The 72,089-nt window shown below is 37.3% G+C and overlaps 2 protein-coding genes and 1 long non-coding RNA gene across 7 annotated transcripts; 1 reads left to right on the forward strand and 2 right to left on the reverse strand.

Annotated features, from left to right (window-relative positions):
• Positions 1–17,293: 17,293 nt before the first annotated feature.
• On the forward strand, positions 17,294–22,830 carry LOC141597114 (ABC transporter B family member 13-like). Its single transcript, XM_074417463.1, has 10 exons — positions 17,294–17,660; positions 17,968–18,022; positions 18,117–18,292; positions 18,385–18,585; positions 18,710–18,969; positions 19,175–19,488; positions 19,762–19,985; positions 20,093–20,849; positions 20,941–21,182; positions 21,370–22,830. Exons 1-10 carry the CDS (start codon positions 17,409–17,411, stop codon positions 22,609–22,611), a joined length of 3,723 nt encoding a protein of 1,240 aa, XP_074273564.1. The 5' UTR covers positions 17,294–17,408; the 3' UTR covers positions 22,612–22,830.
• Positions 22,831–23,133: 303 nt separating this feature from the next.
• LOC141597115 (vacuolar protein sorting-associated protein 35B-like) lies at positions 23,134–36,685 on the reverse strand. 5 transcript variants are annotated; one of them, XM_074417464.1, is made up of 23 exons: positions 36,360–36,685; positions 36,182–36,278; positions 35,241–35,364; positions 33,021–33,206; positions 31,593–31,680; positions 31,340–31,396; positions 31,158–31,247; positions 30,956–31,078; positions 29,951–30,025; positions 29,821–29,880; positions 29,564–29,680; positions 29,000–29,239; positions 28,849–28,914; positions 28,004–28,093; positions 27,826–27,915; positions 27,636–27,725; positions 24,838–24,906; positions 24,666–24,746; positions 24,461–24,568; positions 24,274–24,377; positions 23,853–23,966; positions 23,496–23,752; positions 23,134–23,449 (listed from the first exon to the last, which is right to left on the reverse strand). In XM_074417464.1, exons 1-22 carry the CDS (start codon positions 36,450–36,452, stop codon positions 23,542–23,544), a joined length of 2,373 nt encoding a protein of 790 aa, XP_074273565.1. In that variant the 5' UTR covers positions 36,453–36,685; the 3' UTR covers positions 23,134–23,449; positions 23,496–23,541. The 5 variants fall into 5 exon arrangements, with proteins under 5 accessions (XP_074273565.1, XP_074273568.1, XP_074273567.1 ...); XM_074417467.1 differs by having other exon boundaries at positions 33,002–33,206; positions 36,360–36,485; XM_074417466.1 differs by lacking the exon at positions 33,021–33,206 and having other exon boundaries at positions 36,360–36,552.
• Positions 36,686–64,334: 27,649 nt separating this feature from the next.
• Positions 64,335–66,247, reverse strand: LOC141595475 (uncharacterized). The gene is made up of 3 exons (XR_012522272.1): positions 66,039–66,247; positions 65,812–65,869; positions 64,335–65,153 (listed from the first exon to the last, which is right to left on the reverse strand). It is a non-coding gene; the product is annotated as an uncharacterized LOC141595475 (long non-coding RNA).
• Positions 66,248–72,089: the final 5,842 nt, after the last annotated feature.

Raw genomic sequence — 72,089 nt, forward strand, 5'->3', positions numbered from 1 at the left:
ATTTTCTTCATTGATTTGCAAGCTTTGTTCAACCATTAACATCAAATTGGTAAGATCTCTTCTCTTTTCTCTTTAAATTCATCTATTACAATCAATTAATTGGATTATGCAAACCCTAAATCAATTTGGGGGAATTCGATTTTGTGCTTTTTAGTACTAGAAATTGGTTGTAGAATGGTTATTACATGTTTGTAGTATGAATTAGTTCACTAATTTATACTATTATGCCTATTAGGATGAATTTTGGTTTGCCTTAAGATGAATTTTGTCTTAAAATTTCAGAAATATGGCACCAAGAAAAGCCCCTTCACAAGGTGCTTCTAAGAGAAGGAGAGGTGAGGCGGAGCCTTCAAATGCAGCGGCGGATGTCCCAATGGAGGAAGTTCCACAATGGCATGACCCGGAATATCCAAATGTGATCTTCAATTCACTAGCTCAATACAACAATTGGGTTATTTTGAAAAGCAAAGGTATGGAACCAACGAAATTCATTAACCAAGCATCTTTAAACAACATTGGAATAGAGAAAAATGTTAAAGCTTTGTTTAAAAATCTTGGCATGAAATCTTATTATACCATGAATTATAAGACCTTCCCCGAACTCACCCTTGAGTTCTTGAGCTCTTTCGAGTTCCATAGGTCTAAGAGACCCGGTTTCATTCTCTTTGTTACCTTTCGTTTATTTAATGAAGATCATAAGATGGACTTAGCGGATTTCGCCGTTATCTTTGATTTGCATCACAAGTTGCCAACCGAGTCACCCGATGATTATAACCCCATTTTAACTTGGGATGCCATTTCTCACTTGCCTTTTCCGGGTTTTGATCATACACCACATCAATTTATTCATTACCCCGACATAAGGATTTGGCAAAGGTTTATGGGATGGACCTTTTTTGGTAGAAATGAACCTCACTCGGTGAGGAAGATTGAGTTAGAAATCTTGGGTGCTTTCTTGAATGTTAATGGTGATGAGAAGTGGGGAATCAATATCCCCTACCACTTTGCGGTCCACTTGACCAAACAAACTAATCCCAAGAATAGTTGCATTGTCTTAGGTGGTTTGGTCACTAAAATTGCTCACCATTTGTGTAGGTTTAATCAAGAAACTACCGGTTTGAGACCATTGCTTGAGTCTAGTTCTAGGGGAGTTGGTCTTGATTATGAGTACTTTCTTTCTTGTAATTGGTTTAAAGATGCCCATCCAAACATGATTTGGAAGATAGGTAGGCAAGACTCCATTCGTCTACCCGAGGAAAAGAAAGAAATAAAGGCTTTGGTTCATACTAAGCCTCGTCATGGAAGTGACCCCTTTATTAGATCGACCTACCATTTAGCCCTTAGAGGTGAGTCAACTACCACCGTTGAGAGACGTGTGGGAGGTTCATCCTCTCAAGCACGTCATTCCACCTCTAGCATTGAGTCACCATCTAGCATAGAAATGATGAACATGATGCGAGAAATGAACTTAGGTGTTAATCAAATTCGTGATGACCAACGACTTGCATTACATCCTATTTATGATCATTTTGCTAGGCAAGGAGTTATCCGACCCGAGGGGCCACACCCTTCATTCTATACTTATCCTCCGGGTGGATTTCCTCCTCCATCTCCTATTCCCCCTTCCCCTCCTCACAATGATGCAGGTACATTTGCTCAATATGAACCCGACCCGGATTTTTGTGGTTCGGATTATGGGGTTGAGGCATGCTATGGAGGATATGGAGGCTATGGTGTCTATGGTGGGATTAGTAGTTATGGTGAAGGTTTTGGTAGTGGCCAAGATATTGGTGAGTATGTCACTCCTCTTCAAGGGGATGACTCAAGTGGAAGTGGCCAACAAGGAGAATCAAGTGGTAGTGAAAAGAAGAAGAAGAAAGGGAGGAAGGGGTTCAATTTTTGGCCCTCTTCTTAGTTGATCAATGAAGAAATCCCCCGAATTCTTGGGGGGAGGGGGGGAGGGGGGGGGGGGGGAGGGGTGGGGGGGGGGGTGGCTAGCAAGTTGAGTAAGTTTTTAATTGTTTTGCATATTAGTTTAGATCTTGCAACCCATTAGACATAACCTCTAGTCCTTGCTTTGTGCTTTGAGCCATTTTTATGGTTTGATTGGGTGATTTGGATAGTTGGCACATTGAGGACAATGTGACGTTTAACTTGGGGGGGGGGGGGGGATTGCATTTGCATATAGTGTAGTTTGCATGTAGTGTAGGAAATCTGAAAATTTTTGAGAGAAATTTTTGCTTTGTGCTTGCTTGTTGCCTACTTTCCTCTTTGCTTATCCTAACAATAGCTTGTTGCTAATGATTTATTCTTTAATGATGGGATATTATGTGACACCCTTAAATCCAGCCTTAATCAATTACGTAAATTCTACAGAAAAACTGGTAGGATATGTTTGTAATTGGTTCAACTAGCCAAAAACCTGTAATTTCAAAATTTTTTCTAAACCAATCACAACATTTCCAACATTCCCAGAAGCGGGTGCCAAAATCTGCAATGCTAATGAACTACTTTACATGCCATAGCTAAATAAGAAAATAGAATGATACAAACCAAAAATAGAAAAGGGAGACATATGTCCCTTCAAATTATATACAAAACCAAAAGTTAAAAGGTTTACTATAAGAATAGCCAAACTAGGTCCAAGGTTCCTTATGCTCACTAGCTCGCCCTCGTGACCCCAACAAAGCATCAACAACTTTGTCAATCGCATTTTATACAAACACGAAAGCCACAATTCAGTGGGGAGTAACTTCGAGTCCTCCCAGCCACGAATCGTCAAAATTAATGTAACATGTAATGTAACATGTAAACAATATGATAGACAATGTAATTATCATGTAATCTAACCTATGACCCCTAAACTGACCAAACTAAACTATCATGTGAATCATATAACAAATAGTAATCCAAACTCTATCAACCATAGCCGGCTTGCATCTCACCTTCTATGATTCATAGAATCATCAAACAAGAAAAGGGCAATATATCAAAGACAGGCATAAGTTCTTAGTCCCGTCAATAGTCACTTTGTAACTCGAGTCTATACCACGAGGTAGGGAAGGTAATCGAACCGGTATCTTGGCTCAGCGGTTAATATTAATAAAACATGGCCAAGAGACAACACAACCCTAGCCTAAAATCATGAGACCTAGACATGCGGATACACACCACCGCACCCAAGACCCACAATTTTTCTAAAACAAAGTGAGTACCCTAAGGAGTCCACCAAAGGGTTGACTAGTACTTAAGTTGACCACTTACTATCAAAATAAGTAACTGAGGTCATGCCCCAACTTGGATATAAATACACTAGTCAGGAACACAAAGGCTATCAAGCAGTGAACATATACTCGTCAAAGACTATAAAGACCTATCTATGATGAAGGCCGAAATACTCACCTAGGACCTAGTCCCACTAGTCCTGACTTGAATACTTTAGCCCACACCACACAAGACTCACCACACAAGTCAAGTAAGACACCCACTTAACCATAAGAGGGCAAAAAGCCCAACTTACCAACATAAATTCTAACATTCTATCATGTGAAAGGCTATATAAATGTCTAATCAGCAAACAATCCAACAATATCCTCAATAAGTATTCAATACTAATTTCCAATTCTAACAATATTAACCATGTTAAAGGCTTAAGGGGAATCTAGGGTGTTTCTACAATATAAGAAGCTACTTAAATCAACTAATTACACATGTGAAATAAAAATATAATAAATGGCCTAAAACAAGAAAAAGGCCGATTATCCAATTCATATAAAATTTCATCCAACCGAATTTTTACCCGCAACCCTGACCTGCGGCGACAGTACGGGTTAAATTGCGGCCGACCAATCACTCAATTAATCGACATCGCATCGACCAAAGGGACTAAGGCTCGATTTTCAAGACAATCAACAAAACATTACAATTATCGCTATATAATTCATTCTGAGCCTAATCTTTACAATTTCATTTTCTAACCTATACTAACATGTGCAACTACCAAAATAAATATAATTTTTACCTTTAACATAATTTTTATTACTAATTTGATTTAATTCAAAAGTTTACCCATACATTACTTATTCTAATTATCTCATTAATGAACCTAAAATGACGAACAATGCATGGAAAACCGCGAAACAAGCAACGGGCCGACCCGGCCCAGCCATGGGCCAGCCCGTGGGCTGCCGGGCTGCTCTTAGGGCCGCCGCCACCATTACTCCTCTTTTTTCCATTTTTATTCATTATAAGACCGTCTGAAACATAATTAATCGTTCCCAATACTAACTTGTTAACTAAAACTAACAAAAATACATGGATTAAACATGCATGCATCAAATTTAATCATGTGAAAATTATTACTCAAACAAAAATCACAAAACATACAAAAACAACAAAGCATGTGACGATCTTTCGTCGAGTAACTCGAAATATGTTACCTTAAGCTAGAAAATGAGTAATTAGCACCTTAAAAACCAAACCCTAACAAGCACTAGCCGCTATCCTCGACAATATACGAGTCCCCAAACTCGTCTTCCAATTCTTCACCTAAATAAACAATAAAAACACAATAAATAAGCATGAACACCGAAATTTCCGAAAATTCGTCTTAAAACAACTTCAAGAAAACTGAAATTAAATTATACCAGGTTGTAGATCTCGACGAGGGGATTCCGGAAAGGTAAATTTCGTGAAAATCCGATAAGAAATGAAGAAATTATGGTGATTTTAGCTTGAAAGTAAGAAAAATGGTGTTTTGGTTGAGTTAGAATGTTGAAGATGAAGAAAATCAGAAAAAAATGAAGGGGAAGGGGGAGTGCCGCGTGAAAGGGAGGGGAAAGGAGGAAAGAGCGGGTTTGAGTCGGGATTTTTCGAGTCGATTTTGACTCGTTTCAATAATAATTAAAACCGTAAGTCAAACGCAAATTCCGACAAGACCAAAGTTCTTAAACACGAGATTACAAGAAAATTGAGTATTCATACGACCCATTTCCAAATTCGTTTACCCAACGTTCATAAGAATTGTCATTTTCCCCCCGATACGCCCTTATTTCGAAATAAAAAGTTTTACACGGTTTAAACTATTTTTAAACATCTCGAAACTATCAAAATAAATACTTTTCTTCAAAATATAATAAAATTATATTTCTTTGAATTATTTTTACTTTAAATACTTAAATATCAACTTTTATTTGATTAATAAATTATTTTTGAAATATATTAACGGATTAAATTACGGGCGTTACAATCACCCCTCCTTTTAAAAAGTTTCGTCCTCGAAACTTAGAAGGAGAAATTATAGTTATTAGAAAATATAGGTATCCTTTCAATGAAACGGTGATACTCTTGTTGATCAAACAAGAACATCCATATTCATATCAAGATATAAAAATATTTCTACACCAATAAATGAGAAAACCCATTATTGGGACGTCACCAACAACGAGATTAAACACTCATTAATGTTAAAACCATTAAAAATCATATAAGTATTTTCAAAATTTTAGCTTAAAGTTCTATAGTAAGAATACTATCTTTACTAATTAGGATTAAATAAGGCTTAGTAACTCGGAAAAAGAGTAAGAAAAGGAATCATTACACAAAACGAGAAATAGCTTAGATATCCAATCGAACACTAGGGTTGAAAGAGAGTAAGAAATCATTTTCAAATGTTATAGAAAAAGGTCAATTTGTAAATTTACTCCAAGTAAATGAACCAAAAGTTTACTCATACTATATAGAATCTATGCAAGATGGAAAACAACTCGGGAACGAGAAGTGCAAGTCGCGATAGGGAACTCACACCCAACAGACAAGAAGGAATTGAACTTTTAAAGGTGGAATTTTTGGATGAAGTCAATAAAGATGTCAACGAACAAGACGCTTTACTCAAGAGGTCAAATGAGTTCCATAAAGGTGAACACAACGAAACAAGCCAAAATAACAAGAATGACAATTGTCGGAGATCGGAATTAGGAAGATCGGTACATCGAGAAAGGTTCACTCAATTTTCCAACCACAGAGTCATCCTACTAGGTCCTCCGAACATCAACAGGCAACAACCAGAGGCCACACTAATCCAAAGAGCCATCTGAACCACTTATCGACAAGTCTACGCATAAGTTAATCCTTGAGACAATCCTATCCTCTACAATTAACTTAACCATTTCCCAATCAAAATGTTTCCACCAATATCCTCCACCGAACAAAATCAAAATCCAAAGTCGACACTAGTAACAATATTATACCCTTACCAAGATTCAATATTCCCAAAACTCATTCATGCTTGAAACCAACCTACAAGCAACAAGTTGCACTATCCAAACCATAATTAGCACTAACTATAAGATAAATGGGTTCATCACACAAATCATCTGATCGGTTTACTCAAGGTTCACTATCCTACTTCCCAACAATATTCCAATTCCAATAGGAAGATTCCTCAAAGGATTTAAATATAAGGTCCAAATTTACAATGACAATCCACAGACTTAACTATCAATCCCCAATTCCGTAAAGAAAGGATCAAATGACAAACGACAATCCCCGAACGACAATGCCCAAAACAATTCCAAAATAACCATAGAAATACTCCACCCAGGTAAACTAATCCCATTAGTCTCATCATCAAATTGAAACCAAAGTGGGTCTTATACCACCAAAACACGCGAACCTTAACTCACAAGGAGACTACAACATTGCCATCATAAGAATTCCATCAAAAATCTAGCTCTCATATCACATGGTCAAATACAGACACAAACTCCTACACTAATTCCCGACAAAAATCAAAATACAAAAATCCTCAAATCACATCCCGCTAACTCTGTAAACATGGTCAACAAGGTACCAACTATACTAAGTAGATAAGGAGTTATAACGGAATAGAGGAATGGTAAAAAAAAAAAATTTCGAAGGATGCATGAGTATGACAAGTTAGGAAACTAAGGAGTCGGACCGTAAAAATAACGGTTGACAGAAATAAGAGGTACTCGAGTTAAGAAGATATTTCGGGCAAGAAGAAGATACGTAAATTTCGGCATAAAAACAGGGTTCAACAAATGCTAAAGAGAAGGGGAAAGGAGAATAGAAGCGGCACAAAGAAAGGGTTACCGCTTACCAAACACTCATCCAAGCTTATGATCGATATGATAAGGTTACCTCACTAAGGTGCTCAACAAAGCCCCAAAAGTCTACCAAATTATAGGACTAACAAGGACTCCACAATGGTAGGTATTCCTCGACTCAATTGGTTCTAAAAGCCAAAATCAATTCACCACACAAATTCATTTGTTACTATTCAAGTCCTAAGGTATCTCCTTTACAATTCTCGTCATCGAACTTCACTTGCTATGTCATCCCCAAGTACCATGGCTTGTTTACACTGTCATCTCACCACTTTGTACTTCTAGTCTCCGATACCATAAATTAGAATCGCATCTTTGAACTCACGAACTACATCGAACAACTTTCCACCAAAATTCCCAAATTCAGATATGATTAATAAGGTCAATAAGGGCTACTCTATACTAGATTTGGTCAACTCAAAAGGTTTAACAAACTAACTATTTCCAAAGTATGATACCAATCCATTAAGCAACGTCCATGTCCTAATGTATTCCTTTCATGGCCTACCAAGATTGGGGCTAACTATCATTCCTTTAATTCTCCATAAGAAACATCGAGACTCTCAAATGAAGTCGCTTAGGTTCATTTCAACTTATGTGCTAAGGTAGTACCCACGCTCAATCACCTATAACAAACAAGCTCTCAAAAGACATAAATCCCAAGGTATTTCTCAACTCACTAAACTCTCACATTAAGCACAACTAACAAGATTAACCAAAGGATCCCAAGTTATATTCTCCTATACAACTCAAACCTTAAACAATCAATTTCTCAACTCCTTCACGCCCTCCAATGATACATTCTCTCAAAACCGGGTTCTCTTGAACAAGGGAACTATCCTGCGGAATAAAAGGAAGGTGTCCACATGGACTTTATTATAAGAAGAAAACGAACCTAAAATGAATCGGGAGAAAGAATTGAAAGGTAGTTACCAAGGCGAGAGAAGAGGAATTTGAAAGACGAATAAACAACGAGATTGGAAGACTAAGGTAAGATTGCATTATCTACATCTATTGGAGAGCCATCTTACAAAAGAGAAAATCAATTAGTACCTAACAATTAGCAATCACAAACAGACTACCACATAAAATCCTAAATCTACCCATCCTACCCATCTCTCAAGTTTATTATTTAAAGGTCAAATGATTTTAAGTGGGGTGCACAAACGTGCGTCGGGAGCAACAAGCTCTGATACCAACTGTGACACCCTTAAATCCAGCCTTAATCAATTACGTAAATTCTACAGAAAAACTGGTAGGATATGTTTGTAATTGGTTCAACTAGCCAAAAACCTGTAATTTCAAAATTTTTTCTAAACCAATCACAACATTTCCAACATTCCCAGAAGCGGGTGCCAAAATCTGCAATGCTAATGAACTACTTTACATGCCATAGCTAAATAAGAAAATAGAATGATACAAACCAAAAATAGAAAAGGGAGACATATGTCCCTTCAAATTATATACAAAACCAAAAGTTAAAAGGTTTACTATAAGAATAGCCAAACTAGGTCCAAGGTTCCTTATGTTCACTAGCTCAAATGCGTGACCCCAACAAAGCATCAACAAACTTTGTCAATCGCATTTTATACAAACACGAAAGCCACAATTCGGTGGGGAGTAACTTCGAGTCCTCCCAGCCACGAATCGTCAAAATTAATGTAACATGTAATGTAACATGTAAACAATATGATAGACAATGTAATTATCATGTAATCTAACCTATGACCCCTAAACTGACCAAACTAAACTATCATGTGAATCATATAACAAATAGTAATCCAAACTCTATCAACCATAGCCGGCTTGCATCTCACCTTCTATGATTCATAGAATCATCAAACAAGAAAAGGGCAATATATCAAAGACAGGCATAAGTTCTTAGTCCCGTCAATAGTCACTTTGTAACTCGAGTCTATACCACGAGGTAGGGAAGGTAATCGAACCGGTATCTTGGCTCAGCGGTTAATATTAATAAAACATGGCCAAGAGACAACACAACCCTAGCCTAAAATCTGCGCAGACCTAGACATGCGGATACACACCACCGCACCCAAGACCCACAATTTTTCTAAAACAAAGTGAGTACCCTAAGGAGTCCACCAAAGGGTTGACTAGTACTTAAGTTGACCACTTACTATCAAAATAAGTGGCGAGGTCATGCCCCAACTTGGATATAAATACACTAGTCGGGAACACAAAGGCTATCAAGCGGTGAACATATACTCGTCAAAGACTATAAAGACCTATCTATGATGAAGGCCGAAATACTCACCTAGGACCTAGTCCGCCTAGTCCCGACTTGAATACTTTAGCCCACACCACACAAGACTCACCACACAAGTCAAGTAAGACACCCACTTAACCATAAGAGGGCAAAAAGCCCAACTTACCAACATAAATTCTAACATTCTATCATGTGAAAGGCTATATAAATGTCTAATCAGCAAACAATCCAACAATATCCTCAATAAGTATTCAATACTAATTTCCAATTCTAACAATATTAACCATGTTAAAGGCTTAAGGGGAATCTAGGGCCATTTCTACAATATAAGAAGCTACTTAAATCAACTAATTACACATGTGAAATAAAAATATAATAAATGGCCTAAAACAAGAAAAAGGCCGATTATCCAATTCATATAAAATTTCATCCAACCGAATTTTTACCCGCAACTTGACCTGCGGACAGTGCGGGTTAAATTGCGGTGACCAATCACTCAATTAATCGACATCGCATCGATCAAAGGGACTAAGGCTCGGTTTTGGACAATCAACAAAACATTACAATTATCGCTATATAATTCATTCTGAGCCTAATCTTTACAATTTCATTTTCTAACCTATACTAACATGTGCAACTACCAAAATAAATATAATTTTTACCTTTAACATAATTTTTATTACTAATTTGATTTAATTCAAAAGTTTACCCATACATTACTTATTCTAATTATCTCATTAATGAACCTAAAATGACGAACAATGCATGGAAAACCGCGAAACAAGCAACGGCCGACCCGGGCCAGCCATGGGCCAGCCGTGGGCCTGCGGGCTCTTAAGGGCCATTGCCGCCACCATTACTCCTCTTTTTTCCATTTTTATTCATTATAAGACCGTCTGAAACATAATTAATCGTTCCCAATACTAACTTGTTAACTAAAACTAACAAAAATACATGGATTAAACATGCATGCATCAAATTTAATCATGTGAAAATTATTACTCAAACAAAAATCACAAAACATACAAAAACAACAAAGCATGTGACGATCTTTCGTCGAGTAACTCGAAATATGTTACCTTAAGCTAGAAAATGAGTAATTAGCACCTTAAAAACCAAACCCTAACAAGCACTAGCCGCTATCCTCGACAATATACGAGTCCCCAAACTCGTCTTCCAATTCTTCACCTAAATAAACAATAAAAACACAATAAATAAGCATGAACACCGAAATTTCCGAAAATTCGTCTTAAAACAACTTCAAGAAAACTGAAATTAAATTATACCAGGTTGTAGATCTCGACGAGGGGATTCCGGAAAGGTAAATTTCGTGAAAATCCGATAAGAAATGAAGAAATTATGGTGATTTTAGCTTGAAAGTAAGAAAAATGGTGTTTTGGTTGAGTTAGAATGTTGAAGATGAAGAAAATCAGAAAAAAATGAAGGGGAAGGGGGAGTGCCGCGTGAAAGGGAGGGGAAAGGAGGAAAGAGCGGGTTTGAGTCGGGATTTTTCGAGTCGGTTTATTTCGTTTCAATAATAATTAAAACCGTAAGTCAAACGCAAATTCCGACAAGACCAAAGTTCTTAAACACGAGATTACAAGAAAATTGAGTATTCATACGACCCATTTCCAAATTCGTTTACCCAACGTTCATAAGAATTGTCATTTTCCCCCCGATACGCCTTTATTTCGAAATAAAAAGTTTTACACGGTTTAAACTATTTTTAAACATCTCGAAACTATCAAAATAAATACTTTTCTTCAAAATATAATAAAATTATATTTCTTTGAATTATTTTTACTTTAAATACTTAAATATCAACTTTTATTTGATTAATAAATTATTTTCGAAATATATTAACGGTCCGAAATTACGGGGCGTTACATATTAGCTACATGGGGATGTCTTGACATAGTAGGTGGGAGATGGAGAATGAACCGAATAGGCTTGATCTTGACTTATGGCAAGCTACAAAATGGTAAGGTAGAACCTCCTTAAAGGCCATTTCATCTTTATTTGGTCTCACTTAGGTGAGTGTAGGTGTCTCCTTATAATGTGTGTTACATCAAAACGCACAAGTATGGTCTTCATGTCATTTCTTGGTAAGCATGCATTCATTTGTTTTAGCATTTTGGAGCCATTCACATGATATTTTAGCCTTTTTGACCCCTTCACAAAATTTATCCTTAGCTACATCATTGAAATTGTCTACCCTTGTTGAGCTAGTAGCTTAGTTGGATAGTGTTTGGGTGCTCATTGGGATATATTTGGTTATTTGAAGTCATGTGAGCTTGGTCTTAATGCTCAAAAAAAAAAAATGAGAAAAAATTGGAAAATGAAAGAAAATGAAAAAAATGAAGAAAGGAAAAAAACAAATGAATGAGAAAAAGCATGGAAAAAAGAAGTATGCATTGAAAAAGAAAAGAAAAGAAAAAAAGATAAGAAGAAAAGATATGAGAAATTCTCAAGCATTATTCATTATATTTTGGAGAAATTTCTTATGGTTTGAATTGAAAAATTGGGTTAGAATTGTGATTGAACATCCTTGCATTTTGGTAGTTGCTAGCTTGACTTAGCTCCACATTACCATAACTCTTTTGTTCCCCCTTCTTACCCATGTTTATTTACCTTCTTCCTACCCATTTGGCTTCTTTATCATGCTTACATTTGATTGTCTTTGCTTGCTAGTTTTGACATGTTTACCATATTAGATTGCGGGCACATTGTTATAAGTTGAGGATAGTTGAGTGTTCATTCACAAAAATTGTCCTTTCACATATAAAAGAGTTTGAGTGTCCCGTGAGAGTCCATAAGTCGAAAGATCATGCAAGAGCTTAAAGGTTCATTCAAAGTTTTCTATGCTACGCCGTCGTGTAAATCTCATCCATGTCTTGCTTTATCCCTTGCCCATGTTGCTTCGGGTTTTTTATCATTATGCTTAGCTTGTTTAGGATATAGCAATTGATGGAATTTGGTTTCTTGCTTGAGGACAAGCAAGGGTTTAGCTTGGGGGAGTTTGATATGTTCATTTTATATATGCTTTTACCCCTTATTTTAGCTCGGTTTCTATTGATTATCATACTTTAATTAGTATATTTTTGAGCTAATTTTGTGTTCTAGGTGTATTGTTGTGTTTGTTACGGTTTTGTAGGAATCTAAGCATTTAGAGACTTTTTCCTATGATTTTGTACACCAAGTTCACTAAGCTAAACAAGGCCAAATATTGGACTAAGTATGTGAAGATTACTTGGGTTTTGCATGAAGATTAGTGGGTTGAAGTAAGGAATTACAAATGAAGCCAAATGCAAAGTCAAGCTCAAAATAAAGGTCCATATCAAGGTGCAAGCATTGGATGCCAAAAGAGTTTAGGATGCTAGGAATTTAGAGCATTACCGAGAGATTAAGGAGCATTAAAAACGAAGCATAGAGATTCCTCATGTAATTAATCAAGAATTAAGAGGATTGACCGAGGATCACACGACCCCGATCGGGGCCGCCTAACCCCGATCGGGGTTGCATGACCATTGATGGCTTACGTTTTTCCTACCTCTCCTATAAATAGGAGAGGTATTCCTAGGTTTTAGATATCCCATTTTACGTCCAAGTTTACTACATTAAGCCTCAAGTATTATAAGTTTTCTCTCATTAGTTTTCATTTCAAGTTTAAGTTGTTTAAGCATTCCTTAGTTAATCATTCAACACTTTGTATTTCAAGAGATTCTCAAGCATTTGTTATTCAATCTTTTGGTTCTAGTTATTTGTTCTTCCATACAAGTCTTCCTTATTAAGGTATTTCTTATTACAAGTTTACACTTTACATCATTGCTTTAGTTATCACATAGTTTTTATAATTGTTACTTTAGCTTTGTTCTTTTCATATGTTATATCACCCAATTAATATAATTCATATAACCATGTTTAATATTCTTTACAATTTAGTTTGCATTTTATATCTTAGTATGAGTAGCTAAAAACTCTCGTCCATGACTAGGTCGTCCTACCATACATGCTTAGTCTAATTCAATTCCGTGCCTCTCGACTTTAGAACGAATAAACAAGTTTTAATCTACGACTACGACCGATAATCAAAGATTAAGCGTAACAAAGCAAGCATGTGATGGAAGCAATTGATCAAAATTATTATAAACTTTATTTAATCATATTATATGTTTGATTTTGCATGGCTCCCCTAGCCTTTAGACTAGAGAATTTAGCTACTCATACTAAGATATAAAATGCAAACTAAATTGTAAAGAATATTAAACATGGTTATATGAATTATATTAATTGGGTGATATAACATATGAAAAGAACAAAGCTAAAGTAACAATTATAAAAACTATGTGATAACTAAAGCAATGATGTAAAGTGTAAACTTGTAATAAGAAATACCTTAATAAGGAAGACTTGTATGGAAGAACAAATAACTAGAACCAAAAGATTGAATAACAAATGCTTGAGAATCTCTTGAAATACAAAGTGTTGAATGATTAACTAAGGAATGCTTAAACAACTTAAACTTGAAATGAAAACTAATGAGAGAAAACTTATAATGCTTGAGGCTTAATGTAGTAAACTTGGACGTAAAATGGGATATCTAAAACCTAGGAATACCTCTCCTATTTATAGGAGAGGTAGGAAAAACGTAAGCCATCAATGGTCATGCAACCCCGATCGGGGTTAGGCGGCCCCGATCGGGGTCGTGTGATCCTCGGTCAATCCTCTTAATTCTTGATTAATTACATGAGGAATCTCTATGCTTCGTTTTTAATGCTCCTTAATCTCTCGGTAATGCTCTAAATTCCTAGCATCCTAAGCTCTTTTGGCATCCAATGCTTGCACCTTGATATGGACCTTTATTTTGGGCTTGACTTTGTATTTGGCTTCATTTGTAATTCCTTACTTCAACCCACTAATCTTCATGCAAAACCCAAGTAATCTTCACATACTTAGTCCAATATTTGGCCTTGTTTAGCTTAGTGAACTTGGTGTACAAAATCATAGGAAAAAGCCTCTAAATGCTTAGATTCCTACAAAACCGTAACAAACACAACAATACACCTAGAACACAAAATTAGCTCAAAAATATACTAATTAAAGTATGATAATCAATAGAAACCGAGCTAAAACAAGGGGTAAAAGCATATATAAAATGAACATATCAGGATGCCAGGCTATATCAGGGCTATCATGAGTCAGCCAAGTATAACCCAACTTAATAGAATAATTATCGGTAGTAAGAAGATGATGCTTAACTAGTTCCTTAACCCAGCAGACCTTCCTCCACGCCCAACTTGACCCCTGACCAGGTATATAATCAATCCAATCATGGTCCTTGATATAGACAGAGTGAACACTTATAAAGATGATATTATATTGTTTGAACACTTATAAAGATGATATTTCACCTTTATACTAACGATGTGGAACATTGGTTTGCACCTTAACAGGTTTGAATGGGAAATAAGAATGAGTTATAGTCAAAGTCAAATTTTTGTTTCAATTATTTAAATTTAATTTCAAATACATTTACAAAAATAAAATCGTACATTATTTATAACTATAAAATATATATTTAAATAAATTTAAATAACGTCTAAATTTCACGGGATATCATATCATGTGTCCGTGTCGTATCCATGTCCATTTCCGTTTTGGTGCTACCTAGGTGGTAATTATTGCATGGATTCAAAACATGTTTACATAAAAAGTTACTCCATTTTTTTATACCTTATACACAATCGGAATGCATAGAGCTCACTTGCTAAGTAGACCTGTTAAAACTTGACCCGACTCATAATTCAACCTGGCTCGACTCTATTTTTTAGGACCAAAGACCCGTAAATTTTGAGCCGCAACTTAACAAATCCAACCTGAAATGAGTCGACCTCTTAGGTCGAAGACAAATCAATAATATTATTAAAATTTTAATGCTTTTTATAAAATTGACAAGTACCAAACTGATTACTTAGTGAAATATCACTGACTACTAATCAGACATTTATCATTTTGTTATAATAAGTCATTTAATAATGTTACTTATCATTTAAAAATTTGTATCTTGCACACCAAACTACCAAAGTTGTTACTCCAGGTAGACTTTGGTATTTGTCAATTTTTTTTAGGAAAAATTGCAAATTACTACCTATTATAACCAATATTTTTCAAAATACTACATATTATGCTTGTTTATTCATAATACTACCTATATGGTTACAACTCTTCTCAAATTGCTACCTAATAAGCTTAATTAAGTCATAATTGAGGTTAAATCATCAAAAAATTAGAAATTAATTTGGTATACCCATTTTGCCCTTCTCTAAACACCCACTTACCACCATCTTCTACCCTTCTACCAACACCACCAAAAATTAGCCACCACCGCCATCACCACAATAAGTCAACACCACCTTAGTACCACCATTTTCGATTCTCACCACCAACAACTCCACCACCTAATCACGCCTTCATCATCATCCCCATTCTAGTGATGCGCACAGCCTAACACCTCATCTATATCTTAATTAATCCAGTCACATATCCACCACCTTAGAGCCACAAAAGTACCACCTTTAATCTATCCCAAACCACTGTGTTATTGGTGTAAGATGATTGGGTATAGTGGCAATGGTTGGAGTAGATAGTTGTGAATAGTGGTATGTGATGTGTGAAGCTTTTAAAAGTGAAGTGGAATGAATGATGGTGGGTGTTAAATTAGGTGGTGGATGTTGGCGAGGGATGTTGATAGCGGTGAATGTTGGTGGTTGAATGTTGATGACGGTGGTGGTGGGTAGATGAATGATGAAAAGGAAAGGATTGAAAGAGGGAGTAAGATTATTAATAAGGGTATAATAGGCTAGAATTGAATTAATAGAGGAAAATTAATGAAAATCATCTTAGAATGGTTAATTAAGATCTAATTTAGGTTATTAGGTATGAAATTGTGAAGAATTGTAACTATGTAGGTAGTATTTTGAATAAAAAAAGTATAATATGTAGTATTTTGCAAAATTTTAACTATAATAGGTAGTAATATGCAAATCGGCCTTTAATCAAAATAATACCTAGGACTAAAGTTGCTACTTGCTTCCATCTGAGAAAAGCAAAAACTTGATGACGTGAATCCATTTGCAAAAAATTCATATCAAATAAATTGTGGTTTGAAAAACAACTTTTTTGTGAGTTCTCATAGAAAACATAATACATATTTCTACATAAAAATATAAATTTACTCTATTTTCACCTTACAATTGGACAAAAATACATAAAAAAAAAAACTAATTCCCGTTTGTACTGTCTCATTGTCCCGGCCCCCGGGATACCAAAAAGAAGCCCGTGGCTCTACCACTGTTGCAAATGAACTCAAAAACAACAAATAATTTGAAAATAATCCTGAATACTAAAGTATATATAAAAAAATTGGAAAAAAAAGGATAAAAAAGGAGAAATAAGAACATACATCGGATATACTATCTGAGACCTCATTAGTTTTTGAGCTTATGTGTATTTTTTTTGAGTTTTTTAAAGTTTATAGGTTATATTTTAATTTGTTGCCGTCAAAACTCAAATTTAACTGAGCTTATATGTAATGTTTTTTAGTTATATTGTAATTTTTTGAACTTAATGTCTAATTGAATGAACTCAGAAACTTTATAGTAAAACTCAGAAACTTTAAAACAAAACTCAAAAATTTTATTGTAATGCTAAAAAACTAAGCAATTGGTGGTAATACATCGAAAAAAGAGGGAGAGTAGTACGTATGTTTGTACTAGTACTCCATTAATGACAAAGAAACATGCAATTATTTGTTTACAGGCATTAATCTATCATTATGGAATTTTACTAGAAATGCCATTGAAGAAGCACTTTCCATTTATTTTTCTGCCTTTTTTGGTGAATTTTATTTACATATACACTTTATTTTAGTTGGCCAACTGTAAACAAAAGTAAGAGCATTTAATGACTACAAGATGAGGTAATAAAGGATATCAAGTCATCACCATTGGTTCTTCTATAAATCTCAACTGCATTATTCTCATCTAGCTCTGAACATGGCTTCTTCTGAAGTACACACTTCAAAAATGGACGACGAAGCGACATTGTCGAGTTCAAGCACTGTGTCCTTTTTTGGGTTGTTTAAAGCTGCAGATACATTAGACTATCTGTTGATGTTTTTTGGAAGCATTGGAGCATGTATTCATGGTGCTGCTCTACCTGTTTTCTTCCTGCTTTTCGGGCGTATGATCGATTCTTTGGGAAAGTTTTCATCTGATCCTCATAAGCTATCTGCTCGTGTTTCACAGGTATTTGTCTTCATTTTGTTGGTGTCGTTTAATTTGGGACAGTCTTTTAAGGTCGTGTTCAAGTAAGGTCGTAATACAATTTGTGTCGCGACAGGACCCAGAGATAAATATGTAATGCTTGATAATGATACCTCTCTTGGGTAGTTGGTTATTATTTAACATATATATACCACAGAAATATCAATTTCATTTCTCCATTCCAGAATTTTTGGAAATTCGGATAATGCGAGTAGTTCTAAGTCTAGTGGATTTCAAATTGGTTTAAAAGAAGAATCATGGATTAATATGTATGTACTGATGGCTGCAGTATTCTCTGTATCTGGTTTATCTCGGATCGCTGATGTTTATAAGTTCATGGATAGGTAAGTTTTACTCTTTCTGGATACACTCTTCACTTGGTTTGTAAGAAACTTGTGGGTTCTAATATTGACTGATTTGTGACTGATTTCTGTGCAGGAGTTGCCTTCTGGATGCAGACAGGGGAAAGGCAAACAGCGAGATTGCGTTTGAAGTATCTAGAGGCAGTATTAAAGAAAGACATGGATTTCTTTGATACTGAAGCTCAGAAGAAGAACCTGGTGTACCACATCTCCAGCGACGCAATACTTGTACAGGATGCCATAGGAGACAAGGTCTCTGATCTCTTCATTTCTTGGCTTTTAACTTGGGGAGTATATTTTTATATCGAATTAGTTTTTGAGTTCCGGGCCTGTTAATGATGCAGATAGGACATACATTTCGGTACTTATCTCAATTCATGATGGGATTTATACTAGGCTTCATGTCAGTATGGAAGCTAACTCTTCTTACACTGGCTGTTGTTCCTTTCATTGCTGTTGCTGGTGGAACTTACACTGTCATCATGTCCACTCTTTCCCAAAAAGCCGAAGCTGCTTATGCTGATTCTGGGAAGGTTGCCGAAGAGGTATGTTTGTATCGTATTCACCCAATCTGTAAGCTATACTACTCAAACTTGGTCCAACAAACTTTGATAATTCGAGCACTTTTCCAACTTTTTTGATTATTTCTTTCCATTGATGATTGATCAGGTTATTTCACAAATTCGGACAGTTCATTCGTTTGTAGGCGAGAGCAGGGCAGTGGAGAAGTACAGTAGATCACTTGAGAAAGCACTAAAGCTAGGGAAAAAGGGTGGGTTAGCCAAAGGACTTGGTATCGGGTTTACATATGGACTTCTCTTCTGTGCCTGGGCTCTACTTCTATGGTATGCCAGCATACTTGTTCGGCATCGTCAAACTAATGGAGGCAAAGCCTTTACCACCATTATTAATGTCATTTTCAGTGGATTGTAAGTTTTCTCTGTCACAAAGACAGCTATAAGCTAGCTAGCACTCCCATTGTTCTATTGGATTCGCTACTCTCTTTTGGACTCAGTTTGTAGGACAGCGAAATTAACACACCCAAAATGGAAAATGTAGCGAATCCATTGAAATAGAGGGAGTAGTCGTCAATAAGCATGTGTATGTTAAAACATCCCGATTTATGCCTTATAGTGCGCTTGGCCAAGCAGCTCCAAACCTAGCAGCCATCGCCAAAGGCCGTGCTGCTGCTGCTAATATAATAGGAATGATTGAAACTGAAGACAACTCTTCAAAAAGGCTTGTCACCGGGATAACATTACCAGCTGTAACTGGGGAACTTGAGTTCCGTGAGGTCTACTTTGTGTACCCCTCAAGATCTAAGAGGATCTTTCAAGGTCTGAGTTTCTCATTTGAAGCCGGGAAGAATTTTGCTATTGTTGGCCCTAGTGGTTCAGGAAAAAGTACCATAATTTCCATGGTTCAAAGGTTCTACAACCCCTCTTCAGGTATCAGTACTTTATTTTCCTAGTTCTGTCCTGGTTTTAATTGTTCCAGTATGAGATGTAGCAGTCAGTTGACGGAATTTCAGACGCAGACCATAACAGTTGTTATTGGTCATCTGAAAATTGTCCAACTGTGTTTTCCACACACAGATAAGACGACATCCTTTAATTTGATCCTCCTTACCCCGCTGCATTGGGGTAATGTTGTTGTTGTATCTGTTTTCTGAACGTCGCTCAAAGAGCAAACAGCTAATCATTACATGGAAATTGAACCAGGAAGTATACATTTGGATGGACATGATGTTCAAAGGCTACAGCTAAAGTGGTTGAGAGAGCAGATGGGATTAGTTAATCAAGAGCCAGCTCTATTTGCTACTTCAATTGCAGCCAACATTCTGTATGGTAAAGAAGATGCAGATATGGAGAAAGTCATCCAAGCTGCCGAAATTGCAAATGCACACGCTTTTATTCAATCTCTACCTAATGGTTATAATACCCAGGTAGGCTTCACTTCTAATCTCCTATTCTCGGTAATGATTTTGAAACTGCAAATGCATCGAGCCTACGTTATATGGAGTATGACTCAACTGAGGCGAAATGGTGTCAGGTAGGAGAGAGAGGAAGTCAGCTGTCAGGAGGACAAAAGCAAAGAATAGCAATAGCAAGGGCTGTGATCCGAAACCCAAAAATACTGCTCCTTGACGAGGCTACTAGTGCTCTTGATGCCGAATCAGAACTTATAGTTCAGAAAGCACTCGAGAAGATCATGTCAAATCGAACAACTCTCATTGTTGCTCATAGATTATCTACCATCAGAGATGTCGACCAGATTATTGTTCTAAGTAATGGTTGTGTTGTTGAGTCAGGAACTCATGACCAGCTGATGTCCAAGAGCGGGGAATATGCAACCTTAGTCAGTCTCCAGGTTTCACAAACTACAAAACACTCTCAACAGCCTAAGCAAGTTTCAAGTGTCGTAAAATCTTCCCCGAGTGTTCATTCTTTGGAAAGTTTTTCAACTTCTAAGAAAGGCGGTCAAGGGGAATCAATTTCCAAAGACCATATCCCATCTCTGAAAGAACTGGTTAAGCTGAGCGCGCCTGAGTTTCCTTATGCAGTATTGGGGTCAGTTGGGGCAGCTCTCGCTGGTGTAGAAGCTCCATTGTTTGCCCTGGGAGTCACTTATATGTTGACAGCATTCTATTCTAATGACGAATCCAAAATCAGACATGATGTTCAGATAATAGTATTTGTGTTCCTGGGATTAGCTTCCGTTACTATTCCCATATATCTCATGCAGCATTACTTCTACACTTTGATGGGAGAAAGAATCACTAAACGTATCCGCTTATCTATGTTTTCAGGTTCATATCTTCAAATCTAACCCATCTACATAATATGATTGTGAATTTGTGATGCTGCATGGTTCACTGACTAAATTATTTGTTAAACCAGCTATGGTGTCAAATGAAATGGGGTGGTTTGATGAACACGGAAATGGAGTGGGTTCACTGACATCAAAATTAGCAGCAGATGCGACTCTTGTAAGGATTGCTCTTGTGGATCGTCTATCAACGATAGTTCAGAATGGAGCACTCATTGTGACGGCTTTTGTTGTGGCTTTTATCTTCAGCTGGCGCGTTGCAGCTGTCACCGTTGCTATGTTTCCCCTCCTCATCGGAGCAGCCATAGCCGAGGTATGGGCTGTTGCTTCCTTATCATACATGACACTTTCATTCTTCAAAAAGCTTCTCCAAATTTTGCAGGACCTTTTTTCCCTAAAAATTTATAATTGGGTAATTTATAGAGTTTTAAAAATTTAAAATTTGCAAATCATACAAGAATATGAAGGCCTAACAAGCATCCATCATCTGTACGTTTCAGCAATTTTTCCTACGGGGCTTCGGAGGGAATTATACAAAAGCCTACTCTGAGGCCAATGCTTTAGCTCAAGAAGCAATCTCCAACATTAGAACCATTGCTGCATTTGGAGCAGAAGAACAAATCACAAACCAATTCTGTCAGCACTTAAACCAACCAAATAAACAGGCTCTTTTGCGAGGCCATATATCAGGTTTGGGATACGGGATCTCACAGTTGCTCGCATACTGTTCATATGCACTCACTCTTTGGTATGCTTCCACCCTGCTGAAACACAGAGATGCTAATTTTGGGGATATAATCAAGTCCTTCATGGTCTTAATCATCACATCTTTCTCAGTTGCTGAAGCCCTTACTCTTGCTCCTGAAATATTAAAGGGCTCTGATGCACTTGGCTCAGTATTTAGCATTCTTAACAGAAAACCTGAGATTAATTCTGATGATCCCAAATCACAGATAGTAACTGACATTAGAGGAGATATAACTTTCAGAGATGTCAGTTTTTTGTACCCCGCAAGGCCGGACATGATCATTCTGAAGAATCTCAACCTTGAGATTCCTGCAGGAAAGAGTCTAGCAGTTGTTGGACAAAGTGGGTCAGGAAAATCCACATTGATTAGCCTCACTATCAGATTCTATGACCCATCTTGCGGATCCGTTTTGATAGATGGGTTTGATATTCGGGGTTTGAACTTGAAGTCCCTAAGACAGAGGATAGGCCTTGTTCAACAAGAACCCGCATTGTTCTCCACCACAATCTACGAGAACATACGTTATGGAAACGAGGGGGCAACAGAAATCGAGATAATGAAAGCGGCAAAAGCAGCAAATGCTCATGGGTTTATAAGCAGGATGGGGGATGGTTATGACACAAGAGTGGGGGAAAAAGGGTCCCAGTTATCAGGAGGACAGAAACAAAGGGTGGCCATTGCACGGGCCATACTAAAAGACCCTTCTATCCTTCTGTTAGATGAAGCAACAAGTGCACTTGATACAACATCAGAGAAGCTTGTACAGGAAGCCCTAGACAAGCTTATGCAAGGCCGGACAACCATCATCGTGGCTCACAGGCTCTCCACAATACGCGACGCTGACAGTATTGCGGTAATGCAACAAGGCAGCGTGGCTGAAATTGGCAGCCATGACGAGCTTATTGGTCGTGCTGGCAGTTTATATGCTCAACTAGTCAGTTTGCCGCAAATAGGCAGTGACCAGAGCTGCACGGAAAGCGAAACACTGACGTGACACGGATAGAAGACATATTTAGAATTACCCTTTTAACTGTTGGTTGATAGGCTGTATTTTTCTTTTGGGAAAGAGTTCAGGTCAGGACCTACTGAAGTCTTGTCATTGCTGTGTTATGCTCTTTATGTTGCAGTGTAAATGTAAGAACCAAATGGATGGGTTACCAAATTATGGGGAAGATGTGAAATTGTCAGATTAATTAATTATATTTCAAACTGATTTGACTGTTTTTATATAATTATATAATGAAAAATAGAGAGAAGTGGGGGTAAAATTGACACGGAAATCAATAGTTACTCGTATTGAGAAACGAAAGTAGGAAGATTTTTTTGGGATGACTAAAAAAGCAAAGTAAAAAGATTTTTTGGGGATGGAAAGAATACTACGTACCCTACTGTTTTGTTATGTTTTGCTGTTGTTCTCACATCACCTCTACAAGTCGGGATCTGAAAGAAATAGTAGTAGTGGAAGTTTGACACACTTGGTAAAACAGACAATAAATCTCTAAAAAATAACTTCAAGTTGTGATGAGAAAATCAATTAATTAATCAGATGGTACAATTACGAAAGATGTTTAAAGGGGCGTACAAAATTATCTTCCCCAAGTGTCTCGAGGAGCCTTGTATTTATTGAAGAACTTCCACAACTATATCGAAGAATATACAAAAATACAGAGATATTACACAAATGCACATTTAGAGAAGACGGCTTGAGCATATTATATGAAGTATGCCCATCTAATTCAGCAACCTGTTAGCTTCATCCTCTTCTTAAACCTGGTTGTCTACCTCGACCTTGATTATGTAAATTGCCATCGACCAAATGAAATTGAACGAAACTGAAACTTATTTTTTTTTTTTTTTTTTTTTTTTGGTACATGAAACTGAAACTTATTGATATACTATGCACAGCCCCAAAAAAATAGAGATGTCATAACTTAACTGGATCATACTTTTCACCCATCACACCTCCTTTCTGTTTCTGGAATTGAATATATCGCAAAGTGCTGTTGAAAAAAGCAGTAGTGGCTGAATCTACCGTTGATGTATCACTCTGCATATCGGTTCTGATTAATTCCACAAGACCCTGAATAGCCAAACTTGTGATTTGTGGATTTCCCTTCTCAAAGAAATACAGATACCTGCCGTTTTTCACATATAAATGTACAAGGTCAGCTAAAGACAACACGACAACGTAATTAAAGTTGCATGGTGCTGATTCATTCACTCTCATCGACTAACTTGTTTAAAATTTCAACGAACAATGTAACTGGCCCACTGCTTCCACGCGTTACATTTGCCATTTGTTGGGCAGCATTTGCAATCCGCAGTGAACGCTTAAGGCATAGCAAAACCCTGTGATCATCAGCAACACAATGATTTGGAATGGTAATCAAATTGAATTAAAAAGCACAACATATGATATGCCTCAAAAAAACAGAAAAAAAAAAAAACATAGTTTACGATAAAAGGAAAAAAATGGTATTCAACATCTAGATTGAGAGAAGAAGCAGTTTTAGTTGAATAAAAAGAAGGAAATGGAGAGTATTGACAACTTGGTTCATTCTAAATTCTCATAGGAAGCAATTTTGACAATTTCTTGTCATGTGTCCCTTAACATGCCTCTACTCTTTAGCCAAACCAAAAAAGGCAGCAGTTCTACCTTTCTCCATCCTTAATACCATTCTGGTCATCCACCCAAAAAAGATGAGAGCATGCATAAACGGCTCTGCATTGGTCGGCCTTCTTCAAAAGTTTTGCCGAGTACTGGGGACCCACAAAATAAGAGCTGTAAGGAATACGTTAACAAAAAAAACTTGTAATATTGAATGATCAAATAATAATCATACCCCTGTTGCCTTATGTGTTAGAGTGTCTCTGTTCTCCACACCAAAAACAGACATCCTCTGTAGGGTACCAATTATAAGATGTATGGCAGTGAACTGTGCTTTAGAATCCTAGTAGCAGCAAAGAAAACAACAGTTGAAGGGGATCTAATTATGGAACACCTTTAAATTGCAAAGGGCACTAAATAAAAAGCAATTAAGCAATTACCGCGATATCTTCTTCGTACAAGATAAATGCCTGTGTGAAGAACTCGTAGGCTAATGGCTCAAGATCACAATCACAAGCGGCCTACGTACAGATGAGCAAAGGACACAATGCAAGTTAGAAATTCATTCACACTTATCAATATTGACCGCTCATATAAAATTTTGAATCGCACCTCAGCACATTGCAGATAGAGCCGCAATGCCATATCGGGACATGGAACAGCCGAAAGAGCCTCAATGCTCTGCAACCACAAAAGATATATATCAGATAAAAGAGACATACTATAATGTTGCTACTAATTCAACTTTGAATGGAGACAGTAAGAAAAGGACATTGACAGATTAGTAAAGGGAATAAATACACACATGGATATATATATAAAGAAGAGCCTAATGAATTCAGATTTCAGACCATGAATGCACATATTGATTGGGAACAGCATTTCATGACCAATCGACTGTGTTTGACATACCCTTTGAATTATACACGTAGTGTACTCGGACAAAAGTGCCCAACGCATACACACAAACCACACCATTTTTGGAGACAGCTGTATTTAAAAAAAAAAAAAATTGTGCAATACTCTTTTTTTGAAAGAGAGTAGACATGTAAAAAAAGTAAAAGATAGTGATATTGGGGCAAAGGGAGGGCATAATAGAAGAACTAAAAACATAATGAAATTATGTCTTGCTAGCCGTGCCTTATGTAAAGGAACAACTAAGGCTCCTTTTTGCCATTTTGGGCTTTTGGCCAGTATTTCAGTTAGCCTTGCAACCGGGCATGCTTATTAAAACTGAGAATATGCAAAGTTCATCTTCAGAGAGTTCTGTTATATGATACACTCAAGATTCCAGATGCTACTTAAAAGCATAAGGAAGACAGCCTTTGATTTGGGTAAAGATTTATGGAAGACCTAAGGCAAAGAAACGGTTGGCTGCTTGGAAGATAGGCAGCCATAATGAAGGACAAGTAACCTGCTGTTTCCAAATTCTAAGATACCAAGCAAAGACCCATTACATGAATTTTTTGAAATGAGATCAAATAGTATGAACATTTATAGTGTTATAATGAAATGGGCCCGGGCCTTACCCGAACAGAGGAGAGACGGACCACTTGACAAACACAAGGGAGGTTCCATCCTAAAACCAATTGCAATAGGAGTAGCCCCCTTGGTTATAAAGTGGTACAATTTCTCTTCTCCAACCAATGTGGGACACTCACATGTGGGTTTTATATTTCAACATATAGAAATATAGTCACATGAATAACTTCAAATAAAATCATATTGTATAGATTCCTACTTTAATTTGTGTTGAAGATATTAATGTGTCAACAGTAGAGCATTTACTTATGAGAAGTCATAGATTATATGCTGATACATACGTTTGATGTGTAGTTATTTTATATGTTATTAAGCCCTCATTTTTCTTTGCTTCTAGCGCTCGTTAGAGCAAATTTAGGGACTAATCGCTTCCTCGAGTGTCTTTTGTGTTTTCATGCGGTTTTGTACGATAATGGAATTTTGGAGTGCATTTCCTACTCATTCCGAGATGTATAGGAAGGCGGAGAAGCTAGGCGAACCCCGTGAGTCCTTAATGTGGTTCCACACCCCGAGGAAGCCCTGAATCAGCCGACCAAGTAACCCCCGGCTCAAGGAAAGAAGGAACGAAAGTCCAAAGAAGAATCTCAAGTCTTCCCTAGAGGGAAGCTTTCATCCTTCTAGGGAAGAAACAAGCCCCCCCCCCCCCCGATGGAAGCAGAATGAAATCACCATATCACCATAGAGGCATCCCGTTCGGGAAGCCTTTGTCTCTCTCGGTAGAGAAGCCCTTGTCCCGAATAAATCTGATTGACCCTAGTTCTTTTTCCCATTGTTATCACCTCTTACCATTACTTATATTTGTTTGTTTTCATCGTTTGTATTGTTTCATTTGCCTAGTAGACAATAGTTTAGTTACAGCCAAATCCAAACCAACATACGTGATGTCCTTGTGGTTCGACCCTTACTCCAATAGCTACCTGATTAGTTGACCCCAGGATTATTACTTTAGTTTGGGTAAACGACTTAATCCCTTAGCAACATTGAATCATTGTCAGGTCATAGTATTTGCTAGAAACCAATTATAATCTGAGTATTTGTAAATATTTGAGCCAAATTAATCTAATCAAGTTGGTCTAGCTCTTAAGCGTGAGTTATGGTGCCTAACTTTCAAACTAAGGGGTCGTTAATAGTAAATGAGTGATTTGAGTTGGACCATAATTTGTGGCTATGTTGGGTAATTAAATTGTTGGATAAATATTCTGTAATTATAATAATATCCAACTGAACAAAGGTTGGCCCAGAAGGAGGTCATTAAGGCTAGTTTAGATAGACAATATCCATCCCAAATGCACTAGTAAAGTCGGTCAAAAAGAGAGGAAAATATAAGATTCTTTCCTTACCTTATTACTATTACGAGTATGGGGACTTTCATAATTGTGGTTATAGGTGGGATTAGGCAATTTTGGTATGGAGAAGTTAGAGAATTTCCTCACTTATAGAGAACTATATTTGGCTGCTCCATAGACGGAAGAGAAGTGAGATTTCTCTCTCTAAAATTGTCTTCTGAGATTTCCACAAAAATCCTTAAAAGTATTCTAGCTAACCGACACGGGTGATTCATCGGTTTTGGTGGACAACTCAGGAAACACACTTAGGGCTCTCATCTCGATAGCACCACTCGACTCGAAAGGCTCCAAAGATCTTCACTAAAGTATATGTTCCCGGTTTAAATTTTATGCATCATGGTTGGATCTTGGGATTGAGAGTGATCACTGATTAGTTAATTTGCCTTATTAACTAATAAAATCAATCTACTACGAAGTACTTATTTAACCAGTTGATGGTCAGAGATAATATTAATAAAAAAAAAAAAAGGATGAACCTCAAAACAGTATGTAAGATAAAAAATAGTGGGATGGAGGTAATGCCTGATTCACTAACTGAAAGATTCTTTTAGGCGTTGCAGGCGCTTCTTCACCGTCTGCTTCACCATCCTGACCCTGAAGTTGCCTGACCAGCTGTAATACAAACAGCGTTATACAGATTTCACACGAAGAAATGTACTAGATACGAAGATCTCATAGTTCAAAGTATGACAATATAGCGTAGAAGTAGTACCTTTAGTGCACAAAAGACCAGAGGTGGAACAGTGAAAGGCAATCGTTTCTGACCACCAGTCATGATATGTCTCTGTATGGTACATATAATCTGACACAGTGCACAAAGGGTAAGGTATTCTTCACGATCAAATGTAGAACTAGGTGGTGTCGAACCTAAGAAGGATACTACAAATTACCTTTAACATCTCATCAGGATCATCATTATATAGCATGTGTATAAGGCGAGCTACAGAATTCTGCTCCTCCTTGAAATCCTCCTCATCATACTAGAATTGTAGGAAAAGACACATACAGCAATCACTCAGTTGCTACTTCAGTGGGTAAAAACCAAATGTTGGAGCACAAAGGATATCAACAGGAACAACATAGAGTTAACTTCGCAATAAGAGCGATTAAACCAACGCATATGTAGATTTTGGAATAAGCTAGTGGCTCAAAAACTTTACTGCAGAGGCAGGGCCGAGGAGGACAGACGTAAGCTAACAAAAAAGGTTATGCCGTTCTGGCGAATGGCTGCATCAGAATATTTTATCTTTTATTTGATTTTGTTCTCAGTTATTCACTTTGCCTCCCTTACACTCTATTTTTTCCTCTTTCCTTGTCTCTTTTCTCTGCATTCTTTTCTGCTTGGCTTATTGGTTTCTTTGGCTTTATTCTCGATTCTCCCCTTGCTTTCCTTGGTGCACTTCATTATTGTTTTCTTTCATCTCTCTCCCTCTCTCTCTCTCTCATTCTCCTCTATCAACTAACAGTCCCTTATGCTGATCCATATAAGTATATAACTACTTACACCACAACTGGCTAGCTAAAAATTGATGTTGGTATCAGCAACAAAATCTGACATACATACTTCAACGTTTATTTCGATGAGTTTTTTAAAAGTTTCCGAAGACAAAGTAGGTCATTCGGAAGCGAAAAACTGACATGGTGCACTTGCACAAATAAAAATGTCACCCAACAGATACGCCAAAAACAAAGTAGCCGCAAAATGAAATAAAAAACGATGACGATGAAGTGATACCTCATCAGCAGAAGTTTCACCTATATCTTTGATAAGTCCTTTGATTAACTCAAACAATGCTTCCACCTGCAGGAAAATGTATATTAAATATCTATGCTCACTACCCAATGCCTAAACAGCTAAAAAGGAAGAGAAGATCGATGAGATGTACCTGATCAGCAGTGGAAATGCAAGTATAGTTTTTTAAAATGTTCTGTATGATTAGCATTGCCATGACTTTCTTGGTATCGTTATCAAGATAGTCCATTATGCGGGGATAATTAGAAAGAGTTAATGCTGTAACAGCATCATTATACTTGTCCAGTGGAGCACTTAAAAGTGCTATGATTTGTTTGGTAGCCCGGCTGTCTTCCAGCTTCGGCTTACCTGAAAGTTTCTTGACACATGCACCCTGCAGGGAAAGGGCAACTCAATTATCTGTTATGGACATGATGATCTAAGGCCACAAGATACAGTGTAATCAGGCAAAGTTTCGCAAGTAATAGACCCACAAAAGGCTAGTAAGATTGACTAGATGAAAAACTCTATCAATGAGCTCATGTCCATCTGTCACAGGGGAACATAAAACTCATGTGTAAATACCAAGAAATGATCCCAAGGTCTTTCTGCAGATTCAAAGTCCTACCTAAACAGTGCATCGGTAAACTCTCAGAAGTAAAAACTCCCCATGTCAAAGAAGCGCACACGGGTTATATCAACTACATGAGAAACATACCAGTACAAGATCAACATAGTCAAGGCAATCGGGATGAACACGGAGAGTAAACGTAAGAAGTGAGGTGTATAATGTTATGGCTCCAACAATTGGCATGTCCACCTGTGCTTCGATAACCTGGGAGTGGGAAATGGTAAATCAATTTCTAGATGCTTGGGGGCAAAACAAACACGAAGCTTTCTTTAAGATGGTTAAACATGAACAATCCAGAGATAAATCGGTGACTCATGAGATCAAGATCAAACCTAGTAGCCTACCTTCCCAATGGCATTGTTCAGTTTACCAAAAGCTTCCACTTGCAGGAATTCCGACAATACCTGCACAATATTCTAGTCAGCTAGATGTCTGGGTCAATTTTATCATGGGACAAAATTTGCTATCACTTACTTCTGGACTAGATGCAGCGTAGTTTGATAGTCGCTCCATCAGCTCAGATAGCACCATTTTTACATCAACTGTTGGCTGTAGAAGTAGCAGTTTGTAAATAGTAAGAAAGAAGCATATAAAAGGCGACTGGCATAATGACACACTTGAAGTAAATATCTTCCTCAAAAGAATTACTTAGAATACTGAGCACTAATAAGCAAGATCTTAGCACCAAGTTGGACTGTTGGAGTCACCTCTCTATAGCCCTAAGGGAAAAAGAAATGCCGTCGGGAAAGCTCCCCAATTGACCTCAGAGACAGCTTATTTGGAGCTTTATATATCAGCAACAGATATACAAATCTCCGAATAGGCTGTCTCTGAGAGACATATAAAGCAAGGTAGAGGTCAGAATTATGAATCGTCAAAGGCGTCTGGAATAACGTAGAAATTTAGTAATCAAAGCGTCCTTAGTGTCGTTAATCAAAGATCTAATCATTTTTCACTGGTCATAGGATCGTAGCTGATTGCTAAAGGAATTGTCTTATATTTCTTAGCACGAAATCAGATTATGTCAAGGGGGTTTTCTACAGTAGCACTCTCTGCTTCTGACAGGTGATCTGAGTAGATATGATGGAGAATTAGAATAATCGAATCCCTAAGCAGCAAAGGTGGTTCTAGAATATTTGTTTTGGATCATATGAGACATATTAGAACCTGCCAGAGGCTTAACTGTAAGAAGATACTTGAGAAACATGGTATCAGCGCTCTATTTTTCCATGCAATTCAATCAATTTCCTCCTACGTAGCTTTTCGCCATTATAATGGTATAACGTTAAGACTTTATTCAGCTACTTAAGATAGATGTCATGCCATCTAACCGGGGGGATGGTTGGACTTTGACATCATCTATACAAACAAAAAAAATCATAACTCGCAAAGAAAAAGGCACTCTCGTGTTCAGAATAGGCTAACAAGTTGGGCACCAGATTTAGGAATGTAACAATTGATCCCAGGCATGATAAATACCTGAAGCTGCGGACATGCACCCAATAATATGTCAAGTGTTTGCAAGTGATACTCATCCGGAAAAACTTGGATTATGCAGTCCATCAAATAATGTTGTGCCAGATCATCTTTAGAGTTAACAACCTGCCAAGATGAGTTTTTGCGCAAATTCAGAATCATAATGAAGGATGAGAAAGTAAATAAAGAAGCATCATAACTGGACCTGCTCTAAAATTCTTGGAAGAACAGTGTCTCTGTACATCTCAAGATCCACGCCCTCTATCTGACTTAGGATATGAAGATTTTTTCCAACCTAGTTAAAGAAAAAGGCAATGCAAAAGCTAAGAGCTCTAGAAAGAAGTTATCAAGCTGAAAGATGAACTCACTCCAGATAGAAGAGATTACAAGATCACGAAGCTCATTCCTCTCCTTTTCGCATTTTTCTTTTACCCGGCCAGGTCCCTGCAGACCAGAAACCTTGGTTGAAGTCCTTAACTCAGGATCATGAAACAGCATGAATCAATACAAGCACCAAAACACCTGCATGGCCAAACATAATGTCCTCGTGAGACACCCTTACCTTTATGGCATGCAAGTACTGTGGTGTCATGCATGGTTTTAACTTCTAGTACAAAAAAATAATAAGAAAATTGCAAACCTGATGTTGCAAACGAACCCAAAGTTTATTCATCTCTGTGAAGTTATGCAGCACAAAGTCCACAGCATCCATGACGGTGTCACCATCTCTGAATCAAATAAAAATAAAAAAATCAATTTGGTTCTCAATAAGACCACCTTTGTGAAAGGCGGATAAGGATTTAAGGCCTGCACTCTTCAACTTAGACTGGCATTATTTACCTTAACTAATATTTTTGTTATATTTGAACTTCCCTGAAATTTCAACTTAGGCCGTTTCTAATTTACTCTTCCTAACTTAACATAAGCAAAGTTCAGAAGATGGCTCCTTCAGTAATTTGGTGATGTACTTGGATCAGCATATTTTTATGACATTTCAGCATAACCCCCTTAGTATCTTTTTGTACACGGGAATCACCCCCTTGTTGTCATTAAATATCGTCAAGTACGTATCAAAGAGAAGTTAAAGTGTTAAACACTTCCCAATCTTTTCTCTGTTTTCTCTGGAAACAAGTAAAGTAAGTTAAAAAAAACTGGGCCCTTAGGGTTACATAATGTCTTAATGCGAAAGCAGCAACCCCCAAGACCATCAACATCCACCAATCAACGAACAACTTAATATATTAAAATTCTATCAGGATTTCCTTTGATTGGCTCGCAAATGAAGAATTTAAAAACTAAAAATCAACAATATCTAATTGTGGTTAATTGGCCAAACCTTAAATTTAAGGCTAAAACTTCGGTATCTGGTCTTAAAAGGATGTGATAAGCTCATAAACTTTTCTGTTTTTTCTTAAGATGCCTCATCCTCATTACTTATTTAATTTTCATTAATAAAAATTCTTTCCTCTTAAGAAATACTATTAACCTACTTCCATGATTGTTAGATATACCCTAAATAAATACACTCGTCTACTTCTCTTTTCAGAAACTCCTCTACCAAACAACACTATTATCCCGTGCCTCCAAAAGGGTATGGTGAGGTACGGAGGGGTTGAAAGTGCACAGCCGTACCCTTGTCTTGAAAACACTCTGAGAATGTTTCTTAGCTGTGTATCCATCTTATTTTCCTCAGGAGTTCCACATCTTTGTTCATTTTTTTCTTATCATGTGAGCTGCCTTTTTTTTAATCTCGGGAGAAATATAAGAAACTTAAGAGTATAGCTACTCCCTCCGTCCCAATCATTTGTTTGCCTTTGATTAAAATACCCCTCACAAAGAATAAAGAAGGCAAACAAATGAATGGGACAGAGGGAGTATAAGCAAGCCGTGTATATGACAAAACTATACACAGGAATAACAGTAAAGGGTAAACGACAGGCCAAAAGCCAGTTGTTTTAATCTACCTCTTCTTCTCGCAATTCTCTTAACAAGTTTTAACGAATGACCAGATATCGAACAAATAGGTGACTTGAAAACATATTAACTTACCAAGACAAGTAATACTCACCCTTCATACTCTGACCCAATATCAGGTAATTTGTCTCTAGTGACTTGACAAAGATAGCTCCTCAAGAAAAGGCCGCGAATTGGATTTTGAACAGCACGACACATCTCAACAAGGTCTTTTAGAATATCTTTAGATGGACCCTCTTTTGAGTTTATGTATATGGATCCTACGGTACAAAGGAGGTACCTGGTGATTTGACATAGGATCTTAAAAATTACAGTACAATATTATACAAAAAAGAATATAATCTCAGTTGAGAAAAGTGCAGCTCCAGCGCGCTTAAGCCCAACGCCATGGAGAGGCACTAATCAAACATCTCAGTGCGCCTTATGGATAAGGCGCAACTTGCAAGGTGCAGTACTATCAGGGACGAAGCACAGTACTGGCCCGCTGGGCCATGGCCCGGGCGGACTTTTGGAAAAAAATGAAAAAAAAAAAAAAAAAATCGGGATTCTTCTAATCTTCTCCTACAATCTCGCACTGCGTATCAAAGAAACAGAAGCTTAAATTTGGAAATTAACTACGGAGTATAATATAATTACCATAGTTAAAAAACAAGAACTTTCTATATTATGGGATAAAAAAATTATACTAATTGTTACTACTATTTTACTGGAAAACAAAGTAAAACCAAAAAAATAAAATCATTATAAAAAAAACCTCAAATCGCGAGTTTCTGCCGTTGATAGATCTAGACTCCAGAGCGCAAGATCAATTACAAATTACAAGTAATTTCTCATCTAATTTATTGTTTTCTTTCATTAAGCAAAAGTACTTGAAATTGATAATTGTAAATTCGTTTTTATTACCATTATACTTCGTATCTGCAAATTGCAATTGGATGAGAAAAAAAAAATAATAATAAACAATATTGGCTAATGAAATTGTATTGGTGATGACAAAATCGAATTCGTAATATGAAATTGGTGCTTGGCTGCTTGCTAATTTGGTTTGTAGAAAATGGTAGAAATTGGGAAAAGGAGTTTAGGTGTTTTACTGGAATACTGGGTTAGGGGAGGTGTTTAATTGTTTATTAGGTAGGACTTAGAGTTTGTTTGTTTGTGTTTCTCTAGAATCTTAAGAAGGGATTTAATTTTAGTCCATTACTAGTTGATTTAGTTTCTTTCGATTTTTTTTTTATTTAGAAAAAAGTTTGAAAGTTATTTTAATAATTGAATTCGTGTAGTATATTGTTTTCTATAGTTGTAAATTTTTAATGGGTAAAATCCTATGATAATTGAGTTTTTTAAGAGAAAAAATGGTCAAATTTCGATAAATGAGACGAACGAACCATCGCCAAATACTACAACCAGTGAGGATAATGAGACTACTCATGTTGATAAATCAAATATAATGAGATCGTTGGAACCTTTAAGGATTTGAAAGCGTCCAGCTCTATTATAGTTATATGATGATTATAATTTTACGTTTTTTTAAATTATTGTTACATTTTTAATGTTTTCTTATGATTATTTATGTTTATAGTCATATTGCGGATGGAATAATATTTTATTATATAAAGCCATCGCATAAAGTTAATTTTCAGTGAACTGGAAAAAAAATTTCGGCCCTGGGCAAAATTTGGTCCGAGCTTCGTCCCTGAGTACTATGCCCTTCTCTTTGGCATATTATCCCTAATGTTTACTTCTTTACATGTCAACCCTCTTTAAAATCCAAAAAGGAAAATATTGCATAAACCTTTATCTTGAAAATACGAATCAGGACACCAGGTTTTCAAAAACTTGTGTTGCTACGGACCTCCTCGCCCCTATGTGCCTCACAGCTGACGGCTTTTCAAACGAAGAATATATTAAGGTTATCCTAGTGTTCCAGCAAGGTTTATGTGGATTTTGAAAACACGGTATAGATAAGGACCAAACATGAGTTCATAGATCACTTGTGAATTGTGTACATTATCTTTCTTACAAAGATTTGACTAAGAGTGAAGATTAGGGAGTACATGTACAGCACACTGCGTTTGTGTCGAGTAGGGCAGAGTTCTACATATGCCATCTTGCTAAATTCAAAATTATCTATATCACGTATCACCAAATCATGAGATGCGACAAAAATTACTTCATCTCTAAATTATGGCAACACAAGGTGGTGTAAGCTGTAAGGAGATTTCGATGAGTATGAAATAATGCAGCCTGTCTTATAGGAACTGGGGGAATAACATAAGCTTAAAACTTCAACGAGAAAAATATCAAAGACACTTACAGCCTAGGCAATACATTGCCAGCATGCTGAACAAGTTCATAAAGGTCACCCACTGAAACGCCATGCCTACTTTCATCTTTGAAGAACAATTCCAGCTTCCTCAATTCATCAAATGCTCGCATGTCTTCCCAAACCATAATATGTATGAGAAAAGACAAAACAAAGAGTTTACCGGCTTGAGCTTTTATATGACTAAACTTGAGTAAAAAAAACATAGGTAGGTGCACTTGCTTTTAGATAATATTAAAAACTAAGACTACTGCAACTTTAGAATGTAAGCCGCTACACTGATATCTCGAGAAAATGTAGATTTAGAATTTTAAGCAACTGTCTTTGAAGTTCAAAAGTTTACTAGAGCAGTCAGGACTCAGGCTCATGTATTCAAGGGCCTTACAGAGGAAAAAAGTTAGTGCAATCTCATAGATTTAAAAGCTGGCAAATCCTGGTAATCAACATACTGTAGAAACAATTACTCACTCCAAATTTATCAGACAGAAATTGCAATGAAACTCAACTCATGACGGAGAATTCGACAGAAATAAATTACGAGACATCTTTTAAAACATAACTGCTACAACTTCAAATTAATTAAAATCAAATTGAACCAGTAGGTACCACTACATCCATCAAAACACAAAATTGCCAAAGGCAAGCTATGGGAATCGGATCTACGCAGTGTTTTAGGTTGTTTATGGATGATCAAACACTAAAATTGCATTGACGATTAAGTGAACTATTTTACTTTGTTCAATTATACTCAAAAGCTAAAGGATAATGTCATTCCTTAGCTCCACACTACATCCATCAAAATACCGAAAATCGGAACAATACAATAGAATCATGCTGAAAAATCAAAGAGCCAGCAAAATTCACATGAAATTGAATAATAATTGAGAGGAAATTAAAGTCAAAGCATGCAACACAGAAATAAAAGATCTTACAAAGCTCAAAATACTTGTGAGGAGAAAGTTTAGAGGTTCGCAACTCCGAAAGCATTAGCGCCGAGAATTTGAGTGCTTCTCTTAGATTGTCTGCCTCCTGCAAAATTATTTCAATTACGAAACTAAATCATTAATTTTTCATAATCAAAAGTGAAAAATTGAAGGAAAGAGAAATTACGAGAGCACGAAGCATGAAGAAGGCGTTGTGTTGAACACCGGCGATTCCTTCGGCAAGCCATTTCTCTTCGTCCTCTATTCCTTCTATTCTCATTTTCCTCCCTCTCTCTTTCTAAAGATGACAGGTAACAGATGACAGATGAGATTACCACGACGATTACATAACAGTTCTTTCACATGGAATATGATCGTAACTAGACCGGACCAACAGGTGTTGGGGGCAAGTCGGGACACTTTTGATTATACCTTAGACCGGTTGCTAAGTGGATTAGATTATTAAAGTAAAGTTTCTGAGTTCATTCAATTATACATTAAGCTCAAAAAATTACACTATAATTCATAAACATTACATATAAACTCAGTTAAATTTGAGTTTTGATGGCAAAAAAATTAAAATGTAACTTATAAACTTTAAAAAACTCAGAAAAAATACACATAAGCTCGAAAACTAATGAGGTATGAGGTAGTACACCCGATGTATGTTCCTATTTCTCGCCGGTTGCGATAACTCATTTTTCTTCGAACACAAATTCTTGTTTGTGACGGACGCTATCCGTCACAAATAAGAGACGGGCTGAATATATACAGTATTAGCAATATGGGCCGGATAGTAGTGGGTAGTGGGGTATGTTTAAAATATACTTCCTCCATTCAACTCTACTCTATCTATTTGTATTTTGCACAAATATTAAGAAGGGTGGGGTTAGGTGGAAAATATTGTAAATAAATAATGGGGTATAATGTAATTAAGTGGGGTATGAGTGGAAAATGGTGGAGTTTGATGTAGAAGTAGTGGGGTATGAGTGACAAATATTGTAAATAAGTAATGGGGTATGAGGACAAAATTGTCATTTGGCATTCCTTTTTAGGAAATAGGTAGAGTGGAATTGAATGGATGAAAAAGAAAAGATGGTAGAGTGGAGTTGAATGGAAGAAGTATAATATTGTGTTAGATTGTGAGTGGGAAACATATTGTACAATTGCATTTAATGCCAACATACATCAAAAACACCACCATATCATCTTTATGTCAAATGCTAATCAACTCTCCAAACTTTCTCAGCTATGAACACAATACTCCATCAACCCTAATCCACTCATTCTTCATAATCATACATTAAAATTATCATCAAATCTTCATACTGCTCTCACAATCATAATCATCCATTCAAAGTATCATCAAATCTTCATACTTTTCTCACAAAACCATGGATATGGTTGGGAATTCGACAATGGACGATGAAAATAATCAACAAATTGTTGATGTTGAGACTGCTAATTCTGTATCGGTTGATGGTAATGTTGAGACCGCTGATGGTGTATTGGTTGATGGTAAAGACGATGATTTTGCGACGATGTTGATGAGCAAAAGTTGGTTTTTTATTTATTTTTATGAGATTTTTGTGACGATTTTTTGACAAATTTAGTCGCATAAATGTTAGCATGCAATGTTATTGTTGTTGATGAGTTATTTTTGACGATTTAAATTAGTAAAGGATTGTATTTATTAAGCTATTTATTCATATTTTTGTTCATGAGATTTTAGGGCAATTTTGACGTTTTTTATGAGATTTTTGACGATTTACATGAGATTTTAGGTCAATTTTTAGATCAATATTTGGGAGTGAATCTGTGTTGATGTTGTTGGAGTTGAAGATGAAGATTAACTGTGCATAAGCTAACGTCTATAAAACTGACAGCAGCTAACTTTAAAGAAACACAAATGTGTTTTGAACAGATTATCATTTTACGTTATAGTGTGACCATTTTAGAGTTTAGTGTTGTCACTTTAACCAAATTTTAAAATTTGGTTGCTCGTTATAGGTACTGATATTTCATATATGTTAGCATTGTCTAGTGTATACTGTGACCATTTTCTAGTTCAATGTTGCCCTTTTAACCAAAACGCATTCTTTTGTTTACCTTGTCATAGGAACTAATCTTTAATATATGTTACCATTGTGTAGTGTACACTGTCACCATTTTAGACTTCAGTGTTACCTTTTTAACCAAACCTAGTTATTTTGTTTATCTTGTCATAGGTATTAATCTTTAAACTTTAAATGGTGACAATATGATTAAAGTTAGTTACATTCTGATTTACTGTTAAAATGTGACCATAATAGTTATGATATATAGACGTTGTAGTATGAAATGTGACACCATCTTGTGTGTGTTTAAAACTTAAAATGGTGACGTCCTGACTAAATATGGTTACACTCTGATGTACTGTTAAAATGTGGCCATTATAGTTGCGATAGTAGTTGTTTTAGTATGAAATGTGACAGCATGTTGTGTGTTCAAAACTTAAAATGGTGACATTCTGACTAAAGTTATTTACAATTCAGTGTTGCCCTTTTAAGATCTTTAATATATGTTACCATTGTGTAGTGTACGTTTGTCACCATTTTAGACTTGAGTGTTACCTTTTTAACCAAACCTAGTTTTTTTGTTTATCTTGTCATAGGTATTAATCTTTAAAACTAAAATGGTGACATTATGACTAAAGTTGGTTACATTTACGATTCTTGTTAAAATGTGACCATGATAGTTTGATATGTAGACGTTTTAGTAAGAAATGTGACAGCATGTTGTGTGTGTTTACAACTTAAAATAGTGACATTCTGACTAAATATGGTTACATTCTGATGTACTATTAAAATGTGACCATTATAGTTGTGATATGTAGTTGTTTTACTATGAAATGTGATAGCATGTTATGTGTTTAAAACTTAAAATGGTGACATTCTGACTAAAGTTATTTACAATTCAGAGAGTACTATGTACGTCGTGCGCGTCTCGATATGACATACCATCTACATCGCGCTCCTCGATTGTTTGACTAATTTGGACTAAATCGGTTAATGTCACCAAAGTAGGGACTAATGTCGCCATGTTTGATTGTATGTTTTTTGATAAGGTTATTTTCAGTCGTTTGCCTTAATCAAAATAAATCCTAAACTACTACTAACAAAATAGCTAGCGGTAAGTCGTGGTCGAATCCACGGGAGGCGGTGATTATCTAATTTGTTTATATTTAAATCTGTCTTAAAGGTAACAAGTTATGGGGTTTTGATTGGTTTGATTTCTAACAACTAATAACAAATTAAATAAAGATGAATAACAATAATATTAAAGAGTCTAGGGTTTCGAGTTCACTAGGTCAATTATATGGAGTCTATTAATCAATTGCTAGATCTACCAAGTTGTCTAAGGTCATAAGATCGGTCGACTCTATTATGCCCTTTAGATCGATTCTAACATGCGGTCGCTATAATTAGATACAATCTATTCGATTATCGCAACCTATATTAATTCTAACCCGGTCGGTGAAAGGATTAATTCGCTACACTAATTAACAACTTAGGCCTAAGTTAATTAACTAGAATAAGAACAATAATCAAACGACAACTTATATGATTTCTCTAGCAATTAATCAATTTCCCCTTTCTAATTTAACCTAGATCCCCTTCATCCTAGATGGGGAATTTAGCTACTCATAACTAAAGCAATAACAATAATAATAATAATAATAATAATAATAATAATAATAATAATAATAATAATAATAATAATGAAAGCTTTTATTCTTATTTTAATGAAAGCTGCGCGCATCCCTTCATAATAAAAAAACAAAAAAAAAATAAAAAAAAAATAAAAAAAAATAAAATAATAATAATAATAATAATAATAATAATAATAATGAAAAGCATGATGAACAATAATAAAGATGAACAAGTAATTGAAATAATAATTGAAGAAAGATTAGAATAATACCGTAAAATAGCAATGTTTAGATCCGGAAGGAAGAACAATAAATAAACTAAACTAAGTATTTGAGCGAGTTTTCTAAGGTAGCTATATTAAACCTACTGAAAATAAAAGCATAATATAACCTAGAGTACGAGATTTGGTATTTATAGTAGTCATAACCGACTTAAGGAAATTTGCGGAATATTGCGGAAACTAGTGGTTCCTCGATCGAGCCAAGGTGCACTCGATCGAGGCACCAATTCCCAGATACCCCAACTCTCGACATTGAAAAGTTTATTGATTAGGTTGGTTCCTCGATCGAGTCGAGAGGTGACTCGATCGAGCATGAAGTTCCTCGATCGAGCCACGGTTGACTCGATCGAGGCACCAATTTCCTACTTCGCGCACTGAATTTCAAACGGCCGCCATTTCTTCTTTACTTGTCAGAAACAAGCGATTTTTGCGGCGTTGGAAAGCTAAGAAGATAAACTTTTACCTCCAATTGGAATCACTTTAAAATATGTTGTATAACTCGAGATATGGCTCTTCAAAGTAGGTACTTGTAATAAGAAGCTCTTTTCTTCGTGTTTTCTTCTTAACTTCTCTTCCTTCATTCTTATGGATTCTCGTGCCATGCTTCATGTATCCCTTCATACTCACTCCGCGATGCCCATTTCATTCCTTTGCTCCTCAAATGCATCATTCCTGCATTAAATATCAAAAGGCGGAAGTATCAACATTCTAACATAAAAGGCATATAAATGATATAAACTAGCACGAAAACCGTATCAAAAGTAATTAAGGGGAGGCATAAATATGTATATAATTATGACTCATCATTTTTTCTATTTAAATGGTTGTTTTTTGGGTGAACTTCGAAGCTTACCTTGTGACGGATTTGTGTAAATATTCTGATATATACCAATGTTTGCTTATTTTGCTCACATATGTGACCATTCTTGCTAACAAATGTATCATTGTTTGCTCAATATGTTAACATTTTAACTAATAAATATATACATATATGAAAGATCAATACCTATGACAATATAATATGTTTAAGTTAAAAGGGTAACATTGAACTCTAAAATGGTCACATTATAGACTACACAATCCCAACATATATGAAAGATTTGTACATATTCTGTTCTTTTACACAACACAATCTCTATAAAATGGGCACATTATACACAATGCCAACAATCACAATGCCATATGTTACCATTTTAACTAGATAATGTATTCTTTTTTTGAAGGTGATAAAAAAATGTTAGCTTTCCTAACATAAATGACCAACCATGATCACACATATGTCAGGGTGGATTTCTGTTTACAGCCAAACATAATATTCTAAAGATGGTGACATATAAGTAATTGTTGAACATGTTACTACCTTAAGATGAATATGTTACCACCAAAAGATGTGCATTGTTATAAAAAGACAAGTCTTGTAAACATAAGGACTAAATGATCAGTTATGCTTCATAACCACATGGTCACATTGCTGCACAACATTAAAATGTGACCACATTACTAAACTGTCACCACATTGTTCTACATAGGTCATAACTGTCATAGGGCTGTTACAAAATAAGGGATGTCGCACAATCCTTACCACCATGAACATCTAAAAAGTCTTACCCAAAATATCATCATTAACCAAACAACCAACTACTACGTCAAAACATTACACTGTTAACCTAACAACGACGCTTACATTAACCTATCTTCATTTCTTCTTGCCAGGCTTTTGGGGACGGGTTGGGGAAGGGGCATGGTCCTTAGCATTGTTATAAACCGGACCTCCTAGGGGACGGTCTCTAGCACGGGTGTACCTCGGCTCGTAAGACGGGCCGGTGCCGCTTTCCAGGAATGCCAATATCGTCTATCCCGTGTCAAACGAGGGTGGGAGCACCACGTTGTCCAAAGCATTATCCACTTGATCAAGTATGACAATGAAGGCAAAAGCATAGAAGAGGGGTCGTTTTCCAATTATTGCGTGAAGGTATGCTCGATTCTTCCGCTTCTCCGACATCTACCTGTTGCTTTTGTGCTCTCACTCCTTCGACACACGGCGAGCAGCTTCGCCCCCATTTCGTTGCCATCCGACGATTTTTACTATTAACAAACATGTCGCCATTTTAGAAGAAAACATGTCACCACATGAAGCTAAGCTATTACACTATCTAATGTTCAACTCAATTAAACACATCTACATATTACAACCAAGGTTATTACATTTTAATACTATAAAACATGTCATCATTCTTGCTACTCATTGTTACCATTTTTAAATGCTTTCACATACATTCAGCCACATCAACAAATAGGTACATCAGCTAACAAAGAAGGCGACATTTTTAGTACTAACAAACATGTCACCATTCTAGAAGCATAACTGTCACCATATTAAACTAAACTTATAACACTATTATAATATTCATCTCAATTAAACAAATGTACATATTACAGCTTAGATGGTCACATTTAGAATTATAAAGTATGTCATCATTCTGCCTACTTATTGTTACCATTTTTTGTATGCTTTCACATTTAATCAACTACATCTTAAAATAGGTACCTCAGGTAACAAAAAAGGTCACTTTTTTAGTATTAACAGACATGTCACCATTTCAGACTCATAGATGTCACCATATTTAACTTAACTTATAACACTACTATATTACAGCTGAGATGATCACATTTAGAACTATAAAATTTGTCATCATTCTGCCTACCTATTGTTACCATTTTCTTATGCTTTCACATTCCATCAACCACATTCTAAAATAGGTACCTCAGCTAACAAAGATGGTCACTTTTTTTACTATTAACAAATATGTCACCATTTCAGAAGCATTGTTGTCACCATATTAAACTAAACTTATAACACTACTATAATGTTCATCTCAATTAAACAAATGTACATATTACTGATGAGATGGTCACATTTACAACTATAAAGTATTCATCATTCTGCCTGCTTATTTTTACCATTTTTGTTAATGCTTTCACATTCCATCAACCACATCCTAAAATAGGTACCCTAGTTAACAAAGATGGTCACTTTTTTTTTTACTATTAACAGACATGTCACCATTTCAGAAGCATACATGTCACCTTCTTAAACTTTACTTTTAACACTACTCTAATGTTCAACTCACCTAAACATATCTACATATAACAGCTAAGATGGTCACATACTAACCCTCAAACATATGTCATCATACATCATAATTATGGTTGCAATTTTCAGATGTTGTTACCTATAAACAATAACATCATCAAATGGGTACATCAACTTACTAACATTATGACATATTCTCAACTAATATATTTTATAAGTGACGCCATATGTGACCATGGTTTAACCTTAAATGTTACCCTATCCAGCTTAGACGAACCCAGGCAAAAAAAAATGGTGATAAAAAAACTCTGATAAGAAGGTTACATTTTTAACTAAACATATGAACATTTTATAAGTGACACCATATGTGACCATATTTAAACCTTAGATGTTACCCTGTTGAGGTTAGACGAACCCAGGCAAAAAAATGGTGATAAAAAAACTCTGATAAGAAGGTTACATTTTTAACTAAACATATGAACATTTTATAAGTGACACCATATGTGACCATGTTTTAACCTTAGATGTTACCCTATTGAGGTTAGACGAACCCAGGCCAAAAAATGGTGATAAATAAACTCTGATAAGAAGGTTAAATTTTTAATTAAACATATTAACATTTTCCAGAATACATGATCACATTTTCAACTTACCGTCTACTATGCTTGCCTGTCCCTTGCTCTTCTTTTTGCCACTCATTGCAGCTGCCATTTTCACAACTTTGTCAAGTGCATCTGCATGCCAGCATAACCCATTAGTAGTACGCAACAAACAAAAACAAATCTAAAATCATTAAAACAACAAATTTGTTAAGCTTCACCTTGCAAACCATCATCTTCGGATCCTGAAACTTCCATTACAAAACCAATGTTTAATTAAACAACATTTTCAACACAAAAGAGACCATTTTTAATAACATTTAATTAAAATAATGTCACCGTTCCATTACGAAACAACAATAACCAACATGCAACAAACAAACTCGATTAAATTAACCCGATGTGACCTAATTTTTACTAGTGTTTAATTAAACAATATTTTCAACACAAAAAGATACCATTTTTAACCACATTTAATTAAAATAATGTCACAATTTGTAAATATTAACTGATAAACAACATTTAACACCATAAAATCAACATTTTCAACAATACCTTCCTTTTTTTTTCTTCGGGGTGGTTTTCTTTTGAGCCATTTGCTTTTTACCCATCTTATTCACTAATGTTGCTAGAACAATGAAGATGACAGAAGAAGCTAGGGGATGAAGAATGATGAAGATGACGGAAGAACAATGAAGATGACAAAAGAATTTGCTTTTTTGAATTTTCAAGGGAGAAGATTTATTTTTTGAGTTTTTTAAGAAAATGACAAAGAAAGAGTGGGAGGTGAGAGGGAGCAAAGTCTGAAATGTGCCGCACAATTAATGTAACAAAATGCTTTTTAATTTTTTATTACAACAAGTCAAATCACATTTATTATAAATTATTACTACAAATGGCCCACTAGTATCCGTTTTCGCTAATATGGTATCGATTCGATCTGTCTTCAGCTTGTGACGAATACCTTCCGTCACAAGAGAGACTAATTGTTCTTCGAAACCTTAAAGTTTGGAGTTTTGCCCAAAATACCCATTTAGAAAACTTTGAGAGACTATAATTCGTGTTCACGAGTTTAGAAAGTGACAATTATTTTTTTCTAAACGATCATCTTTCAAAAAACTACGATTTGAAAAAAAGTATTGTCGTATTAGGATCCCGTGGCTAGGAGTTTTTACATGTCAAAGTTTTTTGACCGGACAAACTTTGAGTGATCAATATCTCTTGGTCACGAGCTCTAAACACGACAACTTTTTTTCAACACTTAGTTCTCGGAACGATGATCAATTTGAAAAAAATCGCCACTTTCTGAGCTCGTAAACACGAGTTATTGCCTCTTAAAGTTTTTCGGATCAAAAATTTGGGATTTTCGGGCAAAATGTCAAACCTCAAGGTTACTGCGTACATTTTCCGTTATATATTTAGATGCGTCATTTTTTAAGAGAATATGAAGCGAGGGTTAGCTCAAGTGATGAGAGCTCTCATACTCTAACCATGAAATTGGGGGTTTGATTCTCACCGGTGACATAAGTCTTATTTGAACAAAAAAAAAAAGATAAGAGTATTTTTTAGGTCGGAATTTACCAAGTTAACTTATTAGTGTTTTTGTAGTTTTGCACATTTTTTATGTGTTTTTTTTGTTTTCAGATTAGGTTAGTTGTTTGATAAAGTACCATCATCATTAAAAAAAATCATGTTATTTCTCTCTTTCTCTTGATCACGACGATTTCTTTTACCCCTTTTCTTTGTAGAAACTAAGGTTGACCAAAACCGGATATCCGGTCAAGATTTCAAAACCTGATCGGATATCCAGTTTTAAAATTATGAATTTGGGGATCTAGATCCGGTCCGAATAATTCGGATGTTCGGAATCCGAAAATCTGGATATCCAGATTTCGAAAACCGGATCCAATCCGGTTTTATAATGCATAATAGAGTCCGCCTCAATTGAGTTTGTCTGTCTCGAAAAGATAATTCAGTCCATTCCTACCATAATTTACAAGTCTTAAAACTGGAAACTTTACATGATAACACTAATTTGCAATAGCTTAAAGTTAGATTTAAAAAAATAGATCATATTATATATTAAGCAAATGAAATCATTTCGACGGAAAATCAACTAGTTTTTTGGGGAAAGTAATTATAAAATTGACTGAAAATACATTAAATAAAGATTATAAACTAAGAGAAAGAAACTACCTCATGAAGTGATGAATAATGATGACTGATAAGTCGGAGAATGGTGAAATGTGAATGAGAAAGACGATAGAGATTAATAGATTAGAGAGACGAGATCAGAATTAGGGCTTAGGTTTGTTAGTTTGTGTAATTGTGTCTACTGCCTTGCATTATTATTATTATTATTATTATTATTATTATTATTATTATTATTATTATTATTATTATTATTATTATAAGGATGCGCGCAGCTTTCATTAAAAGAAAAACAAAAGTTTACATGAAATTGGTGGGGATTATTATTATTATTATTATTTTTGGAGAAAGTTCAACAATTCTCATTAAGAAAAAGAGAAACGAAAGATTACATCTCGTCCTACTAACTTACATAAACAATATATAGGATTTTTTTTTTGAAGGGAAAACATGGGTACTTATATTAAATCAATTTCCGCAAGTGCACGAACACCTTGCGGAAAATCCGTTACATAGACGGTGGCATCCCCAACTTGCTCACTAATTCGAGCAACACAATGAGCCACAGTATTTCCCCCGCGTTTTACATGGCAACACTTATTCGTTTCGAAAAAGCTAAGAAGAGTACATATATCTTCGACACAGAGGCCAAACGGAGTTCTCGCAATATTCTTGTCCCGTACCGCTCTCACCAAATTTAGCGCATCACATTCCAAGACGATGTTTGACATTCCCCTTTCCTTAGCAATATCAAGCCCGAACATAGCTGCTTTTGCTTCCGCCACCTCCACACTCCATTCTGCCCCAACCCGCCAATACCCCAGCCATAGAATCCGTCCATCCTTATCCCGCGCCACCGCACCCAGCCCAACGCTCCCATCCCCCGCCATGTATGCATCCGTATTAATCTTAATAAAACCCGCTCGCGGAGGAGACCACGCACTCTCACCAGCCCCACTAGACAAATACGGCCTCGTAAGGACTCGTTCCGCATAAACTCGATAATCAGACACCATCTTGACAAACCCCGAACATACAATATTCTCGTTTGGTGGAGACTCTTCAAAAAATGTTGGTTTCTTATTGTCCATAAAGCCCACACAATCGCAAGAAACCTTCCCCGCTCTTCATCCCCAAGCTGATGGAGGATCCATGTAATTCTTTCCTCACCCGAAGAATTAGGAGCAGCACCAACCAATTCCTCGAACCCGCTCGCATCCCAATGGTGTTTCGTCCACGTGCACCCAAACAGAGCATGGTCACTTAATTCTTCTTCAGGACAGAAGTTACATTGAGGGCTCGGGCAACAATGTCTGCGAAAGAGGTTCATTCGTACCGGTAGGATGTTCGCAAAAATTTTCCACACGAAGTGGGTCAGCTTTGGTGGTATGTTGAGCTGCCAAATCTGCTTCCACGAGCACGTCAACATTCCAGTCCCCCGTGGTAATGGTGTCCTTCTTCGTCCTACCCAATACCCGGACCTTACAGTATAGTTCCCGTCCTTTGTCGGCCACCAGAACATCTCATCCGCGGGCATCCGTTTACTCAGTGGCAATTGGAGCACAAGTCTTGCGTCGTCCTCGGTTAAAACTTCCCGAATTACCTCTGTATTCCACTGCCCCCTCTCAACATCAATGAAGTCAACCACCTTCATGTTCGGGTCTGCTTCAATATTTGGCATAGGAACCCGTCCAGCGGTCTCTCCCGGAAGCCATGCCTCGTCCCACACCCCAATACTCTGCCCATTCCCAACTCTCCACTTGAGCCCTTCCAAAAGCAAAGATTTGGACCCCCATAGACTGCGCCACGAAAAGCTCGGGTCATACCCCCTTGTGGACAGCGGGGGCCACGGGGGCGCTTGGGAAACAAGCGTTTGCATTTTGTATGGAGTCGCCACCAATTTTTATGGGAAATTGGAACCGTTCGAGTACTTCGCGTCATGTCAAGACACAAAGTAGAGACATGAACACTAAGCAATCGTTACCCTTAGCATTCTATGTCTAGAATGACTCGCGTGGATGCCAATGAATACGGGTGTTCACAGATATCTGGAGTAAGGGGTGAGGGTACGTATTAGGAAGCTCTTTTGATCGAACACCTAATCCCGCCCGCCTCGATAGCGGCCTCTACTAATGATTAGGGACATCATTTATACTTGATATATCGTCGGCTATATGCATGCAATGCAACATCCAAGTTTTAATCCTAGCATGTGAAGATTAACTAAGTCGGTTGACAATTAGTTTAACATACAATTAGGTCGAAGTAGGATTTAATGCTCATTTACATGTGAAAACATACAAGCAATAAAAGAAATACAATAATTATAAATTACAATAATGAAAATTACAATAATTACATTGGATTAGGCGATTTATGTCGAAAATACCTTTAAAACGGATAATTTGAGAAAAAGAGATAAAGGAATGGAATAAATAAACGAACAGGAATTAGCGTGATATTACGGATAATAGTTAGTTAATATGTAAACTTAAATAACTAAGTCAAGGCAAAAAACGGAGTTCAGGGACAGAACTCAGCCAGGAATAGGCGCAGCAGAGCTGCGTTCTTTGGAATAGGCGCAGCAGACGCTGCGTCTGTTCCTTGGCTCAGTTATGGCTGTGAAGCCGTAATTGCAAGCCGTTAATGTTAATTGGTGATTTAATGATCAGTTGGTATTATTTACTCGGATAAAAGTGATTAATAGGTTATAAAACATATGAATGGGTCATGAAAACAGTAAAACATGGATGAGACGAAATGCAAACGAATTAAGATGGATTAATTACAGGAGTGAAAGATATTAACAAACTAAACAAATCAATTGATTAAGTTAGACACGATGGATTAAAGATGAATATGCGATGAATACGACAAAAGACAGATGAAAACTATATCAAAGACGAATTCCAGAAACTCAATATGAACAAATTGAATCTCTATAACCCGGAATTGAATTTAATGACGAAAACCCGCAAATATGAGATTATTAGGGATTTAAGTCGGATTTGTGATGATTAAAACATATTAATGAATGATGATTAAAATATACATGTGAATTATATGCTATGATGATGAAGAATTAACAACCAAACAAAACAAAAGAAAGAAACTTGACGAATAACAGAGGACGAACGAAGAAGAAAGGAAGCAGGAACTGCGGCAGCCTCACGAAGAGGCGCGGCAGAATGCGCGCTCTTCAAGAAGCGCGACGATTCTTTGCGTCCTTTCTCGACGGTTATCTACTGGAAATCCATAAAAAGAGGTTTTAAAGCATGGTTTTAGAAATCGATTTTAATGGTATTTTCGACGTAAACCTTACAATTGATTATACAATAAAATAAAATACAATAAATAAAGAGAGATTTACACCCTCAGACTTACATGTTGACGAAACGAGAAGGACTAAGATATCGATTAGTGATGCTCGACGCGAATGCAAAGAAAGTGCCCTCGTAAGAGGAAAACAATTAGATTAATTAAGTTGATTGATTGTGGAGTTGGTCAAATTGGTCGGTCATGCAAACGGGGAGGTGGTACTGGGAAGATCCGAGCTTACGTGGTCGAAAGTTCAAGCACGTAGACGCCAAAAGTAAGAACAAAGTCTAGAATGCAAAGGGAGAAGAGAAGGGCGGACACTCGCGTGAGAAATATGAGGAGCGAAGGCTCCTATTTATACTAATCACGTGAAGGAATTAGGGTTTCGGAGACTCTTTGGAAGTGAATCTCGGAAAGATATGAAAAAGATACGAGAAACATGCGAGAAAATGGCACGGGAAGAGGCGCGCGACCACTGCGTCTCTTGGAAGAGGCGCAGACCGCTGCGTCTGTTCCCAAGTGGTTTCCTCCCTTTGAAGAAAGATTTCCGTGTTTGAGTTATGGTAGGACGGAAATAATCCGGTTTTCCTTAATATCTAATGTGAATATTACGGAAATTGCTTACTAAAAGATAAAATTTATTAAATATGGAATAGAAATATCCGGAACATTCCAGAACATTCTGACTCGGGATTTAACGGTTATCAGAAAATGGAGACGGTTTTAGGCCCGGACTCCGAATGTACTCTAATTACTGCCAAAACGACCGTATCGGGACGTAGATGACAACTAAGAGGTATATATTAGTATTTGAGCAGTCACTTGACGATAATCTTACGAACTGTCACAAATCGTTCCGCGTATCAAAAATGCGGCCCAATCATCATGGGTGGTTTTGCGGGAGGTGCAGAAATGAGGTATCTACACCCCTCCTAGCGTCCAAAACCGAATCATTCTTGAAATATCGAGCTTTCAAAACTCTGCCTACCAACGAACACGGTTTTAAAAACAATCTCCAAATTTGCTTTGCTAGTAAGGCTTGGTTGAACACTTTTAAATCTCTGAACCCCATACCCCCATCGGCCTTCGGTTCACACAAACGGTCCCAACTCATCCAATGTAGCTTCCGTTGCGCATCTGTCGAGCCCCACCAAAAACGAGTCAAAAGTCCCTGAATCTCATCGAGAATCCCCTCCGGAATGGCAAAGAGACTCATCATATATGCTGGGATTGCTTGAGCGACTGCTTTAATAAGAATTTCCTTCCCCGGTTTTGAGAGCAAATTTTCTTTCCACCCCTTCATTTTGTTCCAGATTTTCTCCTTCAAGCAAGAAAAAATGACTTTCTTGAACCGTCCAATTATCGTCGGTAAGCCCAAGTACTTCTCGTGCTTGTCAACCTCGCGGACACCCAGCATAGTCTTTAACATACCCCTCATTTGGTTCCCCACTTTCTTACTGAAAACAATTTCCGATTTCTCAAAATTAATTTTCTGTCCCGATGCTCTTTCATAATTGCTAATAATATTAGCTACAGTCGAACATTCCTCAGTATTTGCTTTGAGAAAAAGAATATTGTCGTCAGCGAAAAAAAGATGGGAGACCCTCGGTGCACCCCGACACACTCTCATCCCGTGGATGGCTCCCCTATCCGAGGCCTCTCTGAGCATGTGTGAAAAAGTATCCGCACAAAGGAGAAAAAGATATGGCGAAATGGGATCCCCTTGCCTAAGCCCTCTAGTCGGTCTCACACACCCAACAGCACGACCATTAAGAAGAAAAGATTGAGATACGGTCGACAGACACCTCAAAATCCGACCACACCACGCGTCCGAGAAGCCCATTTTCCGCATAACATCCCCCAAAAAAGACGACTCCACCCTGTCATATGCTTTACTCATGTCCAGTTTCAGTGCCACATTGCCCTTTCTTCCTTCCCCACCTCTCTTCATAGTGTGAAAAATTTCAAAGGCCACAAGAGCATTATCAGTAATAAGTCTTCCGGGGGTAAAAGCACTCTGATTCTCCGTAATAATCCCGTCAAGGAAGCCCTTGATCTATTGGCCATGGTCTTGGATATGATTTTATAAAGTACATTACGAGAGGCTAATAGACGAAACTCCGTCACTTTCTTCGGGTCCTTGCATTTTGGGATCAGTACCACAAGTGTTTGGTTTAGGGCCGACATATCTCCTCCCCCATCCCACCATTCCCTCACAAACCTACAGACATCGTTACCAACAATGGCCCAGTATTTTTGGTAGAAGAGCGCGTGCATACCATCAGGCCACGGGGCTTTATTTGGGTGCATATTAAAGAGGGCACACCGGACTTCCTCATCACTAATCGGTGCATCAAGGAAAGAATTAATATCAGAATTAATTACCTGTTTGACACAACTTAGCACTTGTGTGTCACTGACCGGATTACATGACGAAAATAACTGACCAAAATAATCACCAAAAATACTCGCCATCTTATCCGCATCCGTGTGCCATGCGCCCTCATTATCTTCTATCCCTTTAATAGTATTTCGCTTTCTCCGTTGTTGGGCCTTGTGATGAAAATATTTAGTATTTTTATCCCCGTCACGTAGCTCACACTTTCGCGCTCGGATGTACCAGTAGGTTTCCTCGCTTTGTCGAAGCTGCTCCAGCTCCTCAACCAATTTTCGACACCTTCCCAACATGTCAGCCGACGGAGCACGTTTCTGCCACCTCTCCAACTCAGCTTCCTTCTCCCTTATTTCTCTCTTCAAGCACCCGAACTTGTTACGCGCCCATGTCTGCAACTTCTGCGAACTCCATTGCACTTTTTCAATAACATCCCCATCCACCGAATGAGCCCAAGCGTCCTGTATAATCGTCTTACATTCCGGGTCCGACATCCAAAAAGGTTCAAATTTGAAGTTTTTCTTCCCCCTTGGTCGATCTCCCATTTCCCTTTCATGTATAAGAATAGCACAGTGGTCCGACGAATATAACGGGAAATGTCTCACTACAGCACTCGGGAAACGTTCACACCAATTCATCGTCGCAACAGCTCGGTCCAAATGCTCCCTAATTACCATACCATAGCCGTTCCCTCTCTGCCATGTGAAAACATTACCATAGTAACCCAAATCCCCAAGAGCACACTCGTCCAAGGCTGATCGAAAGGCCTCCATTTGCCTCTCACTCCTCATAGCCCCACCCTCCTTCTCACTCTCGCATAGAATCTCATTAAAATCGCTAAAGAGAACCATTGGGTCAGCGTTGTTTTGACACAAAGCCCGCAACATGCTCCATGTTTTATGTTTATTGGACAGCTCCGGCCACCCGTAAATGCCAACCGCTTTCCACAACGTATTCCCGTCCTCCCCTACTACCTTTACTGCAATATGATTTTTGTCATACAACAGTAGCTGCACATTCACATCTTTCCACCACAAACCTAAGCCACCAGAACGACCATTACTACTAAGACATATACCTGACACAAAACCACATTTATTTCTAATTTTTTCTAATCTACTCGCACTAATCATTGTCTCCATAACGAAGACAATGTTCGGGCTTTCCCTCCAACACCAGTCGCGGAGGGTGTTAACCGTCAAGGGATTGCCCAACCCTTGACAGTTCCAACTTAAGATTTTCATTGTTGTTCGCGGGGCTGATCTCCGTCAGCCTCCGCTACTTCATGTACTAAAACGCACCTGTCATCCATCACACGCACCTTCCTTGAAACATGGTCGGTCTCACTGCCACTTTCGTTAACCCCCACATCACGATCCTTCCTCTTCCCAACACCCATTGTTCCTCCTCCCACACCCTCCCCAACATCTCCCCCCACTCCTCCATCAGGGCAACCACTCCTTCCCACTCCTTCTTTTAACCTTGATAAATTTCCTTCCCTTAACCCCATCATTCGTTGTTTGCTTCACTCCTTCCTCCCTTTGCTCCCCTCCTTTTTCCACGGGCCCAGATTGAGTCTCCTGCATATCAGCCACCCCCATCCCCTCTTCCCCAGTCCCCTTCACCTGAGCACCCAGTTGAACACCCCGCAACATCTCCACCATACGGTTCAGTTCCCTCTCCTCCACCTCCCTCGCCGTCTCGTCCTCAAAATCTAACATCTTTGCACACGAGGCCTCCCTTCTTTCCCTGTCTCCCTCATTACGAGCCACTTTCCACGGCGATGCCCTCAATCATTCTCCATAGTGCCTCCCTTCTCCAACAGGACCTCTCCTCTTACCACAATCCTTCTCCCCATGCCCTACATGTCCGCAAATATAGCAAAACAGAGGGAGGCTCTCATAACCAAGTCTTACTTTCCATTACTTTCCCCCTTTAAGCTTCATATTCAGTGAGTCAATAAGGGCTTTACGGACATCGATAATGACCCTGATCCTCATCGACCTATTGATCAACGGATTTACCGAGTTGTCAACAGACACAAAGGTCCCAATGGCATTCCCAATATTACACGCATTTTCCAAATTCTGCCTTCCCATGATAGGTAAGTCATAAACACGAAGCCAAATTGGAGAGAAAAAGAGAGGTACCTTTGCCGGGATCGCATCCCCACACAGATCAGCCAGTACAAGAATATGCCTCTCAAAATGCCATGGCTGTTCTTCCAACACTCGCTTCTTATCCTCTTCTGCCTCAAACTTGAACGTAACAATTTTGTTTTTCTTTTCCACCACCTCCCTCACCACACCCTTCGTTTTCCAGAGACACTTGTCATAGTATCGATAAGAGCCTTGATTGACATTTTCGCCCGTCCAAAGACGGCCAACGATACATGATTATGCCCCTCCACATCCGCTTCCTCCCCCGCCACCCATTCTAACTCAACCATATGCCTCGAAGAGTTTTCGTCCTCGCCATCGTTCTCCAACTCTTCGTTCAAATTAATTTCGTTTCTAGGGTTTTGAGTGATCGACATGATGAGAAAAAGATGAAAAAACTAGCAGAATCGCTCACTTTTGAGAGAAAAAGTTTGATTTTGAGGAGATTTTGATTGAAAAAAGAGAAAAAAGCGGTTTCAAAACCTAGGAAAACCACCTGGGGCGCACACCCTCCCAAGGAAAAAACCCTAGAGGGAACTTAAACAATATATAGGATAGAAACCTCAACCTACGAGCAAGCTAAGGAGTTGGTCAGTATCAACCCCGCGTTGCTAGGCATAAATCCGCACACACACCTCATATTTTATCCTAGCTAGAATCTGAGCAGGTGTATGTCTCACACCTTTAAAAATCCTAGCATTGCGCTCCTGCCAAATGTGATGAATGGTAGCAGCAAGCGCACAACAAGCTATCTTCCTTTTCCAAAGCTTCCCACGACATAGAGCCAGCTTATAAAGCTCGTGCTTCAAACTCAGAACCCGTCTAGTAACTCCTTGCCAAACCAAAACCTCCTGCAAGATTCCATTTGAGAAAGGACACAAAAAAAATAATTGTTGAGTATTCTCGGCAGCACTGTAGGAGAGTGTACACCTATTCACTATGGCCATTCCCCTCTTACAAATATTGTCCACAGTAGCAAGCCCTTGATGGACAGCCAAAGTGGCAGTGAAAGCATGCTTAGGAATAACAATAGAGTCTAGAATGGGTTGCATCCATTTTGGTTCAGGATGCACACCATGGAAACATTAATAAGCCTCGTGGAGAGGAAACAATTATTATTATTATTATTATTATTATTATTATTATTATTATTATTATTATTATTATTATTATTATTATTATTATTATTATTATTATTATTATTATTATTATTATTATTATTATTATTATTATTATTATTATTATTATTATTATTATTATTATTATTATTATTATTATTATTATTATACCGTGAATAACGGAACACCCAGACGATATCCCAGCACACAACGGTAAGTCCCCCCGTTCATAGTCTGACCCAACCCTGAAATAGGAACCGCACGCAACCAATCAGAGGAGTGAGAACCCCCCTGAGACTGCCATAAAGCAATCTGGCGTGGCGTCAAAGAGAAAACAGACTCTGAGGCAGCAGCAACCGTCGCGAAATAAATATCTGCCAATTTCTTCATAAGTTTGGGGGCAGCAATTTCACAAGGGTTACCTAAAACACCAGATCCTTATTATTATTATTATTATTATTATTTTTTTTTTTTTTTTTTTTTTTTTTTTGCAAGAAAGATATTTCTCATATATATCAAAAAGTATACATGAGTGAGAGATTTTCTTACAAAGCATATCCTCTAAAGGGACTAAGTAACAAAAAGACTACCTATTGAAAGCCTCTATAATTGCATCATGTACAGTATGCTGAGATTTGTTAAGAAGTATAAAACAAGTGAGAACTTGAATCTCTCTAGTAATGCTGCAAGCCTCTTGCTCACGGTTATCAAAAACTCTTCTATTTCGTTCCTTCCACAAGCAGTAGACAGTGGAAGCAACACAACAACCAAACCAACGAGATCTCCAATGCTTCCTAGGCTTCATATTGTAAGCTTTGATAAGCAAGCCGTGCAACTGGTTAGTAGTAAACGAAACACCAAACCAGCATAGGACAGAGGACAACACTTGGAAAGAATACGCACATTTGAAGAACAAGTGCCTGGAACTCTCAGCCTGACACTTACAGAGATAAGATCTATTAACCAAACACCATCCTCGTTTGTTCAGCAAATCAGTAGTAGCAAGTTTCCTTTGAATTGCGAGCTGCAAAATGACCTTAAATCTAGGGAGGAGAAGGCAGCTCTTAACCACTCTGAAGCATAGAGTGGGATGTTCCTTTATTCTGAGCAGGTTGTAAACCTTGCCAACAGAGAACCTGCCATAGGCACCACAGCTGTTCAAGGCAGATTGAGCTTCATGGACCCCTCCCAAGCAGCTAATCAAAGTATCTCTAGCAGTGAGAACTCCCCTAAGACTCTCAGACTGAGAGGCCTGTACAGGGAGATCCCAAATATTGCACTGATCAAGATAATATTTAGACACCCAAGTGGTCCAAATAGAGCCAGTCCCTCTGTCAAGATGCCAAAGCCACTTAATCATGCAAGCCTGATTTCAAGCAGTGATGTCTTTAACCTGGAAACCACCCTCTTCCCAAGGAGTACTGGATGCTTTGCCGACTTTTGAAGATCTGTTTCTTAGTGCCCCCATTATAACCCCGGAAGAGCGCCTACAAAAGACCGAAATGGCACGCAAATGCCTTTTGGCAAGAGGAGACTACCACACCAGAAGTTGTATAAGCCAAATACAATGGAGTTAATAACCTGGAGCTTACCAAAGATAAGAAAGAAACTTAGAAGCACGGGGAATGAGCGAGGGTTTGAATTTTGAGGACCAAAGCTTCATACATAGGACTAGTAAGTCGAGATGGGTTAAGGGGAGTCCCGATATACGAAAGGGAACTGCCCCTCTTTGAGGCCAGTTTCCTGTAAGATCAGCACCTTGAGTTGACTAGAAACACCACCAAAGTAAGCCTCAGTCTTTTCAAAGCTAGCTTTCAAACCAGACCAGCAGGAAAAGATCTGGAGTGTATCAGTAGCTTTCCTGACTGATGGCAAATCCCCACGAATGAAAACCATCAAGTCATCCGCAAAAATAAGATGAGTGAGCTTCATTTTAACACATTTTGGATGGTAAGAGACCTGCTGAGCATGGCACATAATTCTAAGAGCTCTGGACAAAACCTCCATACTAAGAACAAAGAGAAGGGGGGATAAAGGATCACCCTGCCTAACCCCACTCCTTCCTTTGAAAAAACCATAGTTAGAGCCATTAAGTTTTAAGGTATACCAGGCCCCAGTGACACAACCTAGGATCCATCTAGTGAAGAGCATAGGGAAACCAAGACCAAGTAGCATATTTTTCAAAAATTCCCATTGTAAGGAGTCAAAAGCTTTACTAATGTCAACCTTTAGCATACACCTTGGAGTGAGATGTTTCCTAGTATACCCTTTAATCAGGCTTTGAGTGAGCATAGTGTTCTCATGAAGGCTTCTCCCAGGTATGAAGGCAGCTTGCTCCATACCAACAAGTTTGGGCATGACAGTCTGCAATCTGCCAGTCAAAATCTTGCTAATGGTCTTGTAAATAATAGAGCAGCAAGAGATAGGTCTGAAATCTTTGACACTTTGCACATATTTCTTCTTAGGTATCAAAGAAACAAGAGTAACATTTGCTTGCTTTGGTAAAAACCAGGTTCTGAAAAAATCTTCCACTGCAGTACAAAAATCCTCCTCAATAATACCCCAAGCAGATTTGAAAAACCCAGCAGAGAAGCCATCTAAACCAGGACTTTTGTTAGAGTGAATAGAGAAGAGGGCACTCTTAATATCTGACCTGGTGATGGGGGCAGTGAGTAAAGCACAATCAGCAGCAGCAAGGCAAGGGCCATTGTTCAGTATAATGGGGTCAATATCCTGAACAGGGATAGCAGTACCCAGAAGTTGCTGATAATAGTCAACAAAAGCATCTCCCACATTCTGAATCCCATAGTGAGTTACCCCATGAGTATCCTGAATCTCACTAACATACTGACTTTGCTGTCTTTCCTTAATCTTAGCAAAGAAGAAAGAAGAGCAGGTATCATTATGCTTGAGGTCATGCAATTTAGCTCTCTGAATAAGAATTTTTGCTTCAATATCCTTTAGTTTCCAGAAATCTTAAGATAGAGTCTGCTCTTTATTAATAAGAACCTCAGATAAGGGAGCTTGCTGGAGTTCCTGAAAACAACAATTAAGTTCCTCTCTCTTGATATCCAGTCTGTGCTCAATATTGGAAAAGCTAGTAAAGTGCAGGCCACGTAGGGCCAACCTAACTTTCTTGAGCTTCCCCATAAGTCTATGCATAGAATTGCCCTTAATCCTGCAAGCCCAAGCACTCCCTACAATATCCAAGTAGTCTGGGTGATCAATCCAGCAGTTCAGGAACCTGAACTGCTTCTTAGGACTAGGATCATCAATGAAATGCAAAAGAGCAGGACAGTGATCAGACACAACAGGGGACAAAAAACTAGCAGTAGTCTGAGTATAAGAGAGTAGCCAATCAGCATTAGTTAGAACTCTGTCAAGTTTAGAATAAACTCTAGTACAGCATTCCTGCTTATTATTATTATTATTATTATTATTATTATTATTATTATTTTTTTTTTTTTTTTTTGCAGAGAAAGCTTAGGATTGTCATTATAAATAAGAGTAAAGTACAAATCCTATTGCCTATGTCTACAAAGGAGACTAGTGTAGTCCCCTACAAAACAAACAAAATAGCCAAAGTACCTAGGTCCAGTTTACATCCTCATCCACCTTGAAATGGATATGTAACAACCTATTGTAAACTACAAACTTAACTTCAGAAAATAATTGTCCACTAGATTTCTTGCCACCATTGAAGATACGAGAGTTCCTTTCCTGCCAAAGAGTATAAATCGCAGCAAGCAGAGCACATCGACAAGCCCGTTTCCAAGAATTTTTACCTCTGACATGGGTCTTGTACCAAGTGATTATCCGCGGTAATGAGCAAGAAACAGTACCTAATTTCAACCAGCAAGAGATGGACTTCCAAAGCCTAGCTGAGAACGGGCATAGGAAGAAGAGATGATTACGGTCTTCTAGAGCTGCCTCACACAAAGGGCACCTGTTGATAATCACAAGCCCTCGCCTGTTCAGATTGTCAATAGTAGGCAAACAATCCTGAACAGCAAGAAGACTGGTGATCATATGCTTGGGCATACAAAGTGTGTCTCCCAAAAGTGAAGCCCACCTACCAGGAGTTTTCCTGTCCCTGACCAGATCATAAATGGTAGACCCAGGAAAGACTCCCATAATGTCTCCCTGAAGTACCAATTTAGCATCCTCTATAGTACCCATTCTGTCAATAAACCAGTCCCTGACCTTAATCAGGTTAGACCAATACCAGGAATCATTGCTTCTAGGTGTGAGAAGCCATACGTCTGCACTCTGAAGCACATAAGCATGCACCCATTTCACCCAGAGACTCTGAGATTGATTTTGGAGCTTCCAAAGCCATTTCAGAAGCTGTACTTTGTTCCAGGTAAGCACCTCCTTAATATCTATGCCTCCCTCAGCTCTAGGATAGCAGAAACTTTCCCAACTTTTAAACAACATACGCCTAGAATCACTGTCATAGCCCCAAAAAAACCTGCGGCAGAGCTGGTGAATCCGTTTAACAATACCTTTAGGGAGTAAAATGCTAGCCCCCCAGAAGTTTTGCAAGCCAAAAATGACAGAGTTAATGAGCTGTGCTTTCCCCGCATAGCTAAGAGAGTGATTAGCCCAATGGGTAAGTCTCTTAGCAATTTTATCCAAGAGGGGTTGAAACATGGATTGAGTAAGCCTAGCAGGGAAAAGGGGGATACCTAGGTACCTGAAAGGAAACTCCCCCTGAGTGAAGCCAGTAGCATTGAGAATAGCATCAATTACCACCTGATTAACCCCTCCAAAATAAAGACAAGATTTTAAGGGGTTAGCCCTTAATCCAGAATAGCCAGCAAAGATATCCAAACAGCGAGCCACAGCAGTCACAGAAGGGACATCTCCTCTAGTAAACACTAGGAGGTCGTCAGCAAACACCAAATGGGTAAGATTTAACTTTACACATTTAGGGTGGTAAGAGAAGCCAGAGTAAGTAGCCAAGGTCCTGAGCAACCGTGAGAGGACTTCCATGCATAGGATAAAGAGGTAAGGAGATAGGGGATCTCCTTGCCTAAGCCCTCGTTTACCAGGGAAAAAGCCTTCCACTTTTCCATTAATGTTCATAGAGTAATGGGTTGAAGTGATACCACCCATGACCCATTGGATAAATTTCATAGGGAACCCAAAGCCTACGAGAGATCTTTCAAGGAATTGCCAACTTACAGAGTCAAAAGCTTTCCGTATGTCTACCTTAAGGATACATCTTGGAGTAAGGTAAGCCCTGTTATATTTATGAGTAAGCTCATGGGCCAAAAGGGAATTGTCAAAGAGATCCCTACCATGGACAAATGCTGCCTGCTCAGGTCCAACAATAGTCCCCAAAACAGTCCTTATTCTGTTGGCTAGGACCTTACTCACCGTTTTGTAGAAGGTGGTACAACAGGAGATAGGCCTAAAGTCACCAACAGTCTTGGGGATAGGTAGCTTAGGGACTAAAGTAATAAGAGTAGAGTTAGCAGCTTTTGGCATTATACCCCTCTCAAAATATTCCTTAGCAGCAGCACAGAAATCAGGTCCAACAACATCCCAAGCATCCAGGAAAAACCCTGATGAATAGCCATCAACTCCAGGGCTTTTATTTCTGTCAATAGATTTTAAAGCAGCCAAAATTTCACAATCAGTAACAGGCACAACCAAACTCTCAGCATGGGAGGGCAATAAAGTATCCTGCTGAAAAAGAGAAGGAGGTAACATCTCAGCATTTTCAGCAGTCCCTAAAAGCTGAGTGTAGTAGTCAAGTAGTGCATTAGCCACCTGCTGCCTCCCCTTACAAAGAACCCCAGAAGAATCTTCAATGCTCCCAATATTCTTACTCATCCTCCGTTCTTGTATAAGAGAGTAGAAATATTTAGTGGAGCCATCAGCAAGCTGGATATGCTGGCACTTAGCACGTTGGTGAAGAGCCATTATTTCAGCAGCTCTGAGGCACTTGAAGTCATCAGAGAGCTTCTTTTCCTGCTGATAGAGACCAGGGTTTCCCCCATTCTGCAGGATAGAGGATTGACATGCTAGTAAAGCATTCCTAGCCTCAGTAACTCGTCTGTCCAGATGAGAAAACCTATCCTTATGCAGCTGTTTGAGGGGGGGCTCTAAGAGCTCTGAGCTATTGGAACAGGATATTTATCCGCCTACCATAGTAGTGTTTCCCCCAAACCAAAGTAACCTGATGATGGAAAGCCACTGAAGAAGACCAACAATTAAGATATTTGAAAGGCCTAGAGATGATAACATCATTGGGAATATCCAATAGAATAGGCGTATGATCAGAAACACCAGCCGGGAGGAAGGATACAGTAGAGGATACAGCCCCTATCCAAGCCTGGTTTACCACGGCTCTGTCTAATTTAGCCATTCTCTCAGCTTTATTAGACCAAGTATAGAAGCACCCCGTAGCAGGGTGATCCACCAACTGACACTCATCTAAACAGTCAGAGAACTCTTTCATTTCAGCAAAATTCTGATGAATGCTGCCTTTTCTCTCACCAGAATTTAGAACCACATTAAAGTCACCCATACACACCCAAGGTCCATCCACAGAGCCACTAAGCTGCACCAAGGCTCGCCACAAATCCCTCCTATCTGAAGCAACATTAAAGGCATACACAACAGTAATGTAGTACACCTTGCCTGTAACCAGATGAAGAAGAGAGAAATGCAAAAACTGGGCACCCACAGCCAAAATATTAGCCAAAACAGTTCTAGGATTCCATAAGATCCAAATGCGCCCATTATAATGCTCATCATAATTATCCAACCTACTAAAATTGCTAAAAATTTTCTTAGCAATCTGGGAAGATTTATCTCGTTTAATGTGAGTCTCCAGGACAGCTCCACAATCCACATGGTGTCCTAACAGGAAGTTTAACACCTCCTGCTGCTTAAGGGGGTCATTTAGCCCCCTTATGTTCCAAGAGGAGAGAATCATTGAGGCGTTTGGCCTCCTCCTGGATCAATGTCCAGGGGTTGATTCTCCAATTCAACGACCACAGTCCCTTCTTCTACAGCACAGCTAGGCTGCTCAAGTTGAGAAAATTTGTTTTCCAGACTTACCACCACAACATCCTTGGAAGATACCTTAGCAGCTTTTGATTGAGTCTTTGAGAAACCTGCACCCGCAACCCCAGAAGGTGGGGTATTCACAGGTCCTTCAGACTCCAGAACAGCAGTCGCAGGCGCTAAGACAGGCACCTGTGTCTGAGAAGGGGCAGGCTGCACAACCACAGTCTCAACAGGCGCCACTGGCTGGGTGACAGACGCAGCAGTCACAACAGGTGCCTGAACACGCTTCTTCCTGTAAACCCTCTCTGGTTGTTGACCCATACGACATTTATCCTTCGTGTGCCCTATGCGCCTACAAGCCAGACAGAAGTGAGGGATCCATTCATACTCTATTTTCTGTGTCACACGTCCCCGATATGGAGTCTTAAACGACACAGAGGTAGGCAGTTCCTTAGAAATATCAACTTCAATGAGAACCCTGGCAAAGGCTAGCTTACTCTTGTTAGTCGTGTATTCATCAGCACACAGAGGAGTACCAACATAACTCGCAACTTTACTCAACCCCTTATTAGACCAGAAACAAGGGTCGAGGTTAGGGAAGAGAACCCAGATGGGCATGGTTGTCACAGCGTGCAACTCTTCAGCAACCGTGGGACTCCAGTGTTTCAGGATGAGGGGAAATCCGTTCATGTTCCAAGAGTCATTGATTATTTTAGTACAATCCTCTTCACTTTCAAACCTAAAATAGAACCAACCTTTTGAGAAATACAGGATTTCAGGAGCAGATACATGATTCCAGGACTTAGCAATCAAAGACTCCATATGAGCGAGAGTTGTTTGACGTCCCAGAACTGTACCCACCAGCGTATTCCTCCAGTATTCCACTTCTCCTGCAATATCCTCTTCCACAATTTCAATTTCCGAAGTAGGTTTAACAAATTCAAGTGGCATACCCTTACTCGAAGCATTGAACAATTGATTAAAACTCTTTTGTCCCTCGTTTGTATTCCCAGTAGCAGTTTCCTTCCTCCCGGAGACCGTGGTAGCCGCCGACGTAGACGCCTGAAATAGTCCCGCAAAAGTCGCCTTTTCTGGTATCGCTCTAGGCGATGCTGATTCCGAATCTTCCATATCAACAGCTTCCTTGACCGCCGATGATCTCGTAACCCGAGGTTGCAACGGTGGTCGGCCCCTCCGGCCTCGCACCATGGCGAATTACTCAAAAGAGTTGAAGTGCACCACTTCTAAATCGCTTGATTTCAGAGAATTTTAGAGAGAGAAATTAGAGAGAGAGCCGGATCTATTATTATTATTATTATTATTATTATTATTATTATTATTATTATTATTATTATTATTATTATTATTATTATTATTATTATTATTATTATTATTATTATTATTATTATTACTAGATTTCATGCCCGTGCGTTGCACGGGTAACTAAATAGTGTCTTGTTTTCAAACGAGGTTACGAAAAATTAGGTGTAATGTTTTTAATTTAGATGGTCAAGTCATTATTATGTGATATTCATGTCCAAGTTACAAAACTATTACTCCCTATGGGTTTATCTACCTACCGATATAGAAAGATAAATAGTAGGTAACCTTGATAAAATATAATCAACATATTTGAACAAAATGTCTCACTAACAAATCTCGTATGTAATTATAAGAATAATGATCTTTTAATTTGATTTAGTTTACTATTTAATTAGAGGAATGATAATATTTTGGATAACTACTAAAAAAATAATTATGGAGCAACTTGAAATCTTGAATCCTACTATGTATCAACATGCAATACGAAGTATATCTCCTTATTTTATATATATATATATATATATATATATATATATTTATATATTAGTTTAATACCCGTGCAGAATGCACGAGCATATATAATTTCATTCTTAAGATTCTTGCTAGAAGTAATATTGAAAGAGTTTATGTAAATAATTTGACGTAAAGTATTTGCATAGCGATTTTAGCCTAATTAGAATTTTAAAAATTACAATTTTAATGCGTCAAGGCTATATTCATTACCAAGATAACGCCACTGTAAAGGGGTTGAAATGTTGAATAATCATTTTTTTCCAAGGATTAAAAACTTAGATTGATATATAAATCAGCAATATGGATGTCGTTCGGGCATAGTGAGTGCGGGTGAAGGTACCCTTACATGTATTAATCAACTAAAACGCATGGCCGCATCCTCCCCACCACTCGTAGTGAGTGAGATATTGGTACCCACACCCACCTCATAGCTCACCAAATCACCCCCAACACCTGCTCTAGCAGGAATGGGTACAGGATTACATGAGATACTTCCGTTACTCAACCTAACGAAATCTATAGTAACCATTAAATTACTGGTAAAAATACAAATTAAATCAATTTCCTGAAGAAGTAACCAAAAGTTATACGTTACAATGAAATATTTTAGTAACCAATGCGTGCGTAAAAACATAGACCACGTTTGACAATTGGCATAAGTATCTATCATCATTCATTCGCAACTTATTCTCAAAGACTTCTAGGATTCCTTGCACTGCTTATTATAGCTTGAGCATAGAGCTAGTCATTTTGTTCTTGGTTGCTGTTTCTTGACTCACATGCCACCTGGTCTTGAAGAGTTATGTTCTCTTCATAAGCTACCCTACTTTATAGTGAATGGGTAATTTACCTCAAAGAATTATGTGCAATTGCGCCACTGCCCAGCTACTTCATAGTAAATGGAATACATGGAAATAAGTCTAAATTGGTATTCAGTCATCACTACCACCATAGACAGCAGCATTTTTTGCAGCGACATTTTTCCATCACTCCAAAAACTTGAACTGGTAGGTATGGGTAATCTGAAAGGATGGTGGAAAGGAATAGAAGCAACAGATTGCACAGATAAAAACATATTGCATCAGTCATGTCAAATTGAGCCTCTATCACAGTCATTTTCTGCTCTAGGAAAATTATGAAAAGAAGTTTGTCCGAATCTTGCATCCTTTCTTCTTTCCGTTACCGTCAAGGAATTAGACCTAAGAAATGTCAACAAAGACCTCACTATGTTGAAGAAATTTTCAAGCTCCACAATAATTGGTGATGTTGGGTCGTCATTATTGCCCATATCTGAGTGTATGTAGTTCGAGGCTGAAGATCTTCAGCGTAGATGACAACACAATAGAAATGAGACATCAAGTCGATCAATCAGTATAGAGCATCAATTAAACTTCAATAGAAGTTCATGCAGAGATAGTGGTACTTGTTCCGTTTGATTGTTTATTTGTCTTAAAATACTTCAAAGTTTCTTGTATACGCTTCTCTAATTTAAGATGTCCCATATCAGTTAATCCTAGAAAGATATTGAGTAGTAGTAGTAGTAGATAGTGCCTAGAACATCACAATTGTAGCACAATTGAGATGCACTAACAAGCGGTTTATTTTCGCTTGTAGAGCTACCGATTGATGAGTACAGAACATTGCTACAAATTGATATTCCATATTACAAATGGTAGTTCTAAAGTTTAGGTTAAAATACCATTTTACTTATGATTTCATTTGCAAAACAGCAATGACACAAATGTCATATAATCTTTGTCGGGCATATTTCCTTCCCGAAGACGTAAATCAGTGGCGTAGCCTAAATCTGTTTAAGCATTTGATTCTCCACATTTTACAAACACAACGAAAATACGAAATTGAATTTAAAAACTTAATAAAAAGATAAACAATCACATAATCTTTCTAAAAGATTCGATAAGATAAGATGTAACCAAAATGACCCAAGAAACTTTTTGTGTAATTGAAAATACTCACCAAACATCCCATCTTTGACAGCTTAGTTCATCTCCGCTAGTAGCTCCCTATAATGGTCCTATAAACATATGTAAAAAAAAATATTGAAAACAAACATTAAATACCTAAAAATTACATAGGAGACATAGGATGAAAGGCAACATAAGATTCAAAAAAGGTTGTCTAGCCTGTCAAGGAATAATTTTCAATAGTTTTTAATGACATTTTTACAAATCAATATGACTTACATATTACACAACACCATCGATTGATGATGATCATAGAGAACAACCTACTTTGAGCAACATATTCATGATAAAATCCCCCATAATTTTTCAATTACTTCTCCAAAACTATCAAAAATAAGGAAAAACTTTTTTTTTATCGATTATATTTAGGCGGCAGTATAGGGTTTGAAATTTAATGAAAAAATTAATGGAGTTGGAATTACAGGGATGAAGGAGATGAATAAGTTATGTAGAAAATATGTAGGGTTGAGGGGTATGTAGGCGAGAAAAGATGGCCTATTTTTGTGCTAAATTTGTTATGCGCAGTGAGCGGGAAAAAAATATGTATATGATTTCTGTTTTATTATTTAGTATATATATATATATATATATATATATATATATATATATATATATATATATATATATATATATATATATAGCAAAGTTCTTCTAAGTCCCTTTTTTTTTTGAGTCCATAAGTCCCTCCCACAACCCTTGGATCATGCATGGTGGAAGGTTGAGATTGAAAGCAAAAAATACACTTAACACTAATGAATTCACTTCTCTCTCTAGTTTTAATAATACATTCACTAATTCATTATCATACACAATTAACACCATATTTTGTCTTATACTTCAAAGTTTATGAAAATTTTGTTAACATTTTTCCTGTTTCGGTTTTTTTCGTTTTTTTTTTTCGAGACAAGTTTTCGACTGTTTCATTTTTTTCGTTTTTTTTTTCGGGACAAGTTTTCGACATTTTAGAATTTTCCGAGTGTAATTCTAACAGCAAAAAGTGTAATTTTAAGAAATATTTTCGAGAATTTAGCGTTTTACAAGTTTAACTTCAATCTTTTCCGAGTGATTTTAACGAATAATATTTTGAATTTTTGTCATTTTATCACAAGTTATTGTAATTTAGCATTTTACAAGTGTTATTTTAATGACAAAAAGTGTTATTTTAGTCCAGGTAAGTATAATTTCAGTCCAATGAGATTGTTATTTTTAGTCAAGGAGAATGTAATTTTAGTCCAGAAAAGTGTAATTTTAGTCCAGAAAAGTATAATTTCAGTCCACAGTCCATAGTCCATTGAGAGTGTAACATTAGTCCAATGAGAATATGAGAATATGACCAAGTCCATTAAGAGTGTAACATTAGTCCAATAGAGGTAAATGTAATTCTAACAGAAAAAAGTGTAATTCTAACAACAAAAAGTGTAATTCTAACAACAAAAAGTGTAATTTAAACAGAAAAAAGTGTAATTTTAATGAAGAAAAGTGTAATTCTAACAGAAAAAAGTGTAATTTTAATGAAAAAAAGTGTAATTCTAACAACAACAAAAAGTGTAATTTTAGGAGATAAAGTGTAATTTAAATAGAAAAAAGTGTAATTCTAACAGAAAAAAGTGTAATTTTAATGAAAAAAAGTGTAATTTTAACAGTAAAAAGTGTAATTCTAACAACAAAAAGTATAATTTTAGGAGAAAAAGTGTAATTTTAGCCGAAAAATGTATAATTTTAAGCTAAAAAAGTGTAGTTCTAACAACAAAAAGTGTAATTTTAGCCAAAAAAAGTGTTATTCTAGCAGAAAAAAGTATAATTTTAACAGAAAAAAGTATAATTTTAATGAAGAAAAGTGTAATTTTAAACAGAAAAAAGTGTAATTCTAACAACAAAAAGTGTAATTTTAGCCAGAAAAAGTGTTATACTAGTATAAAAAGTATAATTTTAACGAGAAAAAGTGTAATTCTAATGAATAAAAGTCTAATTTTAATGGAGAAAAATGTAACTTTAATAATGGAGACAAATGTAATTTTAACAGAAAAAAGTGTAATTTTAAGGAAGAAAAGTGTAACTTTAGATCAATAGGTTTAACTTAAATCTAAAATTTTAAAAATAATGAAAAAAAAAACAACACCTAGGACACCACCAATATATATATATATATATATATATATATATATATATATATATATATATATATATATATATATATATATATATATATATATATTAGAGGTGATCATGGGTCGGGCCAATACGGGCTTGGGCTGGGCCTTTTAACAAAAGCGGTCCATTTGTGTGGGCCGAGCTAGGTCGGGCCAGATGCGTGGGCTTATTTAGAAAGCACAAACCCGGCCCTTATGGGCTAATACGGGCTTTTGGGCCTAAATGGGCTTTTTCAGACCCTAAAATTTACGACTTATCCTAGGAAATAATTAGCGTAATACCTTCAGTTACAACTTTTAAAACATACATAGTGTATAAAATTGCACAAAATATGATGAAATGCATATGAATTGCTCTCTAAAATAAAATAATGACAAAAATCGCCACTTTAGAATGCTTAATCATGCATTCTTAGATATGATTTATGTTATGTATACTTTGTTTTATAAATCTAAAAAAATATACTTGAGTTTGTAAAGAGTTGAGTATAACTTTAACGCTACTTTAATATGTTTTATTAGGAAAAATATTCATTATTAATAAATATGGGCCGGGACGGGCCAAAATTTGGGCCAAACGCTTAGCCGAAATCCGACCCCAAAATATTTTGGGCCTTTTTAGGCCGGCCCATGGGCTTTTTTGGGCCCAAAACTAAAGGACCAAGCCCTTCAAAAAACCGGGCCGGGCCGGGTAGGGCCAATGGGCTTGGGCCATTTGATCAGCTCTAATATATATATATATATATATATATATATATATATATACAGAATCAGGATCCTGTACGAACTAAAATAAGTTACGAATCGTACGAACTAAGAAGAACCACTAAGTTGCTGTGTACTGGCCCAAACACTTGCGCACTACAAAAAAAGCCCAAACCTTAACAGGCCTTCCATCCTCTACCAGTGTACCTCATACTCATCTACCATCAACACCACAGAACGATGCCACCAAAATCCACATCGGAACGACCACGGGGATGACGCCGGTGAAGACACCGGCCATTTTTGTCATTCAGATTTCCTCATCGGCGTCGTCTGTTTTCTCTCATTTTCAGCAGAATTCGAAACCGGTTGTGGTACTTGCTGCCGACCAAAACCGTGGGGTTTCACGATGAAGTCAACTCATGCCCGATTCCGACTCCTCTATCTTCGACAACGTCGTTGTTGCAATTGAATTTTTTATATTTTACTTCAATTATTGTAGATCTAGCATTTTTATATCTGAAACTTGAAAAAATTAAGTATGAACAGTGCTCAGCTATGGTAGTTCGTGGTGGTCAGAAGCGACCATTCATCTCGCCAACAATCTCCATTCTACTTCCCTGATTTGAGGCGATTCATGGTGGTTTCGGTGGTCAGCTGTTGGTGGTGGTTTCGGTTATCAGCTATTGGTGGTGGTTTCATGCAAAATGGAGGGTGCCGAGAAGTCGAGAAGGGTTTTAAATGGTGGTTGTTTTAGTGGTGTCCTATGTGTGGCTGTTAGGGAGGGCTAATGGTTGGTGGGTCTGATGGTGGTGGTATTGGTGGATATGAACAGTGATTTGGTGTCCGTGAGGTGAAGGTGTGGTTGATGGCGGCATGGTGGTGGTGGTGCTCACAGTAGGTATGGTCATGGTAGTGTTGGGTGGGGTTGTTGGTGGTTGTGGTGGCAGGTTGTGGTTGTGGTGTCACTTGTGTGGCGGCGGGTTTGGTGGATACACAAAATATCAACCCGGATACGTACGGTATTACTACCGGATACGCATGGTAGTGGTGGTGACGATGGTGGGGCAGTGGTGGTGATGATGGTTGGGGCAGTGGCGATGGCCGCGGAGGTGGATACACAAAATACCACTCTAGATACACTTGGTATTATTATCGGATACATGTGTATCCGGTGGAAATACTAAGTGTATCCGCTAGTAATACAATGTGTATCCGTAAGTATGATCTTGTGTATCTAAAAGTATTATACTGTATATTGAGAAGTATTATACTGTTTATCTAGGTAGTTAAATGCAGTTCGCACCGTAACTCGATTCCGTTACACAGAACCGCCCCTATATATATATATATATATATATATATATATATATATATATATATATATATATATATATATATATATATTATATTAGGATTAGGATCATGTAAGTCCACCTTCTACTTGTGAGTCCATAAGTCTTCCTTAGAGCCCTTAGATGAGGGAGTTGGAGGGCTAAGATTGAAAGCAAAAAAGAGGTGATTAATGCCTAATTAAACACTATCCCTCTCTACTTTACTAATCTACATTAATCAAATATTAATCTAATATATAACATTTATTTTTCCACCCACTTCTCTCTCATTCACACAATTCATTTCTCTACTCCCTCTCTAAAATCGAAATTAATGCAAAATCCAAATAAATAATCTCATCCTAACAGTCCTAACCAAAAAACCAAATTAATTCAATACCCACCACTACCTTACACCACCACCACCGACCTCCTCCACACAGCCACGACCCCGACCCATCCCCGACCACCACCTCCATACAGCCACACACAACCACGCATCCACCACCACCAATGACCCTCTTCCCCACGCCAGATCTGCCGACAACCACCTCTCCTCACGCCTGCCTTACCACCATCACCAACGACCACCAACCACGACCTCCTTTTCCCGTCACCATCACAGACTCTCCTCCCCTGCCTTACCACCACCGACACTTCCCCCTGCCGCCTACCGTCCTCCATCAGCCCCTCCTTTTGTCCCCCATTTCTCTTTTTTTCAGAATTGCTTTATCATTTGCTTTTTCATATTTGCTTTATGATTTTTGCAAGTTTTTGTTTTAAAAGTGTCCACGTATAACAGTTTTTCAAATTTGAATATTTGGGATGTTCACCAGTTGCTTTATGATTTGCTTTTCACCAGTTGCAAATCAGATTTGTTGTTCACCAATGATTTGTCCACCAGAAAAAGCAAATCACAGAGATGTGGATATTGCCCCTTCTTTTGTTTTGGACGAAAAGATGTGAATATTGCCCCTCCTTTTATTTTCACATTGGCAAGTTCCTGTACTTTTGTTTTGGACGAGATGTGAATATTGCCCCTCCTTTTATTTGATGTCGATAAAATTTTAGATCGATTTTTTTTGTTTTTTAAGTTTTTGTTTTATGGCGATAAAGTTTCGTTAAAACTATATTTTTTTCTCGCTAGAATAACTCTTTTTTTCGCTAAAAATTACACTTTTTCCGCTAGAATTACACTTACTTCTATTGGACTAATGTTACACTCTCAATGGACTTGGTCATATTCTCATTGGACTAATGTTACACTCTCAATGGAATAAAATTACATTCTCAGTGGACTGAAATTATACTTTTCTTGACTAAAATTACACTTTCCTGAACTAAAATTACATTCTCCTGGACTAAAATAACAATTTCATTGGACTGAAATTACACTTACATGGATTAAAATAACACTTTTTGTTGTTAAAATAACACTCGTAAAATGCTAAAATTACAATAACTTGTGATAAAATTACAAAAATTCAAAATATTATTCGTCAAAATCACTCGAAAGATTGAAGTTAAACTTGTAAAACGCAAAATTCTCGTAAATATTTCTTCAAATTACACTTTTTGCTGTTAGAATTACAATCGTAAAATCCTAAAATGTCGAAAACTTGTCTCGAAAAAAAAAATGAAAAAACCGAACCAGGAAAAATGTTAACAAAATTTTCACAAACTTTGAAGTATAAGACAAAAGGTGGATGATCCAAGGGTTATGGAAAGGACTTATGGACTCAAAGTATATGAAGGGACTCATTTGAACTTTACACTATCCGAAAAAATTGTTATTCTATCAGAAAAAAGTATAATTTTAACAAAAACAAAAAGTGTAATTTTAATGGAGAAAAGTGTAATTTTAACAGAAAAAAGTGTAATTTTAATGAAGAAAAGTGTAATTTTAACAGAAAAAAAGTGTAATTCTAACGGAAAAAAGTGTAATTCTAACAACAAAAAAGTGTAATTTTAGCCGAAAAAAGTGTTATTCTAGCGAGAAAAAGTATAATTTTAACGAGAAAAAAGTGTAATTTTAATGAAGAAAAGTGTAATTTTAAAGAAAAAAGTGTAATCCTAACGAG

This window comes from Silene latifolia, chromosome 8, assembly GCF_048544455.1.
Source record: "Silene latifolia isolate original U9 population chromosome 8, ASM4854445v1, whole genome shotgun sequence".
Classification (NCBI taxonomy): Eukaryota; Viridiplantae; Streptophyta; class Magnoliopsida; order Caryophyllales; family Caryophyllaceae; genus Silene; species Silene latifolia.

Bases quoted from the DNA above. Each gene is read 5' to 3' on its own strand.
- LOC141597114 (XM_074417463.1), top strand. From the start codon at position 17,409: ATGGCTTCTTCTGAAGTACACACTTCAAAAATGGACGACGAAGCGACA. The intron at 18,023-18,116 runs GTAAGTTTTACT...ATTTCTGTGCAG, and splicing joins GTTTATAAGTTCATGGATAG to GAGTTGCCTTCTGGATGCAG. The intron at 18,970-19,174 runs GTAAGTTTTCTC...TATGCCTTATAG, and splicing joins AATGTCATTTTCAGTGGATT to TGCGCTTGGCCAAGCAGCTC.
- LOC141597115 (XM_074417464.1), bottom strand. From the start codon at position 36,452: ATGAGAATAGAAGGAATAGAGGACGAAGAGAAATGGCTTGCCGAAGGA. The intron at 29,881-29,950 runs GTAAGTGATAGC...AATATTGTGCAG, and splicing joins ACGCTGCATCTAGTCCAGAA to GTATTGTCGGAATTCCTGCA. The intron at 29,681-29,820 runs GTAGGCTACTAG...TCCCACTCCCAG, and splicing joins TGAACAATGCCATTGGGAAG to GTTATCGAAGCACAGGTGGA.